The 72,089-nt window shown below is 37.6% G+C and overlaps 1 protein-coding gene and 1 long non-coding RNA gene across 2 annotated transcripts; one reads left to right on the forward strand and one right to left on the reverse strand.

Annotated features, from left to right (window-relative positions):
• Positions 1-33,466: 33,466 nt before the first annotated feature.
• On the reverse strand, positions 33,467-41,026 carry LOC107775670 (heavy metal-associated isoprenylated plant protein 4). Its single transcript, XM_016595423.2, has 4 exons — positions 40,888-41,026; positions 40,034-40,200; positions 34,029-34,116; positions 33,467-33,930 (listed from the first exon to the last, which is right to left on the reverse strand). The coding sequence occupies exons 1-4, from the start codon at positions 40,994-40,996 to the stop codon at positions 33,617-33,619; spliced, it is 678 nt and encodes a 225-aa protein (XP_016450909.1). The 5' UTR covers positions 40,997-41,026; the 3' UTR covers positions 33,467-33,616.
• Positions 34,206-39,225, forward strand: LOC107775671 (uncharacterized). The gene is made up of 3 exons (XR_001645808.2): positions 34,206-35,054; positions 35,415-35,488; positions 38,957-39,225. It is a non-coding gene; the product is annotated as an uncharacterized LOC107775671 (long non-coding RNA).
• Positions 41,027-72,089: the final 31,063 nt, after the last annotated feature.

Consider the following 72,089-nt stretch of genomic DNA (forward strand, 5'->3'; position numbering starts at 1 on the left):
AATTTCTCTTCAAAATCCTTCGAAGTGCTAAGCCTTCTTGGGATGATGGAATCCACTGTTGGAGGAACGAAATCCTCGATTTTATTCTTATTCTTTGTAAAACCACCACCTTTGGAGGAAGAAGCCATTGGAAAAGAAGAAGACAAAGATTTTATGTTTGGAGAAAAGTAGAAAAAGGATGGAAAACAAAGATGCAAATCAGAAGCTCAAGCAATTTTGAAACGCTAAGGAAAATAAAGTTGCGTATAAGTAAAATCTTGGCGCCTAAATTCATGGCCATGATTACCTCGATAATCGGTAAAGGCGGTGATAAATCATTGGATGACGCGTGTTCGGGGCATTAAATGTGGAGAGACGTGCGTCTAATCAACTGTCAGAGACCTTCAGAGGGAATTATAGTAATTCCCACCAAAACGGTGTCTCTACCAACTTCCCGGTAACACAAAGTTATGTCACCGAAAAGTAGGGGGACTATCTGTATAGGGTAAAATATGATATGACATGTGGCTGACTAAAAGGATGACACATAGAATCCAAGATGGAATAGCTGAGGACCGAACACAGCCACTGCACTTGTCATGGGGACGGATAACGTTCATAAATATGTATTAAATGCCCTGCGCCCGGTAGCATTTACTAAGGAATATTCTACAACATTAAGAGCGACAGTCCGTTATAGAGAATTTTGCATTTATGCTCAACGTTACATCTTCATCAGTGACCCTCATAATTGGAATTAAAGGATGGCACGATCCTAGGACCTCTTTACCTAAGCATAACTATTAATAGTAAGCTTAGTTACCATTGTAAGGGATACAGATTTTCTGGCAAGAACATATACTATATTCTATACAACGCTCTATACAATTTCACTTTCTTAGATTTTAGATCTCATCATTGTTGTATTCGGAAACCGTGTTCACGGAATCATCATCTTTGCTATTTCATATACATTCTAAGGCTAAGTATTATGTATTTCCTCAATTATTATATTATTTCAGGATCAAATTAATTCACTTGTCTAGAAACCATGTATAAATTTAACTGTACCATTTTACGGGTAAATAATGATACAATATCCTTCTTAGGTAACAACCAAATTGGTGTGTGTCACATAGTGTGGCAAAGATCTTCCTGAAAAGAGAACTCTCACCACCAACAATAAATCATCCTTTATAATTTCTCAAGAAGATTAAAAAAAATCCAGTAAAACCATCGGGGCCACATGCACTTTCACCATTCAACCCAAACACTACACCTTTAACCTCATCTTCATCTTCAGTTGTGATACAAACTAAGGGTCCAACAAACTGTATAGAGAACCAGGTTCTCTATTAGATCCCACAAAACACACAGACATAGTAGTTAATAATTAACACAATAGAGTTTTACGTGGAAAACTCCCAGCTCACGGGATTAAAAATCATGACCTACACTCGTAGGATTTCAACTTCACTACTAAGCAAACTTCATATTACAAACTATTGTAACCTAGGAATTAACCTCATAATCCCTCACTAACTTGTAATAACTCTATTACAAGCCCCTTTACAATAACTCTATTACAAAACTTACAACTCGACTAACTCTAGCCAAGACACAAACACAAGGTTTATGGTTTTACAAAAGGTTTCCTACACAATGCTTCTAGATAAGCTAAGTATGAATTACAAGTAAATCACTTTAACAAAGGTACAACACAACTAAGGACATATAATGACTCAATGCAGGAAACATGTCCTTTTTTATGTTGTTATTTGTTCTTGATGCCTTGAATGTCACTTACAGATTGGCAACACACTTGAGAAGGAGCTTGATGAATTCTGGAATGTGCAAGTAGGATGTTTTGCCTTTGCTTCATGTTAATATTACATAAGTGACATCACTCGAATGATGTAAGCATGTTTGGTACAAGGGCATTCCCCATAAAGTGACTGGTGCACTGTATACACTGTTGCGTGTGTGCTGAGGCACAGTTGCAGCCACTTTACAGTTGTGGCGAGTTGTCTGGTACAGTCAGCAAGAGTCCTTATCTCTTCATTGGCAATATTTTGAGCTTCAATAAGTTGAGAGATGGTGGAATTGATGCCAACCCCTCTTTTCTTATCGATGCTCACACATTCTTATAAGGTGGGCTTAGAGAAGATCTGCTTGTGAGTACCCACCGTAGCCTTTCCTAAAGGGACTTTGAAGAACTCAAATACTTTGGTGAGTAGAAACCCGTAGGGCAGCCCATGATTACCATCCTTGAAATCTACCACTTTCTTCATATGCTCAATTATGATACCCGATAGATTGATAGTGGAGTATGCATCCAGTGCTTCCATGAGGAACAGGTCTGCTCCTGACGTAATGGAACGCCTTTCTGCACGAGGGAGCAGAACCTTGTTCACTATCTCGAATAACAATTGGTACACTAGAAGGAAGGACTTCTTGTGTACCTGTTCCCCCTGCTGCACTGCATCATCCTTCAAGATGGCATTTCTGAAGTTTGAAGAACAAGTCCCCTCAATGGAGGATATTCCTTCAATAGGCACACCCAAGATGGTTCCCAACACATCTTCATCTAACACAAAGTCAACCCCATTCACTTTCATGCAGATGTTATCATCCTCGACTGTGAAGAAGTCGGCATAGAAACTGCGCACCTCTGCCTCATACACCTTAGGACTCTTATTTGTGAACAGATGTGTCCACTGTTGAAAGTCACAGATATCAACCAGTTGGCGCATCCCTACCATGTCAAGAATATCAGAGGCAAATGTTTTTCCCCACAACACCTTCTAGTTTTTCCGATTTTCCCTTCATCTATTCTTGGCCACACCCATCTTGGCTGTCTTGGAGGAACCAGGTTACTCATTGGCACCAGCCTTCCGTTTTACTAATTTTTGCACACTCTTCTCTTTCTCTACAGATTTCTCAGACACCTTCTCAGACACAGATTTCTCAGACACTTTCTCAACAGACTCCTCAGCCATTTTCTTGCCAGACTCTCACATTTCAACGTTGCTAACCTCCATCATTCTCACAGATGACTCTTTCCCAAACTTTGGAACAGTAGGTTTCTTAGAGGACTTACGAACTAAGGAACTGGGTTCCTCCTCTACCTCGTCATCAACGTCGACAACAAGTGCTTTAGGTACTACCTCTTAATGTACTAACTTTTCACCATTTACCAACCTTCTCCACTTCTTTTCTTTCATACTTTTCTTTAGAGCTAACTCAAGAGCTTCCTTACTTTGCAGCCTAGTAGTAGGTCTTTTAGGAGGGGGCGTTTTGGGAGTTGCCCTTATACTCCTAAAACTAATAAATCTTGCAAGGGCCACATTGTCATAGTCCTCTTTACTACCTTCATTCTCTTCCTCAGACAGAGATCTCATCTCAGGAGCAACAATAGTCAATGGATCAGCATAGAAATGAGGGGAAGGAGCGGGATCAATATTGACCTGGGGTTCTTTTGAAGAACATGGGGTTTCATCCCAAGTAGGAGCAGAGGGCTCCTCTTGGGCAGAGGGATTAGGTCCCTCATGTGGTTCCCCAGTAGTACTTTCAGGTGCCAGATTCTCGACAGGCACCAGTTCCCTACCCTTTCCATGTAGACTATCACCTTCCCCCTGAGACTTATTAGTTTCAGACACATCTTCATAACCACCAACCAAACATCCTTCAGCAGCTATTGACAACATATTCTCTATGGACTCTTGTTCTTATAACCCTAAGGTAGACTCATAAGGCACAAGAGGAGTATTATCTGTAGGATCTACAACATTCAAATCGAGACCTGGGGTAGTCATTGTTGATTCATCACCAGTATGAACCACACCTTGTTGTTCCTCAGAACTCTCTTCCAAACGAAGACTGGAATCTTCCTGATTTTCTTCTCCCTCTACTATTTCTCCCTCATCCATGTTTTTTGACGAGGTAGAGGAAGAGTTCGTAGCCACAAACCTCTTGGGATTCGAAGTTTTGTGACTCCGATGAGAACCATAACTTGATTGGGTTGGAGAAGATACAGTGGGTGGTTGGGAATCTTGCTTAGGGTTTGGACTGGGTGGCGTAGGGTACTTAGACTCTGTCACTGGTGCTTCAAGAGATGAAGATACAATGGGGACAATACTGGGGACATTTTAGGCTTTGAGATTCTCAGACATTATTGAGTGTAATGAGAGTTTATGACCGAAGAGAGTGTTTGGTTGTTGAGAGAAAAGGGAAATTTTGGCTTTTGATGAGAACAATTGTGAGAGTGACAGAGTTTCGGTTTATTAAAAGGGGGTGAGGGACCGGTTGGGAATGAGTATTGATTTTCTGGGTAGACGGGTCATTTTGTAATGGGTAGGACGCTTGGGTTCCAAAGAAAAGAAACTGACAATTTAATGATGTGGCACCTTTTTTACCCGTTTAAAAAGTTATGCATGAGAGTACAAAGGAACTATTAACCCGTGTCAAAGGAACCAGGTTCCCTAACATATTTTCTAAATGTGAGCCTCATCCTTTTGCCAAAGTGCAATACATTAGCTACTCATTTGCTCTGTAATCACCATGTGTGTCTACCTATAACGGTATAGAAATGAGTTAGGCCTTGCCAAAAAATACTTTTTAGCTGTTTTACATGTACATTTCTTTTATAGCTAATCATCGAGGGACCAGGTTCTCAGCTTGATTTTATCAACCCAAGTGCCAGATGATTCTTTTCAAAGTGCTCTCTACTTAATGCTTTGGTGAAGGTGTCTACAATCTGATCTTCTGTGTAGCAAAACTTCATGCAGATAAGCCCTTTTTCAACATTGTCTATGAGAAAATGATGTCACACATCAATGTGCTTTATTCTCTTATGCTGAATTGGGTTCTTTTCCATGTTGAGATCACTGGTGTTATCACATAGTAGTGGCACATAATCATAAAATACGCCAAAATCCTCTAACTGCTGCTTGATCCATAATAATTGAGCACAAAAAGAGGCAGCTGCCACATACTCAGCTTCTGCAGTTGAAAGAGCCATTGAGTTTTGTTTTCTTGTACCCCATGAAATGAGACACGATCCCAGAAAGTATGCCATGCCAGAAGTGTTTTTCCTATCCACCAGATAACTAGCATAATCAGCGTTAGCATACCCGATCAAGTCGAAATTGCCTCCTGAGAGGTAGTAGAGAACCGGGTCCTGCGTTCACTTTAGATATCTCAAGATTCTCTTGGCAGCCTTCAGATGAGATTCATTTGGATTTGATTGAAACCTGGCACATAGCCCCACACTGAAAATGATATCTGGTCTGCTTGTTGTGAGATACAAGAGTGACCCAATACCTCTGTACATGGTCTCGTTCACAGGGGAACCGGGTTCATCCATGTCCACTCGAGTGGCGGTGATAATAGGAGTGTCAATGACTTTTGAGCTTTCCATTTCAAATCTCTTCAAAAGCTCTTTGATGTAATTCTGTTGACTTATCATTGTGCCCTTAGGAGTTTGCTTGACTTGCAGGCCTAAGAAAAAATTCAATTCCCCCATCATGCTCATTTCAAACTCACTTCCCATAAGCTTTGCAAACTCTTCACATAGAGAATTATTTGTTGCACCAAAGATGATGTCGTCAAAATAAACTTACACAATGAGCAGGTTCCTCCCCCGTTTTTTTAGAAATAAGGTGTTGTCAATTTTTCCTCTTGTAAAACCATTTTCTAGGAGAACTTTGGACAACCTTTCATACCATGCGCGAGGAGCCTGCTTCAGCCCATATAAGGCCTTGTCAAGTTTAAAAATATGCTCAGGATGCTCATGACATTCGAAGTCAGGAGGTTGCTTGACGAAGACTTCTTTTAGAAAGCCATTCAAAAATGTACTTTTGACATCCATTTGGAACAATTTGAATTCCATATGAGATGCAAATACAATAAGGATTCTGATGGCCTCCATTCAAGCAACTGGGACAAAAGGTTCATCATAGTCAATCCCTTCTTCTTGATTGTACCCTTGAACTACCAGCCTTGCTTTGTTCCTTGTTGTGTTCCCAAACCCATCAAGTTTCTTTCTGAATACCCACCTGGTTCCTATAAAAGTTCTATCAGTAGGTCGAGGAACCAGGTGCCATACGTTGTTCCTCTCAAATTGATGGAGTTCATCTTGCATAGCAGTAATCCAGTTAGCATCTTTCAATGCTTCCTTGATATTTTTAGGCTCAATTTGAGAAAGAAAGGCTGAGAAGGCAAGTGAGTTTCTCTACTTCAATCTAGTTTGGATCCCTGACTCGAGAGGAGTGATCACATTTTGAAGAGGGTGTGAAATTTTGTGCTTCCAGTTAGACACCTGAATCTCATTATGAGAGGGTAGAGGTACTTCAACAAGGTCTTCACTTGGATCTTCTTCACGAAAGCAAAAAACACTGGAAAAGTTTCATCCTTGGTTTTGAGGAACAAGGTCCAGGTGAATCTAGAATAGTCATCCACTATAACAAAAATGTACTTCTTTCCTCCTCTACTTGGCACCCTCATAGGTCCACACAGATCCATATAGAGGAGATCGAGTGGCCTTGAGGTGCTAACATCCTTTTTGGGCTTGAAAGAAGACCCGACTTGCTTTCATTTTACATATGCATCACACACATTGTGGTCTTTGAAACTTGACATCGGCAGGCCACGAACCAGGTCCTTCCTGACCAGATTTTTCAGCAACATAAAGCTTGCATGACACAATCTTTTGTGCCATAGTTCAGCATCATCATCAACAGCACTCAGACAAGTGAGATCCACATTTTGCAGGGACTCAAAATCAGCAACATAAATGTTCTTGTATCTTTTTGCCATAAGGACCACTTCACCAGTCACAAGATTTGTGATTGTGCAGACTTTTGACACAAATTCCATTTGTTTCTTTTGTCGCAGATTTGGGAAACACTCAGTAGGCTATAATTCAAGCATTCATATAGTATATATTTTCAATTGAGTGAGTGAATGACTTCCCAATTCTTTCTACTCCCAGAATGTATCACTTTTTGCCACTGCCTAAGAACACACTCCCTCCTTACAGGGCTTTGAGTGAAAGGAAATCACTGATGCTTCCAGTCATGTGCTTAGAACAACCACTATCCATGTACCATCTTTAGATGCTTCCTTTTACTGCTCCCTACACAAGAGAATCAAGGATTAGACTTAGGAACCCAAATAAGTTTGGGTCCCTTATAATGAGGAAAGGGTCGAATTAAACTTTTTTTTCCAGGCAGGCAGTATACGTTTTTTAACGGACCAGGTTCCTTAGCAGTAGTTACCTTTTCAACAAATACCTTATTTTTCTGTTGGGACTGAATTCTAGCCTTACAATTTTCATTAAAGTGACCAGTGTTGCCACAGTGAGTGCAAAGCCAGTTATCAGGGACAATAATATATTTGCTATGTGGATTGTAAGGAGTCTTTTTCCTTTGGAACCCCGACTCCCTGCATGTTACCACCATTCCTTGTATACATGGCATCAATTATATCTGAGGACCAGGTCCACTTTAGAGATTTTTCGAGGTCATTTTTAACTTTGCCTAGATCTTCTTGAAGTTGTCTGTTTCTTTCAAGTTCAGCACACACACTAAATTTCACATATTGAAGTTCATTTTCAAGCTTAATGTATGCCTCACTTGCAACTTCCCTCCCCTTTTGGACAAACCTAGAATTGTTTTCCCTTTTTAATTCCTCTATTGTTTCTTTTAGGTCCATGAAGACTATTAACAAGTCGTCTCTCTCATTCTCTATGTTTTCAACCTTTTTAATCATAACACTTTTTTCTTTCACTAGATTCTCGATGGTTTCTTTTAGGTCGGCCACTACAACTACCAAATCATCTCTCTCATTTTCTATCTCTCCTAGCTCTATAGTTAAGGCATTTTTATCGTTTATAAGATTGTGATAAGTGTCAATTAAAATATTTTCCAAAGACATAAGCTTTTTTTGAGAGTAAGACTTCATATTTCTTTGAACGTCTAGAAAGTTTACCTCATCATCATCATTATCTTTATCATCATTAGATTTTGCCATCAGGGCAAAGATGGAATCATAATCAGCTGCTTCACTTTCGACTACCATCATGGAGGTGTCACCTTGTGCATCATCTTCTCCAGATTCGCTGGAAGAGTCTCCCCATGCAGCAATAGCTTGTTTCACAACATTGTTAGCAACTTCTTTTCTTTTAAATCTTTTGTCCGGAACCGAGTTCCTCTTGGTTTCTTTATCTGTGTTGTGCTTGTACTGGTCTTGCTTGAGAAGGGGACAATCCTTGATGAAATGTCCTGGCTTCCCGCACTTATGATATAAGTCATGTCCTCTTGGCTTGCTGGAGCTTCCCTTCTTTGGAATACCTCCATTTTTGCGGACCATCTTCTGAAATCTCTTTGTCAAGTAAGCCATATCGGTATCCTCACCACTTGATTCATTGTTGACTGTTTTGAGGACCAGATGTTTCTCCCTTTTGGGCTCTATTCTCTCATGATCCTTTTTTTTCTTCATTTAATAAGTTTTTAAATTACCAATGAGTTCATCAATGGTTAGCTTTTGTAGATCCTTTGCCTCCGTGATAGCATTTACTTTGCTTTCCCAGGAACCAGGTAATACGTTAAGTATTTTTCTGACAAGTTTGTTCCTTGGAATGATTTCTCCTAGGGAATAGAGCACATTGATGATATAGGTGAAGCGAGTATGCATGTCCTGAATGGACTCATTTTCCTTCATCCTGAAGACTTCATACTCAGTGGTTAGCATATCAATATTCGACTGCTTGACTTCAGTTGTCCCTTCGTGTGCTGTTTGGAGAGCTTCCCAGATCTCCTTGGCATATTGACAAGCATAAATCCTGTTGTATTCATCTGGCCCAATACCACAGACAAGGATTTTCTTTGCTCGAAAGTTCTTCTCTATAGCCTTGCGGTCAGCATCATTGTATTCCTTCCTAGACTTGGGAACTGTCACTGCTGGTTCCCCAATGGTTTTCATAGGAACGAAGGGACCATCACAGATAATATCTTAGAGCTCTGAATCTTCAGCCATGATAAAATCATGCATCCTTGTCTTCCACCATCCATAGTATTGGCCATTGAATCTTGGTGGTTTGTAGGTGGATTGACCTTCTTCAAAGTTTGGTGGAGCAACCATGAGGATCCATTCTAGGTGTTAGCCTGATAGAAAGAACCTGCTCTGATACCAATTGATACAAACTAAGGGTCCACCAAACTGTATAGAGAACCAGATTATCTATTAGTTCCCACAGAACACACACACACAACAGTTAATAATTAATACAATAGAGTTTTACGTGGAAAACTCCCAGCTCACGGGATTAAAAACTATGACTTACACTCGTAGGATTTCAACTTCACTACTGAGAAAACTTCAGATTACAAACTATTGTAACCTAGGAATTAACCTCATAATCCCTCACTAACTTGTAATAACTCTATTACAAGCCCCTTTGTAATAACTCTATTACAAAACTTACAACTCGACTAACTCTAGCCAAGACACAAACATAAGGTTTATGGTTTTACAAAAGGTTTCCTACACAATGCTTCTAGCTAAGCTAAGTAGGAATTAAAAGTAAATCACTCTAGCAAAGATACAACACAACTAAGGCATATAATGACTTAATGCAGGAAACATGTCATTCGTTATGTTGTTCTTTGTACTTGACGCCTTGAATGTAACTTACAGATTGGCAACACACTTGAGAAGGAGCTTGATGAATTCTGGAATGTGCAAGTGTGATGTTTTGTCTTTGCTTCATGTTAATATTACATAAGTGACATCACTCGAATGATGTAAGCATGTTTGGTACAAGGGCATTCCCCATAAAGTGACTGGTGCACTCTATACACTATTGCGTGTGTGCTGAGGTACATTTGCAGCCACTTTACAACTATGGGGAGTTATCTGGTACAGTCAGCAAGGGAACTGATGTCTATCTATTCCCTCTGTTGTTTCTTTGACTCTGAGTGTTGGAACATGTCTCAGACTTGAGACTTGTTGATCTTGAGCACTTTGAGGATGTGGAGCAGGTTCCCCATCTGGTTTTTAAGATTAAGTTTGGTAGATCATCAAAATATAACAGGACACATAACTTATCAAGTTGGCACCCTTACAATATCCTCATTCTGCTCATCAGTAACCATTTCTGGCACATACATTAATGTGTCAAAATTAGCTGACTGCAATTCTTGGCTAAATTGTTCCTGATAGAACCATAGAGCTTCATTAACCATCTCTTCCTTCTCTATTAGCCAATCTCCATTTCTGTCTTGTATTCGATAAACCTATAGCTTTCTTCTCCTGCCATTCACATGGGCATGAAAGAATTTTGTGTTTCTTTCACCTTCTTTGAACCATTGTATTCCCGCCTTTGGCTTCCAAAACTCCTCTTCATAATGCAAGAACTTTTTCAGATCTGCTTCAGCCCTTTTAAGAGTTGTCCTATTCTCCATCGTCGGGGCCATTTCTAGTTGATACTTGTGATGACCCAAAAGGTCATTTTATGTTTTAGAACTCGAATCTACGCTCTTACACCTTAAAAATCTCATTTTACCCTCCTTAATTTGCGTGCGTAGTCCGGGCATATTTTCGGAAAGTTTTTATGTTGAAAACTAATAAAAATAAGAATTTTTGCCTTAAAAGTTAATTTTAGTTGACTTTGGTCAACATTTTTGGTAAACAAGCCTGGATCTGTATTTTGACAGTCTCGGTGGGTCCGTATCAAATTATGGGACCTGGGTGTATGCCCGAAATCAAATTCGGAGGTCCCTAGCTCAAGTTATGAAGTTTTGATGAAAAATTAAAAGTCTGAAAATTAATTATTTCCAAGAATTGATTGATGTTTGGCATTATGACTACCGGGTCCATATTTTGGTTTCGGAGCCCGGTACAGGTTCATTATGATATTTAAGACTTGTCTGTGAAATTTGGTGAGAAACGGAAATTTGACGTGGTTCAGACATCCAGTTGAGAAGATAGAAATTTTAAAGTGTTCTTGAGAATTTCATTTGATTTAGTGCTAAATTTGTAGTTCAAGGTGTAATTTTGGCAATTTGATGGCGCGAGCAAGTTCATATGAAGTTTTAGAGTTGTGTGCATGTTTGGTTTGGAGCCTCGAGGGCTTGGGTGAGTTTCGGTTAGGCCACAGGATGTTTTGGACTTTGGAAAATCTTATTTTCTACAGATTCTGGTGTTTTGGCATGTCCTTCTTCGCGCTCGCAAAGCCCCTCTTGCGAACGCGAAGAGTAAACTGATGAGGCCGGAAATTTCTTCGGTCACGAATGCGAAGTTATGGGGGCATTACCCTTTGCGAACGCGACGAGCTCATAGGAAACGCGTAGTGTTAGGCACTAGGGGGGAGAGTCAGTGTTTCCTTCATCGCGAACGCGAGCAATGCCTCGCGAACGCGAAGGCCAGGCGGGATAGCCTATGCGAACGTGAACACTGTCTCGCGAACGCGAAGGCTTGGCAACCAATGCTCATCGCGAACGCGATGCACACTATCGCCCAGCACTTAAAACAGAATCAAACACGGGTTTAAGCCATTTCTTCAACAGTTTTCAAGAACCAAACGGGTAGGGGAAATTTTCAAGAGTCATTTCTTTCCCCAACGCGTTGGTAAGTGATTCTAAACCATTTTCTTTCAATTACCCATTACATTACATGAATTATCAACCTAAAATCTAGAGTTTTCATGGTAGAATTAGGGGTTAGGGTAGAAACTAGGAATTTCGCAAATTTGGGGATTTAGACCTCAATTTGAGTTCAGATTCCAAAACCAATTAGATATTCGGGCTCGGGGGTGAACGGGTAAATGGATTTTGGTTCGAACCTCGGGTTTTGACCAGGCAGACCCGGGGTCGATTTTTTGACTTTTTAGAGGAAAATTTGGGAAATTTAATTTATGAAATATAATTGATTCCTTTAGCAATATTTGATATTATTGAGTTATTTTTGAATAGATATGACTGGTTTGAAGTTGAATTCTAAAGAAAAAGCTGTGATTGAGAATTAAGTGGCATTCGGAGTGAGGTAAGTGTTGTATCTAACCCTGACTTAAGGGAATTAGGAACCTTAGATTATTTGTTATGTGAAATTCATGTGAGCTAAGTATATGTGAGGTGACGAGTACTTATGCGCCGCCAATTTACCTATTTTCCCTGTTTTCTCCCGTTTTTCTTATATTGTCTCTTTCCTATGCCTAATTGCTACGTCTTTATACTAGTGTTGTCAAATTGATCGTTCTTATCATGTTTATGGATTTTCTAGTGATAATTGAGTATTTATTTCAAAGTTGAGATTGATATTGTGGAACCAAATGTTGCAAGTAAGTTTTGTGCTAGTTATTCTATATCTCTGTTGTTATTTATTCATTGCATTATGGTAAGGGAGAGTGTTAATACACGAAGGGTGATGCCGTGCCATATTATGAGTGTTAATGCACAAAGGGTGATGTCGTGCCATATTATGAGTGTAAAGGCACGAAGGGTGACGCCGTACCATATTGTGAGTGTAAAAGCACGAAGGGTGATGTCATGCCATATTGTGAGTATTAATACACGAAAGGTGATGTCGTGCCATGACATGAAATTTAATGCACGAAGGGTGATGTCGTGTTATTTTTATTGATTTTATGGTGAGATTGAGAGTAAAAGCACGAAGGGTGATGCCGTGCATTTTTCCTTTACTATATTCGTGGTCATGTTGATTTGTATTAAATTGGTTGTCTCAGTTCTCATTCTGATGTAGCTCCTTACTTCGTATTTTCCCTCAGCATGTATCCCCTCTCGATAATTCTTGTATAGCTCTTCATTACTGTTATTTGTATATACACTGTTAAATTGTACATGTTGATTTGTAGGTGCCTTGCCTTAGCCTCGTCACTACTTCATCGAGGTTAGGCTCGACACTTACCAGTACATGGGGTCGGTTGTACTGATACTGCACTCTGCACTCTCTGTGCAGATTTTGGTACCGGCTCGAGTTGATCGAGATTTTAGCTGTTGGACCCGCTATCCGGAGACTTAAGGTAGATCTGTCGGCGTTCACAGACCTTGAAGTCCCCGTCTATCTTTTCAGTTTTACTGTTGCTTTCAACTAAATAGTTGTATTTCTTTCTGACTATTACTTGTAATGAATTCTAGAATGCTCGTGAATTGTGACTCCAGATCCGGGTAGTAGTGATTAATGCAGTCTTAATATTATTCCGCACTCATTATATTTTATCTTAGCTAATTATTGTTATTTACTGAATGGAAATAAGGATTTGGTTTAATGATTCTCTAACATTGGCTTGCCTAGCAAGTAAAATGTTAGGCGCCATCACGGTCCCGACGGTGGGAATTCCGGGTCGTGACAAGTTGGTATCAGAGCCCTATGTTGCCTAGGTGTCATGATTCACAAGCAAGCTTAGTAGAGTCTGGAGGATCGGTACGGAGACATTTGTGCTTATCTTCTAGAGGCTATGAAGTTTAGGAATAAATTTCACCTCTATTCTCCGTTGTCGTGCGATTTTATTTTCTCAATACTGATTGAACTCTTCTACTCTTATTCTCTCGTAGATAGAGAGAACACGTACCGCTTCCTCAACTGAACAGCAGCCAGAGCCTCCAGTGGAAGCTCCTACGAGGGGCAAAGGTCGAGGCCGAGGCCGTGCTAGAGGCCGAGGCAGGGGCAGAGCTCAGCCAAGAGCCCGGGCAGCAGTTCCAGCAGTGGAGCCTCAGATAGATATTGATGAGGAGGTTCCACCCCTGACTGTTCCTGCCAGACCAGCTCAGGTTAGGGAGGGGTTCACTGCCACCCCAATACTTCAGGACGCTTTGGTCCGTTTGGTGGGCCTTATGGAGAGTGTGACCCAGACTGGCGCATTTCCCATGGCACCAGCAGTCTCTCAAGCTGGAGGAGGAGCCCAGACTCCCACTACTCCCGCTCTGGAGCAGATAGCTCCCCTGTATCAAGCTCTAGCAGCTCAGCTAGTCGGAGTAGTTCAGTCGGTTGTTGCGGCGCAAATCGGTGATGGGTCAGCTATGTCTTTTGAGGCTTTGTGGAGATTGGATAGGTTTACCAAGCTCTTTCCTGTTCACTTCAGTGGTACTACTACAGAGGATCCCCAGGAGTATCTTGACAGCTATCACGAGGTTCTATGAAACATGGGTATAGTGGAGACCAATGGGGTCGACTTTGATGCATTTCAGATGACTGGTTCCGCCTAGAAATGGTGGATAGATTATTTGTTGACCAGACCAGCTGGTCGCCTGCTCTTACTTTGGACCAGTTCTCTCAGCTCTTCATAGAGAAGTTTCTGCCTATCACATTGAGAGAGGAGAGTCACCGTCAGTTTGAGCATCTCCAGCAGGGCAGTATGACTGTTACTCAGTATGAGACTCGTTTTATGGATTTGGCATGTCATGCTATTCTTCTGCTTCCCACCAAGAGAGAGAGGGTGCGGAGGTTTATTGATGGTCTTGCTCAGCCTATCAGATTGTAGATGTCTAAGGAGACTGGGAGTGAGATTTCTTTTCAGGTGGCTGCTAATGTCGCCAGACGAGTCGAGATGGTTCTTACTCAGGGAGGTCAGGGGTGTGACAAGAGACCTTATTATTCCGGTGAGTTCAGCGGTGCCCCATCTATAGGTAGGGGTACTTTTGGTAGAGTCCATCCTCCCATGCCATTTCATTTAGCACTCTAGGCATCCCACTATGCCTCAGGTGGTCGTGGTCCTCATATGCCTTATTATTCCGACTAGCTAGCCTACAGTGTACCACCAGCTCCTATTAGTGCACCTCTACTCCAGAGCTATTAGGGTGGTTATTCAGGTCGGCAGGGTCAGTTTCAGGGTCAGCAATCACAACAGCCGAGGTTATATTATACTTGTGGTGATCCGAGGCACATTTCTAGATTTTGCCCTTGGGCAACGGGTAGATCATATCATCAGAGTTCTCGTGCCATGGTTCCGGCACCAATTACTGCACCACCTGCTCAGCCAACCAGCCAGAGGCAGGGGTCAGGCAGCCAGAGGTAGAGGCCAGACTATTAGAGGTAGAGATCAGGCAGTTAGAGGTGGAGACCAGCCAGTTAGAGGCCATCCTAGAGACATAGTTCAGGGTGGTGGGGCCCAGCCCGGTGTTATGCTTTCCCAGCCAGGCCTGAGGCTGAGTCATCTGACGTTGTTATCACAGGTACTGTTTCAGTTTGCAGTAGAGATGCTTCAGTTCTATTTGATCCGGGGATCTACTTACTCCTATGTGTCATCCTATTTTGCTTCCTATTTGGTTGTGCCCCGTGATTCTTTGAGTGCTCCTGTGTATGTGTCCACACCAGTGGGAGATGCTATTGTTGTAGATCGTGTTTATCGTTCATGTGTGGTCACCATTGGGAGTCTTGAGACTCTTGTAGATCTTTTACTTCTCGACATGGTTGATTTTGATGTCATACTGAGTATGGATTGGTTGTCACCTTATCATGCTATATTAGATTGCCACGCCAAGACGGTGACCTTGGCCTTGTAGGGGTTGCCTCGATTAGAGTGGAGAAGGACTATTGGCCATTCTACCAACAGGGTTATCTCTTATGTGAAGGCTCAGCATATGGTCGAGAAGGGGTGTCTAGCTTATTTGGCTTATGTCCGCGATTCTAGTGCGGAGGTTCCTTCCATGGATTCAGTGCCAGTTGTTCGTGAGTTTCCAGAGGTGTTTCCTGCAGACCTGCCGGGGATGCCACCTGACAGGGATATTGATTTGTGTATTGATTTGGCCCCGGATACTCAGCCCATTTCCATTCCGCCATACCACATGGCCTCGCCAGAGTTGAAAGAATTGAAAGAACAGTTACAGGATTTGCTTGATAAGGGCTTCATTTGACCTAGTGTCTCACCCTGGGGTGCACCTGTGTTGTTTGTGAAGAAGAAAGATGGATCGATGAGGATGTGTATAGATTATCGGCAGTTGAACAAAGTCACCATCAAGAAAAAGTATCCGTTGCCGAGGATTGATGATTTATTTGATCAGCTTCAGGGTTCCCAAGTGTTTTCGAAGATTGATTTGAGATCTAGCTACAATCAGTTGAGGATTAGGGCATCCGATGTTCCTAAGATAGGTTTTCGGACTCGGTATGGGCATTCTGAGTTTCTAGTGATGTTATTTGGGCTGACCAATGCCCTAGCAGCATTCATGGATTTGATGAATTGGGTGTTCAAGCCCTACTTGGATTCCTTTGTGATCGTGTTTATTGATGACATATTGATCTACTCCCGCAGTCGAGAGGAGCATGAGCAGCATCTCAGGATTGTACTTAAAACTCTGAGAGCCAACCAGTTATATGTTAAATTTTCAAAGTGCGAGTTTTGGTTGAGTTCAGTTGCTTTCTTGGGTCACGTTGTATCAGCAGAGGGTATTGAGGTGGATCCTAGGAAGATTGAGACAGTTCAGAACTGGCCTAGGCCCACATCAGCTACAGAGATTCGTAGTTTCTTGGGATTGGCAGGCTATTACCGTCGGTTTGTGGAAGGGTTTTCATCTATAGAAACTCCATTGACCAGATTGACCCAGAAGGGTGTCCCATTCAAGTGGTCAGAAGAGTGTGAGGCGAGCTTCAAGAAGCTCAAGAAAGCTTTGACTACGGCACCGGTATTAGTGTTATCCACAGGTTCAGGCTCTTATACAGTATATTGTGATGCATCTCGTATTGGTCTGGGTGCGGTATTGATGCAGGGTGGCAAGGTTATTGCATATGCTTCTCGGCAGCTGAAGGTTCACGAGAGGAATTACCATGTTCATGATCTAGAGCTGGCAGTCATTGTTCACACCCTGAAGATTTGGAGGCACTATCTTTATGGCGTGCCATGTGAGGTATTCACGGATCATCGAAGCTTGTAGTATTTGTTCAAGCAGAAGGAACTCAATTTAAGGCAGAGGAGGCGGTTGGAGCTATTGAAAGACTATAATATCACCATATTGTATCATCCCGGGAAGGCCAGTGTAGTGGCTGATGCTTTGAGTAGAAAGTCATCTAGTATGGGTAGTCTTGCTTATATTCCAGTTGGTGAGAGACCGCTTGCATTGGATGTTCAGGCCCTGGCCAATCAGTTCGTGAGGTTGGATGTTTCTGAGCCCAGCCGTGTTCTAGCTTGTACATTTGCTCGGTCTTCTTTGTTTGAGCGTATCAGAGATCGGCGCGATGACGACCCTCATTTACTTGTCCTTAGAGACACAGTGTGGCACGATGGTGCCAAGAAGGTTACTGTTGGAGATGATGGAGTTTTGAGGATGCAGGGTCATATTTGTGTGCCTAATGTGGATGGACTTCGTGAGTTGATTCTTGAGGAGGCCCACAGTTCCCTATATTCCATTCATCCGGGCGCCGCCAAAATATATCAGGACTTGCAGCAACATTATTTGTGGAGGAGGATGAAGAAGGATATAGTTGCATATGTAGCTCGGTGTCTAAATTGTCAGCAAGTCAAGTACGAGCATTAGAGACCTGGTGGTTTGCTTCATAAGATAGAGATTCCTGAGTGGAAGTGGGAGCGTATCACTATGGATTTTGTTTTTGGACTCCCACGGACTCAGAGGAACTTCGATGCCGTTTGGGTCATTGTGGACAGGCTGACTAAGTCAGCGCACTTCATTCCTGTGGCAGTTACTTATTCTTCAGAACGGTTGGCAGAGATTTACATTCGTGAGATAGTCCGTCTTCATGGTGTGCCCGTGTCTATCATTTCTGATCAAGGTACACAGTTCACCTTGCACTTCTGGAGGGCAGTGCAATGTGAGTTGGGTACGCGGGTTGCGTTGAGCACATCATTTCATCCTCAGACGGACGGTCAGTCCGAGCGCACGATTTAGATCTTGGAGGATATGCTCTGCGTATGTGTTATAGACTTTGGAGGATCGTGGGATCAGTTCTTGCCCCTTGCAGAGTTCGCCTACAACAACAGCTACCAGTCGAGCATTCAGATGGCTCCCTATGAGGCATTATATGGTAGGCGGTGCCGGTCGCCAGTTGGGTGGTTCGAGCCGGGAGAGGCTCGGTTGTTGGGCACAGACTTAGTACAGGATGCCTTGGATAAGGTCAAGATTATTCAGGATCGACTTCGCACACCTCAGTCCAGGCAGAAGAGTTATGCCGGCAGCAGAGTTCGTGAAGTTGCATTCATGGTCGGAGAGAGAGTGTTGCTTCGGGTATCACCCATGAAGGGTGTAATGAGGTTCGGAAAGAAGGGCAAGTTGAGCCCTAGGTATATCGGACATTTTGAGATTCTAGAGAGAGTGGGAGAAGTGGCTTACAGGCTTGCATTGCCACCTAATTTAGCCGTTGTTCATCCGGTATCCCATGTGTCCATGCTTCGAAAGTATCATGGCAATCTGTCATGTATTAGATTTTAGCTCTATCCAGTTGGACAAGGATTTGACTTACGAGAAGGAGCCAGTGGCTATTCTAGCCCGACAAGTTCGCTAGTTGAGATCAAAGAGTTGCCCTTCAGTTCGAGTGCAGTGGAGAGGTCGGCCTGTTGAGGCAGCTACTTGGGAGTCCGAGTCCGACATGTGGAGTAGATATCTCCACCTTTTCACCACCCCTGATACTTTTCTATGTCCGTTTGAGGACGGATAATTATTTTAGAGGTGGATAATGTGATGACCTCGAATCTGCGCTCTTAAGCCTTAAAATCTCATTTTTACCCTCCTCGATTTGCCTGCGCAGTCCGAGCGTGTTTCCGAAAAGATTTTATGTTGAAAACTAATGAAAATAAGAATTTTTGCCTTAAAAGTTGATTTTAGTTGATTGCAGTCAATAGTTTTGATAAACGGGTCTAGATCCATGTTTTGACGGTCCCTGTGGGTCCGTATCGAATTATGGGACCTGGGCATATGCCTGGAATCGAATTCGGAGGTCTCTAGCTCAAGTTATGAATTTTTGATGAATAATTAAAAGTCTGAAAATTAATTATTTCCAAGAATTGATTGATATTTGGCATTGTGAGTACCGGGTTCATATTTTGGTTCCGGAGTCCGGTATAGGTTCATTATGATATTTAAGGCTTGTCTGTGAAATTTAATGAGAAACAGAGTTGATTTGACGTGATTCGGACGTCCAGTTGAGAAGATAGAAATTTTAAAGTATTTTTGAGAATTTTATTTGATTTGATGCTAAATTCGTAGTTCTAGGTATTATTTTGGCGGTTTGATCGCGCGAGCAAGTTCGTATGATGTTTTTAGACTTGTGTGCATGATTGGTTTGGAGCCCCAAGGGCTCGGGTGAGTTTCGGTTAGGCCACAGGATGTTTTGGACTTTGGAAAATCTGGTTTTCTGCAGATTCTAGTGTTCTGGCATGTCCTTCTTCGCGTTCGCGAAGGTCCTCTCGCGAATGCGAAGAGTAAACTGATGAGGCCAGAATTTTCTTCTTCGCGAACAAGAAGGCTTGGCCGCGAACGTGAAGCGATGGGGGCATTACCCTTCGCGAACGCGAAGCGATGGGGGCATTACCCTTCGCGAACGTGACGAGCTCATCGCGAACGCATAGTGTTAGGCACTGGGGGGGGGGGGGGAGTCAGCCTTTCCTTCATCACGAACGCGAGCAATGCCTCGCGAACGCGAAGGCCAGGGGGGATAGCCTACGCGAACGTGAACATTGTCTCGTGAACGCGAAGGCTTGGCAGCCAATGCTCTTCGCGAATGCGACAGTAGCCTCGCGAACGCGATGCACACTGTCGCCCAGCACTTAAAACAGAATCAAATACGGGTTTAAGCCATTTCTTCAATATTTTTCAGGAACCAAACGGGTAGGGGCGATTTTCAAGAGTCATTTTCTTCCCCAAAGTATTGGTAAGTGATTCTAAATTATTTTCTTTCAATTACTCATTACATTTCATGAATTATCAACCTAAAATCTAGAGTTTTCATAGTAGAATTAGGGGTTAGGGTAGAAACTAAGGATTTCGGAAATTTGGGGATTTATACCTCAATTTGAGATCGGATTCCAAAATCAATTACATATTCGGACTTGGGGATGAATGGGTAAATGGATTTTGGTCCGAACCTCAGGTTTTGACCAAGCAGGACCGGAGTCGATTTTTTGACTTTTTGGAGGAAAATTTGGGAAATTTAATTTATGCAATATAATTGATTTCTTTAGAAATATTTGATATTATTGAGTCATTTTTTAATAGATATGAGTAGTTTGGAGGTAAATTTTAAAGGAAAAGCTGTAATTGAGAATTAAGTGGCATTCGGAGCAAGGTAAGTGTTGTGTCTAACTCTGACTTGAGAGAATTAGGAACCTCAGATTATTTGTTATATGAAATTCATGTGAGCGGCGTATATGTGAGGTGACGAGTACTTATGCGCCGCCAATTTATCTGTTTTCCATGTTTTCTCCCATTTTTCTTATATTGTCTCTTTCCTATGCCTAATTGCTACATGTTTATACTAGTGTTGTTAAATTGATCGTTCTTATCATGTTTATGGATTTTCTGGTAATAATTGAGTATTTATTTCAAAGTTGAGATTGATATTGTGGAACCAAATATTGCAAGTAAGGTTTGTACTTGTTATTCTATCTCTCTGTTGTTATTTATTTATTACATTATGGTAAGGGAGAGTGTTAATGCACGAAGGGTGATGCCGTGCCATATTATGAGTGTTAATGCACAAAGGGTGATGTCGTTCCATATTGTGAGTGTAAAAGCACGAAGGGTGATGCCGTGCCATATTGTGAGTGTTAATGCATGAAGGGTGATGCCGTGCCATATTGTGAGTATTAATACACGAAGGGTGATGCCGTGCCATGATATGAGAGTTAATGCACGAAGGGTGATGCCGTGCCGTTTTTATTGATTTTATGGTGAGATTGAGAGTAAAAGCACGAAGGGTGATGCCGTGTATTTTTCCTTTACTGTATTTATGGTCCTGTTGATTTGTATTATATTGGTTGTCTCAGTTCTCATTCTGCTGTTGCTCTTTACTTCGTATTTCCCCTCAGCATGTATCCCCTCCCGATAATTCCTGTCTAACTCTTCATTACTGTTATTTGTATATACACTGTTAAATTGTACATGTTGATTTGTAGGTGTCTTGCCTTAGCCTCGTCACTACTTCGTCGAGGTTAGACTCGACATTTACCAGTATATGGGGTCGGTTGTACTGATACTGCACTCTGCACTTTCTGTGCAGATTTTGGTACCGGCTCGAGTTGATCGAGATTTTAGCTGTTGGACCTGCTATCTAGAGACTCAAGGTAGATCTGTCGGCGTTCACAGACCTTGAAGTCCCCATCTATCTTTTCAGTTTTACTGTTGCTTTCAACCAGACAGTTGTATTTCTTTCAGACTATTACTTGTAATGAATTTTAGAATGCTCGTAAATTGTAACTCCAGATCCGGGTAGTAGTGATTAATGCAGTCTTTATATTATTCCGCACTCATTATATTTAATATTAGATAATTATTGTTATTTACTGAATGGAAATAAGGATTTGGTTTAACGATTCTCTAACGTTGGCTTGCCTAGCAAGTGAAATGTTAGGCGTCATTACGGTCCCGACGGTGGGAATTCCGGGTCGTGACAATACTCATGTGCGCGCCATTATGATGTCCTCCATTGATGCAATCTGCTGGAAAATATTACCATATGTACTCTTACTCCATTGGGATATTCTTGAGTTTCTTATTAAACATAACAAACGGATCCCCTACTCCATCAGCACTCCAATTTGCCCTCTCACAGTCTAGAAAAGTATCGTGCTTCACCCAGAAATTCAAAAATTTAAAAGGCTTGATGATATAAACCTCATCTTTTTTAAACACGACCAACAGTGGGGAGTGATCAAACTTCAGACCCCACACGAGCCAAATGTTCAACTTCAACTTTTGTATACAATTCCAACAATGCATGATTACCCGGGCAACGATCGAGCCTTTTTAATATAAAATCCTCTTCTATACGACCATTCCACCACGTAAAGATGCTAGCTACCCGATGTGAAGCCCAAATCAACGACATTGCAATTACTAATTGTGGCAGCGAACTCCTCATACTCTGGAGAAAATACGGGCAGTACGTCCACCATACTTCTCCTGATCAGATAAAATGACATTAAAATCACCCCCAATAAACAATGGCTTAGTGTTGTCTGAGGCAAAGTACTGCATATATAGAATCCCACAAACCAATTCTATCCTCAGTGTTACACTTAGCATACACAAGCGTCGGTCGCATCAATTAATTCTCTATCTAGATCGATGTTGATGATACAACTTAAGAGCTAAGTGTTGATCATTATTTTGAATCTCTTCAACCACGTAATTACAATCAACAAACACCCAAATTTGCCCATTTGCATTAACAAAAGCTTGCTCCATTCCAAGCCGTCTCCGAAAAGCTTCAATTCTAGTTCGATTTGTGAACGGCTCCATAAGAGCAATAAGTGAAAAATGGTGCTTTTGATTCAATTGCACTACTCTTTCAAAAGTTTCGTGTGTATTAACGGATCGGAACGAATATTCCATATTAGGGCCTTATCCATTGATCAATTCCGCTTCAACGACCCCGACGCCGATCTAATATATAGGTTGAGTTCTAGGAGGTGGCGAGTTGGTATTTTTGCCCTGCCTTTTTGTAGTCTTTGGTGGTTCTTGCTTCTCCAAAGAGGAGTAAAATTAGATGTTTTCCAAATTTAAAAAAAAAGAAGAAGTGAAATTCACATTGGAGCTACGTTAACGTCCAATGCAATTATAAATGGCTTGCTAATAGAAAAGGTACAATGGATGCAAAGTATATCGGAAGGTGAAATCACCATATTATATTTCATTTAGTAGATGATTAAATTAGGACATTTTCCTTTTTGACGTTACTTCCATGTTATCCTAGAGGTGTGAAATGACATGTTGGGCCACATCTGGGTGGCTTAAAACGGGTTGGTTATAACCCGTTCAAAATTTTGTTGAGTCAAGATGAACGGGATAATTGGCGGGACAATGAATCCTAACTCAACTTGTCCACTTCAAAACCATTTTTTATTTTATCCATTTTTTATAATTTATTTAATTACCAATTCAACAACAACAACAACAGCACAGTATAATCTCACTAGTGGGGTCTGGAGAGAGTAGTGTGTACGCAGACCTTACCCCTACCCTGGGGTAGAGAGGCTGTTTCTGATAGACCCTCAGCTCATTCCCTCCAAGAACTCCCCACCTTGCTCTTGGGGCGACCGAACTCACAATCTCTTGATTGGAAGTGAAGGGTGCTTACTACTATAGCAACGCACTCTTGTCTAACTAATTGAACATTATAGATCTACTTTATTTTTATATGTTTCGATAAATTTTATCGGCTTTGAATATGATTTACCATAACATACACCAAACACCTGACATGTGAAATGAATCAAGAAATTACTTATACATGCAATAAGTGCAATAAAAGAAACATTAATTAGCACATCATTGTACATATCATATTATACTAAAATAGGAAGCTCACAAGTGTAAAGTTTGATTACCAAAATGCCCAGCTATAGCTGGATGACCATTTTCTCCTTTACATAAATACCACTTTTTCTATAATATAGTTGTACCAAAAGGTAAAATTACCTTCCAATAAGTAATTAATAAGGTTGTACTACAATGAATCAGGTGAACAATTTATTGTATCAGCCAAGCACTTAATGCAGTATATTCAATGTTTTGGAAGAGCTTTCATCTTCCAATACTTATTACAAATAATGGTTCAGATTCTTTAGAATGTTATTTACTATATTCCACCATTTTCAGCTTTCTCTATTTTGTGGTCCGATGATGCTTCCCGTTGTTTATTCAGCATGCTTTAAGTACTCTTTGATCTACCTTTCTAGCTCTTTATATTTTAATGTCGTTATGTGCATATATGTGTGTGCGCTTGTGGTAAATTCGCAGTGGGCCTTTTGGGAGGTTGTCATGGTTTATGTAAATTGATATATATATATTGAACATCTCAATGAAGGTTGAAATACCAAAATCTTCCTATAAAATACTATTAAATACTATTGGTATAATATTTTTGGACAAATTATAAATACCCATTATAATAAATACTATATTAGATATAAAATCAATATAATGAATGTGATACAATTACAGAAAATTCATTGTAATAAATACAACTAATAATGTTAATTTATTAAACATATTATGCATGTATAACAATTCTTTAAAGCTAGCATTTGCATAAAAAATTATCTTCTCTTTTTATTTCTCTTAGCTTGAATTTTCAGATTTTATGATTTATTAATGCAATTCTTTTTTTATAAACGCAGTCATAATTCAAAACGTTTTACTATCCAAGTATAAAATAGAAAGATATCATACACTAATAAATAATAGTCATGCCCTCTAAATTATTTTTTCCTTCTCCTAATTAATATCAACATAATTTATATTCATGTATGTTTATTTGATGTTCGGCTAAAAAATGCATATATTTTACTATTGTTGACTCACATTCTAGTATATATAATCATCTTCTGAGTGTTAATTATATTATTTTATGCTTAATATTATATTTTAACAATGTAGGAATAAAGCGGTGTGAAGATAAAGAGATTTGGAGCAAAAATGAATAAAATGTGAAGAAAAAAAGAAAGAAAAATAAAGGAAGAAGACAAGGGGGCACCTTTGGTGTTTGTCCCCCAAATTGGAAGATAAAAGAAAGAAGAGAAACAACACTAAGGCAAAAATTGAAAGAGGGAACAAACGTGAAACCTTTCTGGTTTTAGCGTCGGGGCCTGTCCTGGACCCTACATGCGTTATTTTTTCTATTTCACCCGGGACAAGGTTATTTCGGCCCTATACGGCCCCAATTCGTATAAAAGGGGTCCTAAACTTATTTTGGAGGGTGAAGAACGTTATTGAGAGTAACGTTTGACAAGGGGAGAGTACAGAGCCGCCGTGGAGGCCGTGTTTCATCTTTTCTTCCACCAAAGTTAGTAATTTTTATTTTTTTTGTATGATTTGTTGTTTGGCTACCATGTCTATGTAGAGCTAAACTTCACGTTCTAGGGTTGTAGTTCTTTCATGACTATTGTATTCAGATATTGATTTTGCTTTTTTGATTTATCATATTGATTTATTTATTCAATCTTGCGCTTAATTATTTAATTGCTTAATCACCAATTGAATACTATCGACGAATCTAGAATTGAACTCTGAAGTGAGAATTCTAGATTGCACATAGGATTGAGTAGAGCAAGTTCTCGAATCCAAACATCAGGGAACAGATTCACGGTTAGGATAGACATATACCTAATTGCCTTGCTTGGTTGATGTACATGAATTATAAATGCGTTCTTGTTAATTCTAACTCCATAGACATATAGGCATTATGTTAGCTTGAATAGGCGAGTAAGAACTTGACAGATTCTTATGAGCAATATTAACCATGTCAATCAATAAACTAGATAAATTAGTTAGTCAATTCAATTGAACAATACAATAGGATTGTTAGATAGCCCATAACCCAAGATCGTTTTCATCGCATTGATAACAAAAATATCTGCTCTTCTTTTGTTCAGAGTTCACTATTGGTTTTTCTTTATTTTAAGTAGTTTATAATCAAATACTTCTAGGTTTAATCCTTGTTCAGATAATTAGGATAGTCTGATCTAGTTAATAGTTGATAACAAGTCCTCGTGGGTTTATTACTTGACGACCGCATATACTTGCGTGTGTATTTGGCCGCAGCAAGTTTTTGGCAACGTTGCCGGGGACTTAGAATTAGCTATTTTTCTAGATTAGACTTTTACTTTTATCTTTACATTTTTTTTACTTTCCTTCTCTTTTTGTAAATATTTTATTTTTATAACTATTTGATTTTTCTCTTAGTGTTTTTCTAGTTTTCTCAACATGACATATGGAGATGAGATATACGGAGGTAAGGTTATTGAAGAAGAGGCTTGGTTGACGGAAGACTTTTATAGCCCGTATTTTTGGGCTTGTCATGGCCTGACCTCTTGGAGATCTAAATTTGAATATGGGAGTAAAGGTTGGTATTGGGACAAATATTCTCGATTAGGAGAATATGTGGAACGATTATGTCTTCTAACAACGTTGGTAAATGATTGGTCTAAGGAGAGAGTTGATCTTGCACATGAAATTGATAGGTTTGGCTTGGTTGTGCATAACTTGGATGCATATTTGAATGCAAAGGTTGATGCGTGTAACGCTCAACAATTTAATGATGAGTTATGTGAAGCTGAAAAAAATCTTCTAGACCAAATTGAGGAGCTAAAACGAGAATACCAATCATTAGATCATATTTCCCTTGATGGTGCCAATGTTGGGAAGGGTTCTCTAGATTCATGTGAGAGAGTAGATAACATAACTTTTGCAGACTCTAGTAAATGTAAATATGAGGATGCAAATAATAGTAAAATTCACGAGTTAGGGCGCATTAGACCTCATTCTAATTATTTTTTCACATTGTGTTTAGATAGTAAGATAGTAATCGAGCCATCTGAGCCTATGAGGGAGTCAAAGAGTGAAGATAAAAGTGCCTATATTCTTGAATTTGTCGTGCCAGAGAAAAAAAATTACATTCCTCATCTAAAGGACGAGAAGTGTAGAGTGAAAATTTATTACTTGGCCTGATTTTCTTTGTAGCCCTACCAAAAGAGCATAGCCACAGACTGGATGCCCTGTTAGAGGTACAATTCATAAGTTCAAGGTGGAGGCAAAAAGTGGTTCATGTCATGCCGCGACGTTAAATTAGGCGCTTGTTGGGAGGCAACCCAGCTTTACTGCTTTTTTTGTTTTTGTTTTTTTTTATTTTTTATTTTTTATTTTTATGTTATTTTTGTTGTATTTGTTTTTGTTTTGTAGGATTATGAGTATAGGAAGCAAGGCCATAAAATGCGCAAAAGCAAGCAGATGATTGGAACTAGTGTGAGGTACCAACACAAAGGACCATCCTTGGGAGAAGTCTAAGTACCCCGTGAGCTACTTGTGCTTCGACCTTTGGCCTTTCTGGGAGTTTCTTGTCCACCCTCCTTAATATTTTTGCTTTATTTGTGGATTGGAGACATTGCATTCTTTTAAGTGTGGGGTGGGAGAATTCCTTTAGATCATTAGTAGTATTATATTAGTATGTTAATTTCTTATTTTTTTCAGTTTAATATTTTTGTTTTTTATAGTAGTGTAGTATTTTAGGTGATTAATTTTAAAAAGTTTTAAAAAAAGGAAAAAAAATAAAAAAAATTGGACTTTTCTTGACGATGGATCTCTTAGACAGCTTTCTTGAGGGATTAAAGTCTAGCAAAAAAATTGAAAAATAAAAAAAATTATACAAAAGTATGTCTTTTTGTGCTTTAGGTAGTAATAATTCTCCGTTATTTTTCTTTGTGTCTCGGTTCTTTTCCATGGGATGTAGTTTGAACAGGATAGTAGTTTTTCAATTTTTAGAGTAGATTAGAATTAAGAAAATAAATGAAGGAAGAAATATGAGATTCCTAGGTGCTCTTGACTTGTTTGATAGTAGCATATTTAGGTTTTGGCATGTGTAGTACCTTCCCAATATTTTAAAATTGATCATGATGCCTTTATAAATTGAATAGCATATTTTGTGGCGCCTATGTCTCGTTTACTTGACTTATGTTCACTTTGTACTTAATGCTTAATAACTTATGGCTTTGTGAATACTTGAATTTTGAGAGTCGGAATGGGATCGTCCCTTAGTGAGTCATGTGCCATGTGTGGTAAGGTTTTTGTGTAGTCTATGTATTATACTTGTATCTAGAACTTGCCCGGTATGTAAGTTAAAGCAAAATTTTAGGTGATGCTCGATTTAAAAAATAATTTTAGGCTTTTTTGATATTTTTGAGCTTATTGCTTACCATATATAAAAATTATCCCTAGTTAACCCCTTTGAGCCTATAGATTTTATTTGGCACCCACATTACAAGCCTATACCCTTTTTGTTCTTAATTTATATTGTTTTGATCCTTTTACCTCTTAAAGTACTTTAATTGTGAAATGAGCGCTTAAAGAAGTAAGAAGGGACTAAGTGTGGGGTGGCTTTTGAGTGGAACCAATGAAAGGAAGAAAGGTGTACTTGTTTTGTAAAAGAATACACCACTAGCGAAAATTACAAAAGAGAAAAAAATAGTTGAAAAAAAAGAGAAAAATAAAAATAAAAATAAAAATATGTAGATGAATAACTTGATATCTTGTTCTTTCTAGTGGAGTGTAAATGACGATAGTGCTTAAAGAAAAAGGGAATATTTTGGGGGGTAATATTGTTTGTGAAATTGAAGTGGATTGAAGAATTTGCGCTTAAGTTATTTGGTGATGTCTTAAAGTGCTTAGGAGGGTTAGCCACTATTCCTAAAATATATCCTACCCGTCCCTTAGCCCACATTATAACCATAAAAAATTCTTAATTGATTTTAGATCGAGCGAGCTTATATTAGTAGAGATTTACATTAAGCGCAAGCGTATGGTACCAATTGCATGCATGTGACTTCTTTGTGATAGTGAGAAATTTCTTTTATATACAAGTGAGTCCTTAAACTATATTTGATCATGAGATTCGGATGTGTGGATTCGACTTACTCTCTTCGCTTTTGTTGTGAGGGCACATAGTTTCATAAGGAATAGGTAACATTATTAGACTTCTCTAGGATGTTGGGTGTTCAAGACATGAGTGCATTGGGACGTTGAGTTGGTTTTTGAGGCTAGGAGTGTTGTGAGCATGTTGTCTTTATTTGAATATTTTTGAAGAATGACATAAGTAAAGGGAAGTGTATGTGATTGCATATGTTAGAGTTTAATTATTGCTATCAACCATGATCATTGGTGTGGTGTGCTTCAAATGTGTAAATGTAAAGTGCTCAAGAATAGTGTGAATTGTTGGTTGACTCGAGGACGAGCAACGTTAAAGTGTGGGGTGGTGATGTTCGGCTAAAAAATACATATATTTAACTATTATTGCCTCACATTCTAGTACATATAATCATCTTTTTAAGTGTTAATTATATTATTTTGTGCTTAATATTATATTTTAACTGTGTAAGAATAAAGTGGTGTGAATATAAAGAGATTTGGAGAATAAATAAATAAAACGTGAAAGAAAAAAAGAAAAAAAAAGAAGAAGACAAGGGGGACACCCTTTGGTATTTGTCCCCCAAATTGGAAGACAAAAGAAAGAAGAGAAACAAAGCTAAGGCAAAAATTGAAAGAGGGAAAAAACGTGAAACCTTTCTGGTTTTAGCGCTAGGGCCTGGCCCGGATCTTGCGTGCGTTATTTTTCCTATTTCACCTGGGACAAGGTTATTTCGGCCCTACACGGTCCCAACTCGTATAAAAGGGGACCTAAACTTATTTTGGAGGGCGGAGGACGTTATTGAGAGTAACGTTTGACAAGGGGAGAGCATAGAGCCGCCGTGGAGGCTGGGTTTTATCTTTTCTTCCACTAAATTTAGTAATTTTTATGTTTCTTTGTATGATTTATTGTTTGGCTACCAAGTCTCTGTGGAGCTAAACTTTACGTTCTAGGTTTGTGGTTCTTTCATGACTATTGTATTTTGTCACGACCCAAAATCTCACCCGTCGTGATGGAGCCTATCTCGATACTAGGCAAGCTGTTAATGTCACTAAACTACAATTTCTTTTAAGTTTGAAAATATAATATTTAAATACAATACAAAATCTTCCAAATACAAATACAAGCACTCTCAAAAACCTGGTGTCACTGAGTACATGAGCATCTAATATGAATACAAATCTGGAAAAGTACGGTCTAATTTAGTCTAAGACCACAATACAGTAATACAGAGATAGGGAAGGAGAGACAAGGTCCTGCGAAATATGGCAGCTACCTCTAAATCTCTGAAAAATTAGTTGTACGGAAGAATCAACACCCGCTATGTCCGGGAACACCTGAATCTGCACACGAAGTGCAGGGTGTAGTATGAGTACAACCAACTCAGCAAGTAACAATAATAACTAAGGAACTGAAGAAAATGACGAGCTACACAGTTATAGTTCACTTTCAGTAATTCCAGCAAAGAATAGACATGCTTTCAAATCGAGCAGTTTAAGTCAAATTAATTTTATGCAGTTCATGTAATTCGGATATAAAATCCTTCAGAGATTTCACAACAATGACAGATAGCAACCAAATTCAACAACAAATGCAAAGCAAGTACAACCTCTCATGCAACAATCACTCAACTTATCACAACGGCTCAACCACTCGGCTCTCAGCCCTCAGCACTCACACTCAATGGGTACCCGCGCTCACTGGGAGTGTACAGACTCCGAAGGGGATCCTACAGCCCAAGTGCTATAATTTGCACGGACAACTCACGTGCCATAATATAATATCTAGATCCGCACGGTCAACTCACGTGCTGCACGACCAATTCACGTGCTATAGTATAATATAAGGATCCGTACGGCCAACTCACGTGCTATAGTATAATATAAGGATCTGCACGGCCAACTCACGAGCTATAGTATAATAAAAGGATTTGCACGGCCAACTCACGTGCTATAGTATAATATCTCACAATCAGGCCCTCGGACTCACTCAGTCATAAAGCTCTCCGGTCTCTAGGGCTCTCAACAATCATGAAATCAGCCCAAACAACAATGATATGACACATCAATAATGAATAATAGAGACTGAGACAAAATAATCAAGTAACTATGACTGAGTATAAAATAATAATTTAAGCAAATAATTCAACATGTACACGACCTCTGTGGGTCCCAACAATACCAACATATAGCCTAAACATGATTTTTAACATGACTTATAGTCAAATTTTCACAACACATAGAGAACACATAATTATCAACAAGTTATTTAACTTTACAGTTTTTACGGGACGGACCAAGTCACAATCCCCTCGGTGCACGCCTACATGCCCGTCACCTAGCATGTGCGTCACCTCCAAAATAATCACATGATACGAAAATCCGAGGTTTCATACCCTCAGGACCAAATTTAAAACTGTTACTTACCTCACACCGTGTAATTCTTTATTCCGCTATGCCCTTTCCATGAGAATTGGTCTCCAAAAGCCTCGTATCTAGCCATAATTAATTCAATTCAGTCAATACCAATTATTGTAATTAATTCCATAAGGAGATACTAATTTTTCTAATAAAATCCGAAATTTACTCAAAAATCGCCCATGGGGCCCACGTATCAGAACCCAAAAAAGTTACATAATATGAACGCTCATCCAACCACGAGTCCAACCATATAAATTTTACCAAAATCTGACACCAACTCGACCCTCAAATCTTCAATTAAAGCCTATGAAGATTTCTACCATTTTCAACCCAATCCATACCCATTTGAACTTAACAATATTTTTACAACCTTGTTGGTATGTATACATAATACTCTTATACCCAAGAATCATAATATAAATTACCCATTTTTACTCAAAACCCGAAATTGAAGAATTGAGGAAAGAAATTCTTACCTCTTTGAAGCCCTAGCAAGATCCTTGTGAAATCTTCAAACCTTGAACAAGAATTGATGGATAAATGACTAAGTCTTCACTTTCTCCCTCTAAAATGCTCTCACCTCTCTCTAAAATATTAGATTTTGACTAAAAAATAAGCGTCAATGGCTATAAATCGAAGTTGGGTCGAGTCAAAAATTAGAAAGAATGGAAGCTCTGACACAGTTATGCGGTCGCATATGCGATCGCATAACAGGTATGCGGTCCGCATACCGACCGCATAATTTGGCCTCCAAAGCTGGGCGTTACTGACCTGTTCTGCGGTCATTATGCGGTCCACATACTTGTTCTGCGGTCGCATAATGCACCGCAAAATAGGTCTGCGGTCGCATAGTGCACCGCAGATTTTCCTCAAATCTTGCTCCTCTCCTGGTCCACTTTGCGACCATTATGCGGTCCGCAGAGTGATTCTGCGACCGCATAGTGATCGCAGAAATGACCCTTTTCCGAATAAAATTTTCCTTTACACATCGGTGTATTGTTCAAAATTTCTCCGAGGTCGTTACACATAAGTCAACATCCGGCTAACCTTTTCAACTTAAATTCTAAACCTTGGAACCGGACCCAAACCAATTACCCCGGCAAGCCAAATAAAAACTTTAATTCATAATTTAAGCAGTAAATAGGAAAACAGGATTATAATACTCAAAACGACCGGCCGGGTCGTTACATATTTAGATATTGATTTTGCTTTCTTGATTTATCATATTGGTTTATTTATTCAATCTTGCTCTTAATTATTTAATTGCTTTATCACCAATTGAATACTATCGACGAATCTAGAATTGAACTCGAAAGTGGGAATTCTAGATTGCACATAGGATTGAGTAGAGCAAGTTCTCGAACCCGGACATTGGGGAACGGATTCGCGGTTAAGATAGACATATACCTAATTGTCTTGCTTGGTTGATGTACAAGAATTATAAATGCGTTCTTGTTAATTCTAACTCCATAGACATATAAGCATTAGGTTAGATTGAATAGGTGAGTGAGAACTCGACAGATTCTTATGAGCAATATTAACCATGTCAATCAATAAACTAGATAAATTAATTAGTCAATTCAATTAAAGAATACAATAGTAATGTTAGATAGCCCATAACCCTAGATCGTTTTCATCGCATTGATAACATAAAAATCTACTCTTCTTTTGTTCAGAGTTCACTATTTATTTTTCTTTATTTTAATTAGTTTAGAATCAAATACTTCTAGGTTTAATCCTTGTTCAGATAATTAAGATAGTCTGATCTAGTTAATAGTTGATAACAAGTCCTTGTGGGTTCGATACTCTCTTATCACTTTATTACTTGACGACCGTGTATACTTGCGTGTGAGTTTGGCCGCAACATTATTTATAGAGTAATATTCTCCTTTTCAATAGAATGACTCTCTGAACTTCTTATCTTCTTTGTCTTTTCAGGTCTTGAATATTTTGAAAAAAGAATGATGTTTTCATGCAGGACCTGTGGAGATGCATTCCATCACCGAAAGTGGCATACGAGATGTAAGACTCACAAGTTTTGAGTTTTTTCGGAGAACGACCAAGCATTATCTTATTCCATATATGTTATTTTTATAATTCCAAATTTTAAAAGCTTGACTTAATTCTACCAAAGTAACTTCAATCTCTTTGCATTTTCCCTTTCCTTTAGAGAACTTCCATATCGAGAGAGTAATATACTCTTTGATTATCCATTTCATGTTATGATGCATTTATTACTTGATTTTATTTACTTTCACGTACTAAATTACTGAATGATTGGTCCTTATTATCTTTTCATGATTTGAGATTATTTTAAACAATGATAGGAAGAAGTGTGACTATATTATATTGAAAATTAAGTTAGCATATGACTGACATTTTAGACCATTCAATTTGAAATTTATTTAGACTTTGAGTTACATTGTTAATATTTTTTTTTTAATATTTATTTTTATAATTAAACACGTTTTTACTTAAATTTTTTTGTACAAATTAATATGGGATTCACGCGCAATGCGTGTGTTCAAAAACTAGTCAAAGTTAAAAAGTATGAGTTCGAAGCTATACTATAGTTAAATTGGTTTACCACAACATACACTAGAAATATGTGTTCTACATCCGTCCCTGCATGACATATGCATCTACATGACGGAACAAGCATTAGGATTTTCATCACTGAACCACTGAGGGGCATATACATAGTGAACAAAATATGGAGCTACACCCTCTTTGTTTTTTGCTTCTACTTTCTTCACTTCGTTAAATTCAACAATCTTTTCTGTCGTCGTTTTCACTTCAACTGTCACTTTTTCCTTCTTTTCCTCCTCTTTCTTCTTTATAATTTCTGCGTGTTTGCGGAAAGTTTTTTGCACATATGTCACAACTTTTTCTGACTCAAGAACTGTCTCAACTGTTATAGTTTGAGCTTTGAAGTCTGTTTTCACGTTATGAATACCTGCAAAAAAAAAAAAGCATACATAGATGTTGAAATTATTGAAATAAAGTATCTCTGATAACACTAAAGATCTTGGTGGACTATGCATAGAGTTTTACCTTTGTGTTTGAGTAGCCTCTTCTTTAGGTCAAGTTCACACTTGTTGCAATGCATGTAAACTTTCAATGTTGTTGTCTTAATACTTTCCTTCAAGATCCAACAGAATTAAGTCAATCAAGGATCAACTCCTAGTTAAATAAATAATGCTTCTTATTGTACAATTTTTTTTTTATCTATTTTGTTTTTCACGAATTATTGCATTATGAAGAAAATGAGAATAAGCGTGTCTGATATGGCAATAGTCATTTTCCATAAAAATATTTTTTATGAGAGTTATTTCTGGTGCTTCGTTACCACAAAATATTTTTCTTAGAAACCATTTGTCATCGCAAGGGAGAAAAATGCTTCTCTTAGTTTTCGGTAGAAGTCATTTGCCTCACTTGTCATATATATATATATATATATACATGCAGGCAAATAGGGTAGCAGATGTGCTGGGTCGCTTTGGAAGATCAAGGACTATATTTGGAGTTGAAATGGATACACTATTTTGGACCGTTCCTCCTATTGATGCTTTGTTTACTTTGTGCAAGGACCTTTATGCACTACCAGATATTAGGCAATTTTTGATCGATAATTCTGGTCGAAAAATGTTATCGGAGTTTCGACGCCATTTTTGACCACCATGGTTGGACACTTGTTCACATTTAGTTTGCCTTTTTTGTTTGTAAATATTCGACCACCTTTTCTACAAAAGTAGTAAGAAACTTTCGTGCGAAAACCTGCAAAATTAGCTTCTGACGGTAATAATTGGTTAGGAAAGTCAATTCTTTTCTTTGACCAACAATTAAAAAAATTAAGGTTCCAACTGAAGTTGTCGGACTTTTATTTTTTTGAGATCTGATTTATTAACGACGCTGATTGATCGACCCGATTCGGTCTGTCATTGTAAAAATACAAAGTCTAATTTATTTTTTCAAATCCAATTCTGTTCTATTTCATTCTCCCTCTTTCCCCTCTCTATATCTCTCCTCTCTCTCTCTTACTCTCTCTCTACTTCTAAAATTGCAACAGAGCTCTTTTTGGTTAGTCTCTCTCTCCCTCTCTCTCATCCATCTTCTATGCGGTAGAGCTCATTTTGCTTGTTACCTTGCCCCGGGGCGGATTTAGGGGCGGAAGAGGTTCATCCGAACTCCTTTCGTCGAAAAATTACACTGTAAATATAAGGCAAAATCTATTTTTCACTTCTATATATTAAGTTTTGAACCCCCTTGACACAACCCAAAAGTGTAGTTCAGTGGTCAAGGGGGTTCAAAATCTTTGAAAGGTCATACGATCAATTCCCACTAGCTACTATCTTTTTTTTTTTCGAACCTCCTTCGTGGAGATCCAGCCTCCGCCGCTGACCTTGCCTTTATTTTTTTTATTTTTTTATTCTTTTTCAGTTACATGTTGCAATGACAATCAGGAGGAACTTGGCAGATCTTCGGCGGACTCCGGCGGCAACAACGACAATGTAGTAAGTACTTTTTTTTCTCTTTATTTGTTTTAGTACCTAATTCGATTTTATTGCTAATATTTCTATTTTCTATTTAGATTTAAAGAACATCTAATTTATTTTCTCTTTACTTATTTTTTGTATCCAATCTAGTTTAGTGATTAATGTCGCCCTTGGAAGCATCTTAGATAGTGTATTTTTGAAAGACTCGACATACCATGAGAAGCACCCTCCATATCTCTGCCTCTCTTTCCTTAGCCGGAGCTTTGCCCATTTAGTTTGCTAGGTTAGAATGAATTATGTGGATTTGATCATTCATTAGTCATATTCGGACTTTATACACATACACGCATAATCAGATTTAACTAGTATAATTATAGACATAGATTTTAGGATGAATATGGAATTTTGAGTGTCGGAGAATTTTAATTTGAAAGAATATAATATATTTTGAAAGTGTTTGGCATAATGCTAAATAAATTTCAAAATAGAAACCTTTAAAAGAACTTAACTTATTTATTTAAGTGTTTGACATAATGCTATGTAAAATTTTAAAATAGGAACCTTTAAAAGAATTTAACTTATTTATTAAAGAGTTTGGTATAATGCTGTAACGACCCGCCCGGTCGTTTTGAGTATTTTAGCCCCGATCCCCTAATTATTGCCTCATCTATGTTAAATTATGGTTATGTGATTTATTGGGGGTGTTTGGTTTTGGTTTCGGATGAGTTTTGGAGTGAAATGGGACATATAGTCCCTAGGTTGGAGCTTTAAGTTGAAAGAGTTGATCGTAGTTTGACTTTTGTGCAGATATCTTCGGAATGGAGTTTTGACGGTTCCAATAGCTCTGTTGGTGATTTTTGGACCTAGGAGAGTGTCCGGATGTTGATTTGGAGGTATGTAGGTCGTTATAACTTGAATTGGCGAAAGTTTGAAAGTTGAAGTTTGGAAGATTAGAAAGTTTGATCGGGAGTTGACTTTATTGATATCGGGGTGGGATTCCTATTTTGAAAGTTGGAATAGGTCCGTCGTGTCATTTATGACTTGTATGCAAAGTTTGAAGTCAAACAGAGTTGTTGTGGTATGAATCAGCATTAGTTTTAGAATTCGAAAGTTCGTAGTTTCATAAGCTTAAGTTGTAAGAGTTGACCGGAGTTTGACTTTTGTGTAGACGGCTTTGGAATAGAGGGGTTCCAATAATTTCGTATGGTGATTTTGGATTTAGGCGTATGTCCGGATGTAGATTTAGAGGTTCGTAGGTTAGTTTGGTATTTTTGGCGAAAGTTGGAAAGTTGAAGGTTTGGAAGGTTGATAGGTTTGGCTGAGAGTTGACTTTATTGATATCGGGTTCGAATTTTAATTCTGAAAGTTGGAATAGGTCTGTTGTGTCATTAGGACTAGCATGCAAAATTTGAGGTCATTCAGAGTTGATTTGGTATGGTTCAGTATGGGTTTTAGAAGTTGAAAGTTTATTAGCTTCCTTAGGCTTGAAGTAAGGTGCGATTCGTGATTTTGATGTTGTTTGGTGTGATTTGAGGCATTGAGTAAGTTCGTGTTATGCTTTAGGATTGGTAAGTGCGATTAGATGGAGCCTCGGGTGTGTTTCGAATTGAGTTTGGACTATTTTTGGGCTTGAATGGACTGTTGAAGAGTTTGGCTTCTGGCATTTTCGCATTTGCGGTGGCTTGGCCGCAGATGCGGAGCTGCAGGTGCGGCCGTTTGAGCACAAGTGCGGAGGAGGAGGCTGGCGGAGGTAGTCCGCAGATGCGGAGCTGCAGGGCGCAGGTGCGTAAGCGTAAATGTGCAATAGCTTCCGCTGAAGCAGAGCCACAAAAGCGGATGGATGGGGGATTAGTTGTTTCCGCATCTGCGATGGTATTTCTGCAGACGCAGCATCGTAGGTGCGAATATATGGACCGCAGGTGCGATTTTGCTGGGCAGAATTTAATAGCGAAGGTTTGGTCATTTTTCTCATTTTTTGAATTGTGGAGCTCGGTTTAGGGCAATATTTTGAGTGTTTTTCATCACAATTGAAGGGGTAAGTGATCTCTACTTAATTTTGGAGTTAGCTATTGATTATCCATTGATTATTACATCTAATTTATAATATTTTAAGGTAGGATTTTTGGACTATGATATTGGAGAGTCGATTTGAGATTGAAATTAGATGAAGCACATATTTTAGGACTCGTATCGTAGTGGGTATTCGGAATTTGTGAATTTGGACGTGTTCCATGATGCAAACCTAGGGTTGACTTTCTGATTTTGATTAAGGATCTTAGCTTTAGCATTTAGAATCGTTTCCTATGTCTTTTATTGATGATATTAAGTTGTTTTGGATTGATTCGAGCCATCCGGAGGATGTCTCACGCAGGAAGGGCTTTCGATTTAGCTTGCTTGAGGTAAGTATCTTACCTAAACTTGGTTGAGGCACTAGTTGCCTGAATCATTTATGATAGTTACGTGCTATGGGTGGCACACATATGTGGGCTACGCCTATGTGCGTCCACCGGGTTATATTTCATGCTTGGGATAGTGCTTAGGCTATGATATGCCTTAATTTGATTGCTAAGCTTTATACTGTGATGTTTCTCCTATTTGTACCCTTTTTGTGAGCTATTTGTATTATATTTGAGGTTACGTTGAGGTTACTCTCCCGATTGAACATGATAAATTGCTACTTTCGTGATGTATTTGCCGGATTGAGTTATGATAGCACACTTTGTACATGCATACATTTTAGCATGTCATTTATATCAGTCAAGGAGTATGAAACTTGATATTTATTGATCATGTACATGTATTCTTGTATATTTGCTTTCTGTGTGATATGATCTGGACTGGTAGCCAGTGACCACGTCGGGCGGATTGTGATATTGAGACTGTGACCACGCCAGACGGATTACGATTATTGGTACGTGAGTTGTCCGTGCGGATCTAGATATTGATATTATTAGCACGTGAGTTGTCCGTACGCCACGTGAGTTGTCCGTGCGCCACGTGAGTTGTCCGTGCAGCACGTGAGTTGTCCGTGCAGCGTGTGGATATGGATCCATCCCCCTAGGGTCACCCTCTCATGTTCTTTCTTGATGATGTACACACGGTTGTTGAGAAAAACTGATAAGTGGTTTGGTACTGAAATAGTAATATTGAGGAAACGTTTGTCGGTGTTTGATTCGGTTGTTGCATTTCATCTTTACTTGCGACTTCCTTGACTGCTATATGCTTTATTTGCATATCTTCTTTATATGCTGAATTTTTGACTGAGCAGAGTACATTAAGTAATTGTGTGTACCAAGATGGTTATTTCTGTGATTCATGACTTCAACATATTGTTGTTCTGTACTTGTTGGATTTATGAATTGTACAGGTGATTAGCGAGTATTATTATAATTCTTACTTTTATTACCTCGCCGAGGTTAGTTATGATACTTGCTGAGTACATGGGGTCGATTGTACTCATAGTACTCTCCGCACTTAATTGTGCAGATCCAGGTGTCGGACTGAGTTGTGGCTAGCTGTGAGGTGTTGTTGTGAGCATTTTGGAGAGACGAGGTAGAGTTGCATCCCGACCGTAGTCTTGGTGTCTCTTTTCCTTTTGTACTGTTATTTTCATTCAAACAGTATCAATATTCTGTATTCCAGACTTGTACTTTTTATTAGAGCTCATGACACTGTATTACCATTTCTTGAGCGTTATTGTATTTCAAATCAGTTATTCATGTTAATACCATTAGACTTGTACTATTTCTATGCTATTTCTGTTATTACGTTCCGTTGTTATGTTGACTTGCCTAGTAAGTGAGTTAGACACCATCACGATCGGTTGTGGTTTGGGATCGTGATAGTTTTTGACCGAATTTGTCGGAATAGTGATTCTGACCAATAATTTTTCGACTGATCAAATTTTGTCGAAAACGTCGAAAAATAAAATTTTTGACCGTTTTCAATGATTCCGGTGGTCAAAAATTGCCTAATTTCTGGTAGTGATGGGACTATTTCAAATCAACTAGTCCCAATTTGTAATAATCTTAGTTAAGACTACTTGTCATGCTTTCAATAAAATCCATCTCCTTTAGCAAAAAAAAAAAAAAAAAAAAAATTTCTATTTCATACTATTTATTCTAGCTAACACTTGAACATTTTTATTAATCTTAAGGACGCAAATATCTTAACAAAACACTCTCCGATTTGATAACTATGAGTAACTGCTCATAAAAAGTCAGATTACTTGCTTGAGAAATAAGATTGATTACTCAACAGGTTAAAACATACTAATAATACGAAATTCTTTACACTATTAGTATATATAAAATTACTACCAAAACAATACTAATTTCCGATGAAAATATCTGATTGAATTTGTTGGTAACATCTGACAAAATCCATAGGAAATTGGCTAGTCGGTAACGTTTCGATAGACTTTCCGATCGAAAAGCCCTTCCCAACAAACCAATTTTCGTTCAAATATCCATATATATATATATATATATATATATATATATATTTGGTAGTTTTGTATTATATGCCTCTATGTTTTATTTAGTAAGGTATATGCCTGCTTACCTTTTTCACTTCCTTCGTCTTTTCAACGTCTTTAACCTTCGTCTGGGATACAATTTCGACTTTCTTTTTACTCCATTTCTCTAAGCGTTGATGAATTTTCTTTGCGTCGATAGCTCCTTTTACTGCAACTTCATCTTTCTCAAGTTTCACATCCACAGTATGAACTCCTGGAGCCATGTTAAGTTGTCATGTCAAAGCAGTGGTGACTGATGAAAATACAGAAAACAAAAGCAAGATTCTTGAACAAAGGAAGAAAAACAGGAAAAGAAATTTCATTTTTTCAAACAATAAAGGGAAAGAGGTCAAAATTACTACTCTATTGTATGAAATATTTTAATTTTACCTTTTCGTTATACTTTAGACCATTCATGTTTTGATTTTACCAATTCATATTATTTCCGTTAGTCAACCATCTCGTATTTGTCTTAAACTTAACATATTGTAACTTTTTAAACTATAGTCAAAAGCAAATAAGTTTATTTGGACCTTTTTTCAAAATATTTTGACATTTGAAATCCAGGCTCAGTCCACATCGGAGACTTATTAAGAATAAGGACAAATACTAACAAATTTAAATATTCCGTATTAATTAATTATAATAAAGGGATCAATTTGGACAGCCTTTTCCATTAAAGAATCTTTGAACTGTCACTTTTCAATACATTGTTTTCATCTTTTTAATAGTCATCCCTTGCTTAAGGGAAGGTCTAGCATATAATTTTCTTCTTCTTGATCGAATTGCTCTATCTCTCATCCAGCCCTTCCTCCAAAACGGCGGATTGGACTTGAAAAACTAACGTAGTACCAATAAAAAAAAAGAAATAAAGAAATAAATAAGTTAAAATTAAAGTTACCTTGGGTCCTCATTAGAGGTCTTCTAATATCATGTGCACATTTTGGGCAGTGGAGACGAACTTTGTAAATTGCAGTGATTACCTCTATCTTTTTCTCTTCTTTAGACATGGCGACCCCTCAGCATTTACTAAAAAGAATAGATCAGAAAAAGGATTGTTCATTCCTTTGATTTCGTTAAAGTACTTGGCAAGAAAATTGGTTGGTGGGAATTAGCAGCCGGTAGTTTACTAATATGTGGAAACTTCATGCATGAGAATTTGAATTTAATTAGTAGTAGGTTGTAATCTTTTGTACCTAAAATGGTCATAGGAAACAAAAAGATTTGGCATCTTTTTTTTTTTTCTTCACCTCCTTTTTCAGTTTAATTTTTATTTATATAGCTATATTTTATTTTTCACTCAATGTCGGTATCTGTTTTAGGGTCCTGACAAATCGAACTTGCCTCAAGGCCCACTAAAAAAGGAAAGCGCTTCATATCAAAAATAGAAAAAAACTACACGACTAAGCCACAAATAAAAACACTTTACCTACCAACAATTAGCCATTAAGTCATGCTACCAAAAATAGCCATAAAAAGTAACCAATAAATTCTTTTTTGATGTGTATGGTTAAAATACATTGAATATACGTAGTTGAGGCAATATACAAAAAATTGAGGAAGATTGGAGGTAATTTAGATTAGTTTGAAGTCAAAATTCGTTAGCAATGATACAAACATTCAAAAAACCTAGACACAAAAGATTCTTTTAATGAGTATGATTGAAATTCGACGGAGATAATACAATATACAAAAATTGAGAAAGATTGGAGGTGATTTGGAATGGTTTGGAATCAAAATTCATCGTCGAAATCAAGCATAAATTTGGAGTCAAAATTCATTGTTGAAATCAAATTTAATTTTTTTTCCTGCGGTATATGTATCTAACTTGTATCTCATGCATAAGTATACATGAATATACATGGAATACACATTTGATACATATGTCACTAGATCCTTCATACTCTTACTAAAGTACACTTAAGACTCAACCAATCTTGAAAGTTCCGTGGACAACTGGCATACCTTGAATCTAGCCTGCAATCCTTTTGCACTTCTCTTATCAAATTTCTAGTTAGAGTGAGAGCTATACACACGTGATACATGAAAGATACACAGTGTGATACACATCTCATCTTCTTCCATGTTCATCTACTACTTCGAGTTATCAATTTAAACCACCTCAAATCTGCACCAAATTATCTCAAAATTAATGTTCAAGCTCCTTAAGATGTTTCTAACATAATCGAATAACATCCAATCGAAATAAATCACAATTACACAAATTTAAAATTTTAACCCAAGCACCAAGTTTGTTCAATGGGTTCCATTGGAGTTTTTCTTCTTCACTTTCCAAGTTTCTTCATTGATTAGTTCAATCGTTTAGATGGTTCTTATGTCAAATAAGCTCATGCCAGCAGTGTGTCTAGTCTTTCACTTAATCGAATAACTTATTGGAACCACTAACTCCCTTGGGTCTCAATTTGTTAAAGGTAAATATTGTAGTAGGTACCATCCTTTTTTCGGGAAATGGACTGCTGGACAATCTCATAGTTAGCAAGCCATGTGCAAGATCAGTATGAAATGGAACAGAATATTCTTTGGAGAATTGGGAAAGGCGATATCAGATTTTGGTATGATAACCGGACTAATTTTGGTTCATTAGGTAGCAGTCTCGATGATGATGTCGAACATGATAACACAAGACTTTGTGAAGTTTTCACAAATGGAGAATTGGACTGGTCGTGCCTCAAGATTCATCCTCCAGAATCTGTCAAAAATATGTCCCTTTCTACTCAGTTTTCCCTAGAACAAGAACTTGAGGATAGCCCAGTTTGGACTGTCAATTAAACTAGGAAATTCTCTGTTGCCTCCGCTTGGAACTGCTTTAGACAGAGAAATGAAGTTTCAACCTTTGATTCTAATTTGTGGCATAAGGATGTGCCTTTCAAGATTTCTTTCTTGGCATGGAGGGCGGTCTATGATAGAGTGTCTAATGATGACAAAGTAGCTAGATTTGGCTACCCGCTGGTCTCCAAATGTTGTTATTGTCCAGCACTTACTATGTTGCCAGGAGCTGAAACATGTGAACACTTTTTTCTACCGACCATTTTTCACAAGAACTCTGGGGTCTCTTTGCTGGATTGCTGGAAATTCCTTTTTCAAAATTTTCAATAAGAGTCTTAATCTTAACTGCTGGAATTTCAGAACAAAGAACTCTATTGTCTCATACGTCTGTAAGATTTTGGTCCCTATTATTCATTAGGAGTTGTGGAGGTCCAGATGCAGCAGTAAGTATGATACAGAAAGGCCTTCTATAACTAGATCTTATTCCTTTGTTTCTTTCAACATTGTGCAGATTGTAAATTCTCACTTTAAGATTAGTTCAGTTGGAAGTTCATGGGAGGACATATGTAATGTAATGACCCAATTTGAGCATATGAATTCAGTTAGGTGGTTTTAGATCACGAGTAGCTTCATATGATATATTATGACTTGTGTGTATCGTAGGTTTTGGTTTTCGAGCGGTTCAGGATCGATTTGCAAGAATGATTCTCAATTAGGAAGCTTTAAGTTAGAAGAGTTGACCAAGTTTAACTTTTATGTATTTGACCACGGATCGGAGTTTTGATGGTTCCATTAGATCCAGATGGTGATTTGGACTTGGGCGTATGCCTGGATTTGCATTTGGATGTCTCTAGAAGAGTTTTGGCTTTAAATGGCGAAAGTTGACAATTTGAAGGATTGGAAAGTTCATAGGTTTGGCCGGGAGTTGAATTTGATGTTATTGGGTTCAGAATGTTGTTTTGGAAGTTGGAATAGGTTCATTATGTCATTTGAAACTTGTGTACAAAATTTGAGATCATTCCGAGTTTATTTGATATGGTTCGATACGAGTTTTGGAAGTTGAAAGTCCATTAGTTCATTAAGCTCGATTTGAGGTGCGATTCGTATTTTTGATGTTGTTATGCATGATTTGAGATATCAAGTAGGTCCGTGTTATGTTTTGAGACTTTTTAGTATGTTCAGACGGGATTCTGAGGGGCTCGGGTGAGTTTCGGACGGGTTTCAGATTATTTCGGATCATGTTGGTTATTGATGGTTTTGGCAGGTACCTGGTGTGGTCGCATCTGCGGAGGATTGAACGGAGATGTGAAGCCACACCTTCAGAGGGCTTTGCGCACCTGCGGAATTTGGGTCAGACTGAGGGTTTGTGCTTCTGCGCTTGAGGGACCGCACTCTGCGGCTGACTTGTCGCAAATGCGGTCAACGATCTTTTGAGGGATTCTCGCAGATGTGATAAGGGGACTGCATAAGCGGTTGTCGCAAATGCGACTAAGTAACCACAAATGCGGATTCCTTGAAAGGTTATATTATATATCGAGGGTTTGGTTATTTCATCATAGTTGGAGATTTAGAGCTCGGTTTTAGGTGATTTTGGAGAAAATTTCCTTATTTGGACTGGGATAAGTATTTAAAACTCGATTTTGATTATTTTACATGTTTCCATCTTCATATTTGGCATTTGGTTGGTGAATCTAAAAGAGAAATTGAGGGTTTTTGTATAATCTTTTCTAAAATTGAATAATTGAGTTTTGAACATCGATTCAGAGTAAGATTTGAGTGAAATTAGTATGGATGGACTCGTATTCGAATGGGTTATCAGAATTTGTGAGTTTTTTCTGGTTTTGAGGTACGGGCCCGGGTTGACTTGTTGGTTAACTTTGAGTATTTGATTAAAGATTCGACCTTTATCGTTTGGGTTTGTTTCTTATGGCATTATTTGATATTTTTGAGTTGCTTTTGGCTAGTTTCGGGCCATTCGGAGGTCGGTTCGCGCGGGATGGCATTTCTAAAGTATTATTTTGGCTTGCTCAGTATTGGTTTGGCTTGTTTGAGGTAAGTAACATATCTATAATTGGATTTGAGGGTAACTATCCTTGAGAACTATGATATTTAAGATGTGTTAGGGGTGGCGCACATGCTAGGTGACGGGCATGTGTGCGTGTACCGAGGTATTCATGATCCGGGTAGTTCTTAGGCTATTATATGCCTTGTTTTGCTATCATACTTCTTTGATTTCATGTTTTCTCCACTTTTATGACTATTTGAGTTATTATCCATGTAAGGGATCATGTCTAGGCTATCTGTGTAATTATTTGAGGCATGATAAGGCTATTTTTGTCATGTTGAGCTGTTTGCCATAGTCATAGTTATAATGTTCAGTCATGATAGTTATATCTGCATATTATATCTCTATTTTCGTGCACTTCTAGTATGATGTCTCACATTTTATTGGAGTCCTTGTACGTGATACGAGTTTGAGCTGAATTTGTGGCACTTTGTGTTATTTCGTGTCGTGTAATTAAATTTTATTTCTGTGAGATGTTGGCATATGCAAACTTGAGCAGATTGATGAATGACATGGGCCATAGAGCCGTATTGTGAGTGATATTTGGTTCGAGTTGCACGATGTAACAGTTATATTGATATTGAGGTGGCGCGTACATCAGGCCACACATTGGGCTAAGTGGTACTGATTTTGAGGCTACGCGTGCACCAGACCACACGATTAGGCTATATGATATTGATTAGCGTTTGGACAAGGATCCGCCCCTCTGAAATTTGATATTAAGATGAGCGCATGCACAGTGATTATTATGTGTTTTGGTGAGGGGCATTGATGCCAAGCACCCGCACAATGCTGAGTGATTGTGTGTGATGTTAAGGGGCTTTGGGCCAGGCAATTGTACAATGCTGAGTGATTGTATGTGTGATGAAGTGGGGCATTTGAGCCAGGCACCTTGAGTGTGCTGAGAGTGAGTGTACTTGATGATATCACTGTGAAATTATTTACTTGATTGGTATGTTTGACATGTAGGCATAGAGATGTATTTTCCTCATGCTAGATGGTAATATGACATTTGATGACTTGACATGTATATTAATATAGGCATAAAGATGTATTTTACTTGTGCTAAATGATAATATAACATTTGATGACTTGTCATGTATATTGACATGTAGGCATGGAGATGTATTTTTCTCATGCTAACTGGTAAAAAAAAGGTCTTATCTAATGTTGTGAATTGGAAAAACACAGTTCTTTTTATAAAATCATGTTTAATTGATTTCAGGGGTAAGATTTGGAATTTGACTATTATACTTGAAAAATATGTCTACTTTCCCTGTAACTGTGAACGAGCTGAGCATAAAATCTTTTAAGTTATTCACTTTTACTGTCTTCATTATATTATTACGAGTTGTTATTGGCTATTAGTGTTGGACACTGACCATCTTCTGTGTTCGTCACTGCTTTCAACTTGAGGTTAGGTTTATTACTTATTGAGTACATGGGGGCAGTTGAACTTATACTATACTTCTGCACCTTGCATGCTGATCTAGGAGTTGAGGCTGCTGTGTATGATGGGAGCTGGCATTGAAGATGTATCTGCTTCTCGGATATACACTACTAAAAAATAGGCAAAACCCGTCAAAAGAATACCGACTGAAATCGGTCGGGAAACAAACTGACCGAAGTCGGTCAAAAAATAAGTAAATTGGTCGCAAAAGTCAAAGAAAATATTTCTGACAAGGAAAATAGTGGTCCCACAACAAAGATATAATATTTTCGATCGATTTCGGTCGGAAATTAGTGAATCTTTGACCAAGACCTGGTCATACTTGCATATTATCTACTAAAATAATATTTAATTAAAACTTTTCAAATCTACCAACCGAAATCGGCTGGTATATTTCAAATTATTTTTTAATTAAATTTTTCCGACCGAATTCGATCGGAAATTTAATTTTAAAATTTATAAAATATTTATTGAATGAGCTTTTAAATAAATAATATATATATATATATATATATATATATATATATATATATATATATATATATATATATATATATATGTGTGTGTGTGTGTGTGTGTGTGTGTGTGTGTGTGTGTGTGTGTGTGTGTGTGTGTGTGTGTGTGTGTGTGTGTGTGTGTGTGTTTTTTTAAATTACTTTTATATGGGTATGTATGTATGTATGTATGTATATATATATATATATATATATATATATATATATATATATATATATATAGAACTAAAGTTGTATCCAATTATATTAAGTTGTTGCTAAAACTTAAATATTAATTGTAATGACCAGATCGGACTAAGTGGGGCCGGCATTTAAATTAAATAATTTAGTACTACATCTTATCGATATTTAAATTAAATAATTTTTTTTAACATTAAATTACCGACTGACTTCGATTGGTATTTAATTTAAATATTTTTTTAATTTAACATTAAATTACCGACCGAATTCGGTTGGAATGGTCGTGGTCAAACGGGTCAAAGGCCACTTAAACTTACCGACCGAAATTTTCGACTGAAGTCGGTCGGAAATTTTTAATTTAGATCTAGCCCATACATGATTTTCTCCATTTCGCCTCTTTTCTCTATCTCTCTTCCATCTGTCTTCTTCTCCTCCCCACTGTCGCGATTCCCCCAAATTCCCACCAAAAATCAACTCCTATCTCCCTCCTCACCCAAAAACAAAGCACATAGAAGTCTCCCTCCCCTCCCCCGTCACTGTTCCGCCGGCCCCACTACCTTCCGCTACCCTCCGTCACTGTTCCGCCGGCAACACTGTGTTCCGCCACCCTCCGCCACCCAATATCAAACTCCCTATCCTAGCATTTCAAGGTTAGTTATATATATTTTTCAATTTAAGTAATTTTAATTATTTTAATTCTATAAATTAGGGTTTAGTTAATATTTAATTAAATTTAGTGGCATAATTGTGAGTTGTCTTGTCATTGAACCTTTAAAATATTTCATGTGTTATCATTTATCATTTAGGATTGTTCATATTAGAAGAGTTCATATTTGTACTCTAGCCCCTCTTTATGATTGGTATTTTATGTAATTTTGGACTTTTACATTTCGGAAAACATAGATGCATGTCTTAGGTGCTAATAGCATTTCAAGGTTAGTTATCTACATTTTTGAGTTGTGGCCTATTTTTTCAGAACAAGGATGAAGAAAAGAAGATATCCCTGGTAAGGCCTTTAAGTGCCAACTATAGCCTGCAGCAATGCACTTAAGTCTATTACTATATCTTTCTGATATATTTCTGATATTTCTATTCAGGTGGATACTGTTAGTTCCGCCAATATTGCTGTATTTGTAAATAATAATTCTGCAAAATATAAGTTATCGTAATGAAACAGTAATTAATTCGAGTCCACTGAATTCATAGTGTTTTCTTAAGGAATTTAATCCACTCCTAGTACCCAAGGTTATGGATTATTTCCTCCCAAGATAGAACGAATAACACACTGGTGTAGTGGTACTTCAAACCCCAGTGTTTCAGCGAACACAGTTCGGTAGCAAATCATACTTACAGTTGCTTTGTTTGAAGTTAAAAACAATGCAGAACGAAGGAGTAGAAACTCAGAAAATCGCATGGAAATGCTGAGAGGAAGGAGTGCAATGTATAGCCAAATCTGTTGAGCGATTTCAGTCTTGTGTATTGTGTGTGTCTTTCTTCAAGAGCTGCTGCACATATATATAGCAGTCAGTGTTGAAGAAGAACAATCGTCCACCCTCCATGGTGGAGCAAGCATTAACTTATTTGTGGAGCAAGCACTTGTTTGTGGAGCAAGCACATTCATGGTGGGAAGAGCATTAGGCGGCTGCCTGGTGGTTAATACACGGATTGGAAAATATCCGTTACAAATGCGGATAATCTTACGTTAATATTTACCATTAACAAATAAATTTGGTTCAAAAAATTAATCAATCAATCGATCATTTGACCAAATCCAAATCCAAATCCAAATCCAAATCCAAATCTAAATTCGAATCCGAATCCGAAGCCGAAGCGGTAGCCGTAGCCGTAGCCAAAGCCGAGCCGAGCGAGCGACGACGGCGACGACGCGAAGCTTGCTTTCTTCTTAATTCTTTAAGAGCTACAAGAAGAGCGATTATATAAGTACCCACCAAAAATATTTTCCTCTTCCAATATGGGACAATGTCTCATTGTCAAGAGGGGAAAACTTAAAATTTTACTCGAAAATTTCATTTTCCCTCCATTTCCCATTCACCCTCATTTTAAGACTATTTTATCTTAAAAACAAAAAACCTCAACAATCCCTCACATGAATGGGGAATGTCTATATCACGGAAGTATGCATGGAAAAACTGTGTGATTTACAAGCAAGAATTAATCGCATCTGGATAAGCAGGTTTCCCTTTGAACTTTCTGTAGTAAACTTAAGTCGGATATACTCGGTCAATCGGTAGATTTGATATCTTTGAACCGTCGATCTTTGGTGTATACCTAGATAACCATAAGTCACACAATCAACCCTTAACCGTCTTTGGTTCTCATTGTTGTGTTTGTTTCAGCCATGAACACCGCCTAGTTTTATAAGTGCGTAGAGAACTGGCCTTACAAAGTTCTCCTTGAAGCGGTTGACACTTCACACTTACATAGGTGATTCCTAAATGTGTCATCCTGTAGATACACTATTTGATATACCCCGTATCAAATTTAGAAATCATTAAAAAGCCTTAATGCTTTATCCTTGGTACTGAACATTGTCTCATCACGAGAACGGACTAAAATTTTATTTGACAATGTTGAACCGTCATTAATGACTTTGTTTGATCTCCTTGAACCTAGATCTTGGGATCTCCAGTCTTCTAGGTAGAGTTACCTCCACAATGACTTGTTCTCGGCCATAGCCCCATTCCCCTTGATGATTTCTCAACTACCTCTCTAGTTAGGCCTTTTGTAAGTAGATCCGACACATTATCACTTGACTTTACATAGTCAATCGTGATAATTCCTCTAGAGAGTAATTGCCTAATGGTTTTATGTCTTCGTCGTATATGACGAGATTTATCGTTATACATAACGTTCCCAGCCCTTCCAATTGCCGCTTAACTATCACAATGTATGCATATTGGTGCCAACGGTTTGGGCCAAAATAGAATATCTTCCAAGAAATTCCGGAGCCATTCAACTTCTTCACCGGCTTTATCTAAGGCTATGAATTCAGCCTCCATTGTAGAGCGGGCAATATATGTTTGTTTGGACAACTTCCAAGATACCGCTCCTCCACCAATAGTGAATACATATCCACTTGTGGACTTAGAATCAGTTGAACCGGTGATCCAATTTGCATCACAGTATCCCTCAATCACCGCAGGGAATTTACTGTAGTGCAAGTCAAAGTTCTGGGTATGTCCTAAATATCCCAAAACTCGTTTCATTGCCATCCAATGAGATTGGCCTAGATTTCTCGTATATCTACTCAGTTTACTTATAGCACAAGCTATATCTGGTCGTGTACAATTCATGATATACATTAAGCATCCCAACACACGAGCATAATCCAATTGTGATATGCTTTGGCCTTTATTCTTTGCTAATGCAAGATTCACGTCAATTGAATTCTTTGCAACTTTAAAGCCCAAGTGCTTGATTTTTTCAAGTACTTTCTTAATATAATGAGATTGTGACAATGCCAGACCTTGAGGAGTCTTATGGATCTTAATTCCCAGAATTAAATCAGCAACTCCCAAGTCTTTCATATCAAACTTGCTATTGAGCATACATTAAGTAGCATTTATGTTGGCAATGTCATTACTCATTATCAACATATCATCCACATATAGGCAAACAATGACTATGTGATTTGGAACATTTTTAATGTACACACATTTATCACATTCATTTATCTTAAAACCATTTGACAACATTGTTTGGTCAAATTTCGCATGCCATTGTTTGTGTGCTTGTTTTAGTCCGTAAAGAGACTTAACAAGTCTACATACCTTCTTTTCTTTACCTGGAACCACAAACCCTTCAGGTTGTTCCATGTAAATTTCATCCTCCAACTCTCCATTTAAGAAGGCCGTCTTAACATCCATTTGATGAATTTCAAGACCATACACTGCAGCTAATGCTACTAACATTCGTATGGACATAATTCTTGTAACTGGAGAGTATGTATCAAAGTAGTCTATACCTTCTCGTTGTCTATACCCTTTGTCTATGAGTCTTGCCTTGAATTTATCAATAGTGCCATCATCTTTGATTTTTCTCTTAAAAATCCATTTAGAATCCAAAGGTTTATTTCCAGGAGGAAGATCAACCAATTCCCATGTATGGTTGTTCAATATGGATTCTATTTCACTATTGAATGCCTCTTTCCATAACAATGATTCCGAAGAAGTCATAGCTTCTTTAAATGTTTGAGGCTCATTCTCCATTAAGAAAGTCACAAAATCTGGTCCAAATAAAGTAGACCTTATTTGACGTTTACTACGTCTTGGATCCTCCTGATTACATATTCTTTCTTTTGTTTCTTCCCAAGGTCGTTTAGATCCTTCACCAAACGACTCACATTCCTTTTTATATGGATATATATTTTCAAAGAACTCAGCATTATCTAATTCTATAATCGTATTATTATGAATGTCGGGATTTTCTGATTTATGAGCCAGAAATCGATATGCTTTACTGTTTGTCGCATATCCTATGAAAACACAATCAACGGTTTTCGGTCCTATCTTTACCCTTTTGGGTTTAGGAACTTGCACTTTTGCCAAACACCCCCACAATTTAAAATAATTCAAGTTGGGCTTCCTTCCTTTCCATTTTTCATATGGAATGGATTGTGTTTTTCTATGGGGCACTCGATTTAATATTCGATTAGCCGTAAGAATGGCTTCCCCCCACAAGTTCTTTGGCAAACCAGAACTTATCAACAATGCGTTCATCATCTCCTTTAATGTGCGATTTTTTCTTTCCGCAATTCCATTAGATTGGGGCGTGTAAGGGGCTGTTGTTTGATGAATAATTCCATATTCTAAACATATTTCTTCAAAAGAAGATTCATATTCACCACCCCTATCACTTCTTATCATTTTTACTTTCTTGTTAAGTTGCGTTTCAACTTCATTTTTGTATTGCCTGAATGCGTCTATTGCTTCATCTTTACTATTCAGTAAGTAAACATAGCAATATCGAGTACCATCGTCAATAAAAGTTATGAAATACTTCTTTCCACCGCGAGATGGTATTGACTTCATGTCACAAATATCTGTGTGAATTAAGTCTAAAGGATTTGAATTCCTTTCAACTGACTTATAAGGATGTTTAACATACTTAGATTCCACACATGTTTGACATTTTGATTTTTCGCATTCAAACTTAGGCACTACTTTCAAGTTAATCATTTTCCGCAAGGTTTTATAATTGACATGACCCAAACGTACATGCCATAAATCATTTGACTCAAGTAAGTAAGAAGAAGCTGAAATATTATTATTATTTTCCACAATTATTACATTTAGATTCAAAAGGCCCTCGGTGAGGTAACCTTTTCCTACAACTATTTCATTCTTACTTATGACAACCTTGTCGGACACAAAAATACACTTAAAACCGTGCTTAACAAGAAGTCTAGTAGAGACTAAATTATTTCTCATTTCGGGAACATGAAGGACATTGTTCAAAGTCATGACCTTGCTAGAAGTCATTTTCAGAAATATCTTCCCATATCCTTCAACTTTTGCTGTTGAAGTATTTCCCATATAAACTGTCTCTCCGGGTCCAGCAAGAGCATAAGTAGCAAAAGCTTCTCTAACTGCACAATCATGGCGAGTGGCTCCTGAATCAAACCACCACAATTTAGGATTTCCCACCAAGTTATATTCAGAAAGCATGGAACACAAGTTATCAACATCATCATGGTTTACTACTATGTTTGCTTGACCCCTTTTCTTGTCTTTCTTCGGAGCACGACATTCCGTAGATTTGTGTCCGATTTTCCCACAGTTGAAGCAGTTTCCACTGAACCGCTTCTTGCTTGGGTTGTATTTCGGACCAGAAGCCTTCTTCCTCTTTTTGTTATTTTCAACAATATTTGCTCCCATTATTGTTGAATTTCCACGGCCTCTCCTTTCAGCAGCTTTATTGTCCTCTTCGATTCTCAACCAAACAATGAGATCTTCAAGGGACATTACCTTTCGTTTGTGTTTCAAATAATTTTTGAAGTCCTTCCACAACGGAGGCAACTTCTCAATCATTGCTGCTACTTGGAATGCTTCATTGATGACAAGACGTTCAGCAAGTAGATCATGAATAATCACTTGCAATTCCTAGACTTGGGTAATAACAGACTTGCTATCTACCATTTTGTAGTCCAAAAATTTTGCGGCAACGAATTTCTTCATCTCGGTATCATCAGTTTTATATTTCTTTTCAAGCGCATTCCACAATTCTTTTGACGTCTCCACGCCACTGTATACATTATACAGATTATCATCCAGTCCGCTAAGAATATAATTCTTGCATAAAAAATCAGAATGCTTCCACGCTTCAATCACGATAAAGCGTTTATTCTCTGGAGTTTTATCTGGCAGATCAGGAACATCTTCCTTGATGAACTTCTGTAGACATAACGTAGTTAAGTAGAAGAACATCTTCTGCTGCCAGCGCTTGAAATCAATCCCGGAAAATTTTCCGGGTTTTTCTGCTGTTGCCAATGCCGGTGTTCGGCTTGTCGATGCGTTGGCAGTCACCATCGGAATAGCTTGGTTTTCGCTTTCAGTCGTCATTTTTTTCTGGAAAACAAAAAATGACACAAACAAACGTTTAATACACGTTTTCAAACTGGAGTAAAAATCACGTAGATTTTAATCTCCAACAAAACGCCACGAAGGCTTTACTCTCCAAAACGGGAGTACACAAAACCACAAAGGTTTTAATTTGCATAATAATAAGAATAACACAAATATAGAAATAAATATTAAATTCCTTAAGATTGTTAGTCCCGCCAATATTACTGTATTTGTAAATAATAATTCTGCAAAATGTAAGTTATCGTATGGAAATACTGAGAGGAAGGAGTGCAATGTATAGCCAAATCTGTTGAGCGATTTCAGTCTTGTGTATTGTGTGTGTCTTTCTTCAACAGCTGCTGCACATATATATAGCAGCCACTGTTGAAGAAGAACAATCGTCCACCCTCCATGGTGGAGCAAGCATTAGCTTGTTTGTGGAGGAAGCACTTGTTTGTGGAGCAAGCACATTCATGGTGGGAAGAGCATTAGGCGGCTGCCTAGTGGTTAATACACGGATTGGAAAATATCCGTTACAAATGCGGATAATCTTACGTTAATATTTACTATTAACAAATAAATTAGGTCCAAACAATTAATCAATCAATCGATCATTTGACCAAATCCAAATCCAAATCCGAATCCGAATCCGAATCCGAATCCGAAGCCAAAGCCGTAGCCGTAGCCGAAGCCGAGCCAAGTGAGCGACGACGACGACGACGGCGCGAGGCTTGCTTTCTTCTTAACTCTATAAGAGCTACAAGAAGAACAATTATATATATACCCACCAAAAATCTTTTCCTCTTCCAATATGGGACAATGTCTCATTGTCAAGAGAGGAAAACTTAAAATTTTACTCAAAAATTTCATTTTTTCTCCATTTCCCATTCACCCTCATTTTAAGACTATTTCATCTTAAAAACAAAAAACCTCAACAATCCCCCACATGAATGGGGAATGGCTATATCACGGAAGTATGCATGGAAAAACTGTGTGATTTACAAGCAAGGATTAATCGCATCTGGATAAGTAGGTTTCCCTTTGAACTTTCCGTAGTAAACTTATGTCGGATATACTCGGTCAATCGGTAGATTTGATATCTTTGAACCGTCGATCTTTGTTGTATACCTAGACAACCATAAGTCACACAATCAACCCTTAACCGTCTTTGGTTCTTATTGTTGTGTTCGTTTCAGCCATGAACACCGCCTGGTTTAATAAGTGCGTAAAGAACTGGACTTACAAAGTTCTCCTTGAAGCGGCTAACACTTCACACTTACATAGGTGATTCCTAAACGTGTCATCCTGTAGATACACTATTTGATATACCCCGTATCAAATTTAGAAATCAGTAAAATGCCTTAATGTTTTATCCTTGGTACTGAACATTGTCTCATCACGAGAACGGACTAAAATTTTATTTGACAATGTTGAACCGTCATTAATGACTTTGTTTGATCTCCTTGAACCTAAACTTGGGATCTCCAGTCTTCTAGGTAGAGTTACCGCCACAATGACTTGTTCTCGGCTATAGCCCCATTCCCCTTGATGATTTCTCAACTACCTCTCTAGTTAGGCCTTTTGTAAATGGATCCGACACATTATCACTTGACTTTACATAGTCAATCGTGATAATTCCTCGAGAGAGTAATTGCCTAACGGTTTTATGTCTTCATCGTATATGATGAGATTTACCGTTATACATAACATTCCCAGCCCTTCCAATTGCCGCTTGACTATCACAATGTATGCATATTGGTGCCAACGGTTTGGGCCAAAATGGAATGTCTTCCAAGAAATTTCGGAGCCATTCAGCTTCTTAACCGGCTTTATCTAAGCCTATGAATTCAGCCTCCATTGTAGAGCGGGCAATACATATTTGTTTGGACGACTTTCAAGATACCGCTCCTCCACCAATAGTGAATACATATCCACTCGTAGACTTAGAATCAGTTGAACCGGTGATCCAATTTTCATCACAATATCCCTCAATCACCGCAGGGAATTTACTGTAGTGCAAGTCAAAGTTCTGGGTATGTTCTAAATATCCCAAAACTCGTTTCATTGCCATCCAATGAGATTGGCCTAGATTGCTCGTATATCGACTCAGTTTACTTATAGCACAGGCTATATCTTGTCGTGTACAATTCATGATATACATTAAGCATCCCAACACACGAGCATAATCCAATTGTGATATGCTTTGGCCTTTATTCTTTGCTAATGCAAGATTCACGTCAATTGGAGTCTTTACAACTTTAAAGCCCAAGTGCTTGAATTTTTCAAGTACTGTCTTAATATAATGAGATTGTGACAATGCCAGACCTTGAGGAGTCTTATGGATCTTAATTCCCAGAATTAAATCAGCAACTCCCAAGTCTTTCATATCAAACTTGCTATTGAGCATACACTTAGTAGCATTTATGTTGGCAATGTCATTACTCATTATCAGCATATCATCCACATATAGGCAAACACTGACTATGTGATTTGGAATATTTTTAATGTACACACATTTATCATATTCATTTATCTTAAAACCATTTGACAACATTGTTTGGTCAAATTTCGCATGCCATTGTTTGGGTGCTTGTTTTAGTCCTTAAAGAGCCTTAACAAGTCTACATACTTTTTTTTCTTTACCTGGAACCACAAACCCTTCAGGTTGTTCCATTTAAATTTCTTCCTCCAACTCTCCATTTAAGAAGGCCGTCTTAACATCCATTTGATGAATTTCAAGACCATACACTGCAGCTAATGCTACTAACATCCGTATGGACGTAATTCTTGCAACTGGAGAGTATGTATCAAAGTAGTCTAGACCTTCTCGTTGTCTATACCCTTTGACTACGAGTCTTGCCTTGAATTTATCAATAGTGCCATCATCTTTGATTTTTCTCTTAAAAATCCATTTAGAACCCAATGGTTTATTTCCAGGAGGAAGATCAACCAATTCCCATGTATGGCTGTTCAATATAGATTCTATTTCACTATTGACTGCCTCTTTCCAAAACAATGATTCCGAAGAAGTCATAGCTTCTTTAAATGTTTGAGGCTCATTCTCCATTAAGAAAGTCATAAAATCTGGTCCAAATGAAGTAGACCTTATTTGACGTTTACTACGTCTTGGATCCTCCTGATTACATATTCTTTCTTTTGTTGCTTCCTGAGGTCGTTTAGATCCTTCACCAAACGACTCACATTCCTTTTTATACGGATATGTATTTTCAAAGAACTCAGCATTATCTGATTCTATAACCGTATTATTATGAATGTAGGGATTTTCTGATTTATGAACCAGAAATCGATATGCTTTACTGTTTGTCGCATATCCTATGAAAACATAATCAACGGTTTTCGGTCCTATCTTTACCCTTTTGGGTTTAGGAACTTGCACTTTTGCCAAACACCCCCACACTTTAAAATAATTCAATTTGGGCTTCCTTCCTTTCCATTTTTCATATGGAATGGATTGTGTTTTGCTATGGGACACTCGATTTAATATTCGATTAGCCGTAAGAATGGCTTCCCCCCACAAGTTCTGTGGCAAACCAGAACTTATCAACAATGCGTTCATCATCTCCTTTAATGTGCGATTCTTTCTTTCCACAATCCCATTAGATTGGGGCGGGTAAGGGACTATAGTTTGATGAATAATTCCATATTCTAAACATATTTCTTCAAAAGGAGATTCATATTCACCACCCCTATCACTTCTTATCATTTTTACTTTCTTGTTAAGTTGTGTTCAACTTCATTTTTGTATTGCCTGAATGCATCTATTACTTCATCTTTACTATTCAGTAAGTAAACATAGTAATATCGAGTACCATCATCAATAAAAATTATGAAATACTTCTTTCCACCGCGAGATGGTATTGACTTCATGTCACAAATATCTGTGTGAATTAAGTCTAAAGGATTTGAATTCCTTTCAACTGACTTATAAGGATGTTTAACATACATAGATTCCACACATGTTTGACATTTTAATTTTTCGCATTCAAACTTAGGCAGTACTTCCAAGTTAATCATTTTCCACAAGGTTTTATAATTGACATGACCCAAACGTACATGCCATAAATCATTTGACTCAAGTAAGTAAGAAGAAGCTGAAATATTATTATTGTTTTCCACAACCATTACATTTAGATTAAAAAGGCCCTCGGTGAGGTAACCTTTTCCTACAAATATTTCATTCTTACTTATGACAACCTTGTCGGACATAAAAACGCACTTAAAACCGTGCTTAACAAGAAGTCCAGTAGAGAATAAATTCTTTCTCATTTCGGAAACATGAAGGACATTGTTCAAAGTCATGACCTTGCTAGAAGTCACTTTCAGAAATATCTTCTCATATCCTTCAACTTTTGCTGTTGAAGCATTTCCCATATAAACTGTCTCTCCGGGTCCAGCAAGAGCATAAGTAGCCAAAGCTTCTCTAACTGCACAAACATGGCGAGTGGCTCCTGAATCAAACCACCACAGTTTAGGATTTCCCACCAAGTTATATTCAGAAAGCATGGCACATAAGTTATCAACATCATCATGGTTTACTACTATGTTTGCTTGACCCCTTTTCTTGTCTTTCTTCGGAGCACGACACTCCGTAGATTTGTGTCCGGTTTTTTCATAGTTGTAGCAGTTTCCACTGAACCGCTTCTTGCTTGGGTTGTATTTCGGACCAGAAGCCTTCTTCCTCTTTTTGTTATTTTCAACAATATTTGCTCCCATTATTGTTGAATTTCCACGGCCTCTCCTTTCAGCAGCTTTATTGTCCTCTTCGATTCTCAACCGAACAATGAGATCTTCAAGGGACATTACTTTTCGTTTGTGTTTCAAATAATTTTTGAAGTCCTTCCACAACGGAGGCAACTTCTCAATCATTGCTGCTACTTGGAATGCTTCATTGATGACAAGACCTTCAGCAAGTAGATCATGAATAATCACTTGTAATTCCTGGACTTGGGTAATAACAGACTTGCTATCTACCATTTTGTAGTCCAAAAATTTTGCGGCAACGAATTTCTTCATCCCGGCATCTTCAGTTTTATATTTCTTTTCAAGCGCATTCCACAATTCTTTTGACGTCTCCACGCCACTGTATACATTATACAGATTATCATCCAGTCCACTAAGAATATAATTCTTGCATAAAAAATCAGAATGCTTCCACGCTTCAATCACGATAAAGCGTTCATTCTCTGGAGTTTTATCTGGCAGATCAAGAACATCTTCCTTAATGAACTTCTGTAGACATAACGTTGTTAAGTAGAAGAACATCTTCTACTGCCAGCGCTTGAAATCAATCCCGGAAAATTTTCTGAGTTTTTCTGCTGTTGCCAATGCCGGTGTTCGGCTTGTCGATGCGTTGGCAGTCACCATCGGAATAGCTTGGTTTTCGCTTTCAGTCGTCATTTTTTTCTGGAAAACAAAAAATGACACAAACAAACGTTTAATACACGTTTTCAAACTGGAGTAAAAATCACGTAGATTTTAATCTCTAACAAAACGCCACGAAGGCTTTACTCTCCAAAACGGGAGTACACAAAACCACAAAGGTTTTAGTTTGCAGAATAATAAGAATAACACAAATATAGAAATAAATATTAAATTCCTTAAGATTGTTAGTCCCGCCAATATTGCTGTATTTGTAAATAATAATTCTGCAAAATGTAAGTTATCGTAATGAAACAGTAATTAATTCGAGCCCACTGAATTCACAGTGTTTCCTTATGGAATTTAATCCCCTCCTAGTACCCAAGGTTATGGATTATTTCCTCCCAGGATAGAACGAATAACACACTGGTGTAGTGGTACTTCAAATCCTAGTGTTTCAGCGAACACAAAGTTCGGTAGCAAATCACACTTACAGTTGCTTTGTTTGAAGTTAAAAACAATGCAGAACGAAGGAGTAGAAACTCAGAAAATTGTATGGAAATGCTGAGAGGAAGGAGTGCAATATATAGCCAAATCTGTTGAGCGATTTCAGTCTTGTGTATTGTGTGTGTCTTTCTTCAACAGCTGCTGCACATATATATAGCAGCCAGTATTGAAGAAGAACAATCGTCCACCCTCCATGGTGGAGCAAGCATTAGCTTGTTTGTGGAGCAAGCACATTCATGGTGGGAAGTGCATTAGGCGGCTGCCTGGTGGTTAATACACGGATTGAAAAATATTTACAAATGCGGTTAATCTTACGTTAATATTTACTATTAACATATAAATTTGGTCTAAAAAATTAATCAATCAATCATTCGAAGCCGAAGCCGAGCCGAGCGAGCGACGACGACGACGGCGCGATGCTTGCTTTCTTCTTAACTCTTTAAGAGCTACAAGAAGAGCAATTATATATATACCCACCAAAAATCTTTTCCTCTTTCAATATGGGACAATGTCTCATTGTCAAGAGGGGGAAACTTAAAATTTTATTCAAAAATTTCATTTTCCCTCCATTTCCCATTCACACTCATTTTAAGACTATTTCATCTTAAAAACAAAAAACCTCAACAGATACTGCCTTGGAGAATTACGAAAGAGCGCTTATGGGGTTCTCACTTTCTGTGCAGTCAAATTCTGCACTTGATGGTACAAAAGATATGAACATGATGATTAGACTTCCGGACAAATTAGACATATTGCTTAAGGTGAGGTTAATTTATTTTGGTTAGTTAACTTAAAGAATCGTCAAGTTATCTTCTTATTATTAATTCTAATGACACCATTAGAATCATTAGAGAATTCTATATTAGTTTCTTCAGGTGTATGGTTAACATCATAAATGTGAAGTATCAGGCACTAATATCTAGTTATAGGAGTTTTCTGGGTAGTTGCGCATCTGATATGTCCCTAACTTACTACTTTTGAAAGCTGGGAATACGGTCAATTATACTTGAGCTTATGAAGGATGCAGCTAAATTCGATGATCCTGCTATCTTTCAAGGTAAGATTAAGGCTAGTTGTTTGGTTAACCTTTTCCCTGTAAATAACTCAGATCACTTCCTGGAATTTGTCACTCCTTAGCTGTATAAGTTTTGTGTTTCTTCTGTTCGTAACTTTGCATCCCCTGGATGTCTTAATGATATTTCTCTTCATCAAAAAAGAAAAGAGTAAGGGAAAGAGTGGGGAAACAAAGAGGTTTTAGATTATGCTCTTCATATATTGAGGTAAAAAGTACTTCCCTGCAGTGAGTCCTTCATACGAAGAAGTGACCATGGATCTCCTAGCTGGCGGTCACAATGAAGGGCCAGCAGTTTTAGCAAAGGTTTTGTAGCCGGTTAACAATGAGAAAGTATATCCATTGTAAGTTATTTCACCTACGAAGAGCTCATAACAATTCATCATTTTTTCACTTTTCATTTTCAGCATCCCCTTTCACTCTTCTATTACAGATACTATGTGCTATGTGATACCAAGCTGGACTATTTCATACTTACAGTGCATTGCAAACACGAAATGGCAGTAAGTCTACTTCACTGTGTTGTTTTGATGTTTTTTTGGCATATTTGTATTATCATCAGGATCTCAATGGACCCCAAAAAGAAGAATATGGTATTAATACATCATTTTATCAGAGCGGCAGAGGCTAGCTAAGAAACTAGTAATATATTTCAGATATTTACATCTCAGTTTGCTGCTAAACTTCTGCAGTAGAACTATGCCTGAACAATAAATAAATGATGTTATAATATTAAACTACTGATGATTGACAGATCCAAAGAGGAGATGTAACCATACTGTTGGACCCTTACTACAACTTGGTTAATTTCGAATGGCAAGGAAAGGTAAGCACCCTCCACTTCCAATCAAGAGGTTGTGAGTTCGAGTCACCCCAAGAGCAAGTTGGGGAGTTCTTGGAGGGAGGGAGCCGAGGGTCTATCGGAAACAGCTTCTCTACCCCAGGGTAGGGGTAAGGTCTGCGTACACACTACCCTCCCCAAACCCCACTAGTGAGATTATACTGGGTGGGTTGTTGTTGTTGTTGTAAGGAAAGGTAAACTCCTTCGTGTATTTAGCTTTCACAATAATTAGTCAACCAAACTTTTCCCTCTCCTAACTTATATGTAACTTTTTATCTTTTGCCACAGCTTTACCAGTTCAAGTCTGTGCGAGTGAATTTACCGGATCAAGTTCTTGTAAAAATGTATAATTTTATATTTTAACAATACCGACCGATTGCGGTCAGAAATAAATAATTTAATTTCCGACCGAATTCGGTCGGTAATTTAAAAATAATTAAAAAATATTTTTAACAATACCGACCGAATTCGGTCGGATTTAATAATTTTAGAAAAATGAATAATTAAATTACCGACCAAATTCGGTTGGTAATTTAAAAATAATTAAAAAAAATATTTTTAACAATACGTCGGTCGGTAAAATTAATTTGTGTCAGACATTTGGTCAAACTGCGTTGACAGTTACCGACCGACTTCGGTCACTCCCTGTTTGCGACCATTATTTTATCGACCAATTGTAAACGGTCGGAAATCGGTCGATTTTTGTTGGATTCCGACCGATTTCGGTCGGTTTTTCTGGACGCTTTTTGGCAGTTTTTTAGTAGTGATAGCTATCACTTGTCCTTGGTACTTTTAGAGATTGCATTCTATTTATGTATATTCCAGACAGATATTGTAATTATTTTCATACCAGCTTTGTAAATTCAAGTCTTAGCGGCTCATGACTTATACTATCAATGCTTGGATTATTGTGTAGAAGTTCAGTTATTTCACTTAATGAGTTCTTATTTATCTTTATTAGAATTGTGTAATTATTGTTTGGCTTACCTAACGGGTTGGGTTAGGTGCCGTCATGACTAGTGGAATTCGGGTTAAACTCTTTGAGGTATCATTGTTTGAAAGATGCGGGAAGGTGGTTTCTTGGCTAAGTCCCCATTATTATTTGTCAAAATGAATAATGATGGAAGTTGTGTCAATGGGATGTGTGGTGGAGGAGGAGTGGTTCGAGACAACCATGGTAAAGTGCTGATGGCTTACTCAATGCCTTTGGGTCACGGAACCAGCAACTGGGCTGAAGCTGTTGCTTTCTTGTTTGGCTTGAAGTGGTGCATTGAACAGGGTCATGTGTTAATTATTGGCAAGACTGACTCTTTATTGCTTCATAGATGCATTATGGGTGAGTGGAGAATTGAGGGCAATGTGAAGGAGATAAGGAAGTTAATGGAAGGTAGAAGCATTTTTACTAAGCACTGCTTTAGAGAGGCCAATCAAGCAACAGATAAAATGGCTTCTTTATGTCATCAACAAGAAGTAACTCATATTTATACATGTTTTTAGACAATGCCAAGACAAGTTAAAGGTTTACTAAATTTAGATAGGTGGCAATTACCATCTTTCTAAGTCGAAAAGAAAAGGTCTAGTGCTCTTGTCTATGAGTCACCTTGACCACATCAACTTTATTATCACTGGGTAATGCACCCCCTTTTGTTGTTTTATAATCAGTTCTTGATCAAACATATGAGATGTAATAGAAGGTCAGGCTATCCCCTTCTTCTACAAAGTGTATTCTGTTTTGAAGTGGTAATAAAATCCTGACTTGGAATTAAAAAAAAGAGTAATTGGTTAATAATGACAGTATTTTATAAATTGATTAATATTGGTAGAAATTTTCATCTGAAAGGTTGAAGTAGTTTTTTCATTTTAATTTCTAGGACTCAAATTTGAAATATCTAATTAAGGGCGAAGAGATATATCCTACTCATTCCACGACAACCCTTGGTGGTATTTCTTTAGCTATATATTAGCCAAAAAAACCTCTTAGCTACTTAAACTTACACCACTTTTTTTTTTCCGGTAAACAAACTTTCACCTTTTTCATTTGAACACTTCAACTTATCCATTTGCACAATAATAAATCCCTCCACTAGAACATGTATCTTAATTGCCAGACATAAATTACATGTCAGATATAAAAGCTATTTATTACTTGACATTTGTTATCTATGGGTCCCAAGTGTTTTCAAAATTAATTTACTAAAATTTTAATTTGGTACTAAAATCATAAATAATTAAAAAGGACGACAAAATGTAAAAATAAAAGAAAAAAACGCATCCCCTTTCCTGTCTCTCCGTTAAGGGTGAAAATTAGGTCGGGTCGGGCTCAGGATCGGCCTCGGTTCGCGGGCTAAGTGGGCTAAACGGGCTGGGACTGTTAGGCCCGCTAGAGATGGGCTCGTTCCGGTCTCGTAGGCCGGTTCTTAGTTAGGAACCATTATGATCGGTCCCGTTTGGCCCGCCAAGAGACCGGAACCGGATCGGTCCCTTGGCGGGCCAAACGGGCCGGACCCGGGATTGGCCCGGCCCCCTGGGTTAAGTGGGCTAAATGGCTAAACAGGTTGGGACCGTTAGGACCGCTAGAGGTGGGCTCCTGCCGGTCTCGTGGGCCGGTTCTTAGCTAGGAACCGTTAGGACCGAGCCCGTTTGGCCCGCCAAGGGACCGAAATTAGACCGGTCCCTTGGCGGGCCCAACGAATATTTTTTTTAAAAAAGAAGCCGTTTGGCTTGTGAAAAAAAGAGTTGTTGGGGGTTTAAAAAATAGCCGTTGGCTATTTAAAAAATAGCCATTCAATCCTCCCCTCCCCCTCCCAACTTAATTTTAACCCCAAACTTTTTATTATTATATTTTCTCTATTTTCTACTATAAATACCCCCCATTCTTTTATTTTCTTACAAAATCAATATCAATCTATTAAAATCTCTCTCTAATTTTCTTTTATACTTTCTACAATTGTTTACTTTATAAAAAAAAATAGTAAAAAAATTTTGAGATTGCTACTATTACTTACTTTATTCCAAAAAATATTGAGGTTGTTACAATTTGTGAAAAAATTGTGAAGTTTGTGAATTGAAGTCTTCAAGTCTTCAACGATAATCAAATTTCAACAAGTTGTTTGTCAATTCGGTAAACTCGTTCCAACTATTAAGTCTTAATATTATAGTTTTGTTTGTTTTATTTATTTTTTATTACTTGATTAATTAAGATGTCTTTCTTAAGAAATATTTTTGGTAAAAATAAGAATAAGGGAATATCCAAGACTGGCAAATCTAGTGGTACTGTTGTTCCTCTTCCCCTGCCCCGGCTCCCCGAACCAAACCCCATACCTACACCTGATATTCTTGATACCGATAATAGTTTATTACAATTTTGCGACACTGAATTTTACCATAATATTGCACCTGATGAACATTTAGACCATGAATTAATGAATGCTCTCTATTCTAATAATTATAATACTATTGATGAAAATGATGATGAGAAAATTGATCTTGATGAAACTCAACCGGACGGTGATACACTATTAGTCCTGCTCCTGATATTGACCTAAGTAGTGATAACCATGCTAATCTAAATGATGACCCATCTGATACTCTCGTTACTGCCCCTACTTTTTCTAGAGAACCTACCAAATGGCAGGAAACATCTCCTGTTTGGCTATTTTTTACTCAATTAGTTTCAAAAATAAGGCTAAGTATAAAACTTGTGGTATGAAGGTAGCTTTTAAATATACTGGATCATGGTTGAGGACGGGATCTTTGGCTAGACACATAAAAAAATACCCTAAAGATAACGTCAGATATCAACGTCTGAAAGCTCTGGCCGAGGGAAAAAGTGTACCTAGTCCTAGTCAGGCTGACCCTAGTACCAGTTCAAATTAATTTCAACCGGAAATTAACACAGTTACCGATGATATTTTATATTATGATCCAAAAAACGATCGGAAAGAATTGGCAAAAATGATAACTTTTATGTGCTTACCCTATAGTTTTTCTTCTGACCCTGCGTTTGTGCATTATATTAGAAATTTTTTTAATCCTACTTATAAAGGTTTTCCTCCCACAACTGTAAAGAGCTATATTTATAAATATAAGCATGAATATAAATAATATTTGCGCTATTTATTTACTCATATAAATTGTCGTGTTGCTATTACAACTGATATTGGTAGAAGTAACACGACATTGCTTTGAATATTCTTTTATAATATTTTTGTCTTTAAATTTGAGTTAAAAAATTATTTCACAATTCTATAATAGATTTACTAGGCATTGCCTTAGATATTCTTTTAACATCTTTTTGTCTCTAATTTCTATTTAATTATTAAAACAATTACTGCTTAGCCGTTGGGCCATTCTCCCATGAATTCGGTTCACCCAAACTCCCAGAAAATCCAACTTATTTTCTTTATTTTCACTTTTCTCCTTTATTTCGCTCCCTTCTCTCCCTATCTCTTCTTTTTGATTTTTTTGTTCTCTCTCTTCTAATTCCTGTCCCGCCCAACTTCCAGAGAAAAATGGACTTGGCAAAAATCTGTCTACAGATGCCTTATATGGACAGAATTTAAGTTTTCTTAGTGCTAAAAATAGATAAAGTTTTTTACTCTTTTGAAATTACATATAGAATTGTTGATGATGACGATTGATTCTATAAACACATTGTTTGTTTTAAAGTATGGTGAAGTTAAGTGGTGGCTGATGGTATTTGGCAGTAGATCTAATAACGATTAGGTCGGGAATCCAAATTAGAGTACGAGTTTGAAAAGTAAAAATGTTTAAGCAATAACAATAAGGAATTGAACAACTAAAACTAAGGGAAAGAAAATAAAGGATATGGGAAAATTCAAGGAAAGAATTTTAAGAACTTCCAAAAACGCAAGTTCTATAGCCTTAACAAGATCAAAGCAACAACATCTTAATTTATTGAAGAAATCAAACGCCTTTACTTAAAACCAAATCAAAACAATAGATTCGGATCTTGACCGCCTTACGAGTAAGTTGAGACAATAATTAATAACTAGTATTAATCGCCTTCTAAGAATACCACAAAGGAATCAAAGATATCACAATAGAGAAGTAATCTTACTACCTTGAACTATGAACTAGTAAAGGTTGAAAGATAAATCTCAAAGCACAAGTAACAAAAGTTCAAAAGAACTCTCAAAGTATGATATACTTAATCAATAATGAAGTATCTCAATGAATGAGAAGAACTCCTTGTTTATAGGAGTAATAAGGCGTAAAAAGTCCTTAAAATTAGGTAGGGTGGCTGCTAAGGGATCAAAAATTTATTACAATTAGGTAGGGTGGTTGCTAAGGAGTAAGAAAAGTCATTAAAATTAGGTGGGGGGAGGCAAATCCCTTTGGGGGCAGATTTGGACCTTAAAACTACTAGTTTGGGCCATTGATTTGAACTCCAATTGGGCTCCTTTTGAAACACCCCATTTTGAACCTCTTTTAAGCTCATTTTGACTTCAAGGGCTGATTTAGTGATTCAATCTTCCTCCTCTTGAACTTCAATATGAACCACCAAATAATTGTAAAACTTGGACAATTCATCTCCTTTGGGCTTGAGCTCTTCCTCTACAATTAAAAGCTTATTTATTTGTCATTGAAGTCTAGCAATCTTAGTCTGCAACTCTTTAGCTTGAGATCTCGTAAATGACTTTCTTGGAGCTTCCAAAACTCTGTGTGTCCTTGATGCTATCACCTAGCCAATTCACATCCTTTATCCTTGAGCTCTTTCTCCCAATTAACAACTTCTTTATTTGCACTTGAAGTCTAATGGCCTTGTTTTGCAACTCTTTAGCTTGACATCTTGATAAAGGCCATCTTTGAGATTCCAAAGCTCCATCCTTATCCTTGAATAGATTTGAGCTTCCTATGATGCTATCATTCTCCTCTTCTTGAAGAAAATTCGTCCTCGAATTTCGACCTTGCAAGAAAAAGAAAACATGCACTAGTAAATTGCATCCACTAATATGAAAAAATAGTACAAATAAAATAAGATAGTGACCATGTATCTATTTAACCCAATTAATCCTAATAGGTATAAATACTCCCTTATAAAGCATATGGACATCATCATCTCAATAAAATTTATGCTTACCTCGATCAATACAATAAAAACCTCTCTTAGATGCGCCATGCAATGGAACTTGCATTTCGATCTTGTCGGTAAGGTAGTCCATAGGTATACATGACAAAGAAATTATAAAAGATTAACCACACACCCATTTAATATAAGTATCTCTACCACATATATCAAAGAAGATACTTTCATGATATAGCCAACTATCTATAATTACAAATCTCATGGATTCCTCTACATGAAAGAGTATTTGATCACAAGTATTACAACAATCATACATATCCTCTTTACTAGTAACAAATACTTTTACAAGCTCACAATGAACATGACTTGAAGAATGACTCCCCATCATACAACAAAATCACATTCTAGCAATTATCACATGAAAACTCATTAGCCACTTGAATAAGAGAAGAAGAAATATTTAACTCATTCGCAAGCCTCTTCTCATAAATTTCATGTTCTTTCCATCAAGTTGGAATACATAATCATCTATGTCATACACAATTTCAAAAGGAAGCAAATTACTATTGCACTTTAACTTAAATATTACAGTTAATGACTTGATGTGCATCAAAATATCATTATCCACAAAAATTATAAAGTCACCAACATAAGAAATAAGAGTATAATTCATTACTTCCAAAAATACCTTAGGTATTCTAGAAAGGATAAGAATGCAAATAAACCAATTATACATACCATACTTGGACTTAATTACCAATGGAACATCATCACCTTATATTCTTTTATTCAATGGTTCCAACTTAGCAATGCTTTTAGGCAACTCCATGTCATAAACTTGTAAATAAGGATCAAAATAGTCAAAAGATTCAATAACAAAGAATTTGACCAAGCTTTTATCTTCCATCATCCAACAAGAATTTATTTGGCCAAATTCATGTTGGAATCCAATTGGATCATTTGACACCATCTCTTGTGCCTTACCTCCCATTTCAAAAGGTCTTTCAACATTTGGCTGCACAAAATCACAAGAACTAATACAAGAAAGAGTTAATGGGTTAGGAAGTAAAGAAAACTTTTTCTTGCTTACACTCTCTTTGGCTTTTATCTCAAGACTAACTTTCTCCTCACCCTTAGCCTCTTTTCTCTCACTAAAGTTTTTTTCTTTTTCTTCACTCAAACCCTCTTGCTTTTCTCTCTCTACCCCACAGACTTTTGTTATCTCATTACCTTCTCTCTTTTCTTTTTTCTCAAGATCACTCTTTACCTCACTTGATATCCCACTCTTTTCACTCAAGACAACCTCTCCTTTTTCCTCTCTTGGAATGTCAACATGCACTCCCTTACTCCTCTCATTCTTTTCTCCATCATATTTTTTCATATTCTCTTTAACATTCTTTTCATCTTCACAAATTTGTGAGGGATTCAAAGGCCCAAGAAGGAGTTTCTTTGCATTAACCTCAAAAGAGTATTTATTTTTTTCCATACTATATGAAGCACTTCTATAGACATACCATGGCCTTCCCAACAAGATATGAAAACTATTCATGGGAATGACATCACACCAAATCACATCCTCATACCTTCCAATAGAGAATTTCAATAACACTCTTTTATCTACCTTTATTCCTTTCAACATGTAGGGTTCAATATGTTCAACACAAGATAGGTTTAATTTCTCAACCATATAAGTGCTAATTAAGTTATAGCCAAATGCTTTGTCAATTCTAAGGGTATAAATTGAAGACATCACTTTAGCTCTTGTTTGAAAAATAACTTTACCATTGTCTTTCTTCCATTCAGTATATTGTAAGTTCGGCTTTTCAAGTTGTTGAGTCATAGTTCTCCTCTTTCTACTGTAACTACTTGTTTGAGACATTTTGACATAGATTAAAGGAAATATGTATCTCTAAAATTTGGCTTTTTTCCTATAATGCTCTTACCTCTCTTTGCCTTTTTTTCTCTCTCGAAATAACCTTTGAATAAAATACTTTGTAGATTTATAGTTAAACCCAACTCGTATGAAGTTCATAGTAGTAAAATTCAGATTTTTCGGGGAACTAATGAAAGAAGAACCAAATTCAAGAACTACTAGGCTTGGTTGAAAAATTATCAAGAAAAAAATCTTGATAGAACCGCTCTGATACCACTTGATAACGACTAGGTCAGGAATCCAAACTAGAGTAAGAGTTTGAAAAGTAAATGCGGAAACAATAACAATAAGGAATTGAACAACTAGAACTAAGGGGCAAAAAATAAAGGATATGGAAAATTTCAAGGAAAGAATTCCAAGAACTTTCAAGAACGCAGGTTCTATAGCCTTAACAAGATCAAAGCAACAACATCTTAATTTATTGAAGAAATCAAACGCCTTTACTTAAAAGAAAATCAAAATAATAGATTCGGATCTTGACCGCTTTACGAGTAACTTGAGACAATAATTAATAACTAGTATTAATCACCTTCTAAGAATACCACAAAGGAATCAAAGATATCACAATAGAGAAGTAGTCTTACTACCTTGAAATATGAACTAGTAAAGGTTGAAAGATAAATCTCAAAGCACAAGTAACAAAAGTTCAAAATAACTCTCAAAGTATGATATACTTAATCAATAATGAAGTGTCTCAATGAATGAGAAGAACTCCTTGTTTATAGGAGTACTAAGGCGTAAAAAGTCCTTAAAATTACGTAGGGTGGCTGCTAAGGGATCAAAAATTCATTACAATTAGGTAGGGTGATTGCTAAGGAGTAAGAAAATCATTAAAATTAGGTGGGGGCAGCCAAATCCCTTTGGGGCAGATTTGCAACTTAAAACTACTAGTTTGGGCCATTGGTTTGGACTCCAATTGGGCTCCTTTTGAAACACCCCCTTTTGGACCTCTTTTAAGCTCATTTTGAGCCCTTTTGGTAGACTTTAAGTGCTGATTTAGTGACCCAATCTTCCTCCTCTTTGACTTCAATATGGACCACCAAATAATTGTAAAACTTGGACAATTCATCTCCTTTGGGCTTGAGCTCTTCCTCTACAATTAAAAGCTTTTTTATTTGTCATTGAAGTCCAGCAACCTTAGTGTGCAACTCTTCAGCTTGAGATCTCGTAAATAGCTTTCTTGGAGCTTCCAAAACTCTATGTGTCCTTGATGCTATCACCTAGCCAATTCACATCCTTTATTCTTGAGCTCTTCCTCCTAATTAACAACTTTTTTATTTGCCCTTGAAGTCTAATGGCCTTGTTTTGCAACTCTTTAGCTTGACATCTTGTTAAAGACCATCTTTGAGATTCCAAAGCTTCATCCTTGTCCTTGAATAGATTTGAGCTTCCTACGATGCTATCAAGATCAACTGGTGGAACCACCACCATCTTTTAATATCTCTCTTTTGGCCAGATCTATTTTCGTGAATAGAGGATATGATTTTCTTTGGCTGGAAAAAATGAGCTATAGTTGGTTACCAAGATAGAAGTTAGGAATGGGTGGCGTTGGAAAGTGTGGAGATTCAGATTCAAGTATTTTTAAATTAAAATAATTTGCTCGACGCGCTTTTTTTAAATGATTAACATGCACGTCGCCCACATCAGCTGGTTCTTTACCATATAAGCACGATCAACAGTCAAAGGGTGTATTGTTGTGCAAATGAATGAGTTGAGGTGTTCAAATAGGAAAGATGAAAGCTTGTTTACTAGGATGAAAAATCAGTACAAGTTTGTGGTGACAACGTCGCTTTGTCTTTATATTAAGGGGAAAACTACCCAAACTATCCGTCCGTAAACATTTTTAACCCAACTAGCCCAAAATAAAGTATCTACTGAAAATACCCAAATATCATTTTAATCCTAAAAGTTTTCAATTAATGGCAGTTTCTCTTCACTCACCTTTTTTACTCTAGGATGCTCTTTACTGGTAGATTACAACTTATAGTTCATTTAAATATGCTCATCGATGAAGAGAGATTTATTAAAATATGCCTAATAAAATTTCAATCTGCAAGCTAATGACAATCCAAGTACAAAAAAGTTAGAAAAGAGATAAATGAAAATTATAAATGCAAGTATTTTGATACAGTAACTTAGTAAAATAATTTGAAAAGTGAAGAAGATGAGCTAAAACTCTATTAAAAACTATTGAAGCTCGCTTAAGCTTGAGTTTGAAAATTTGGATTTTCGAAATTGAAATTTATTACAAGTGGATGTTGTTTGAATAGATTGGGTAAATCTCAAGGAGTTTGAAACTTAATTTTATGATGAATTGGTGGAGATTTGAGGTGGTTTGAATTCAATCTTGATCTGAATTGGAAGTAAAAGATGAACATAGATGAAGATGAGATGTGTATCACATTATGTATCATCCGTATATCACTTGTATATTACTTATGTATCATGTGTATACCCTATATTTCTCTTGTATATCCATATATACATGTGTCTGATATATATGTTTGATACATGTTTGATACATGTGCCATAAAGGAACTTTTTAAACTTGAATTTAATTATAAATTTTGATACCAAACAAGTCCAAATCACCTCTATTCTTCCTCAATTTTTATATATTTCCTTATCTACATGTTCTCAACGAATTTCAACCATATCCATTAAAAAAATTCTTTTGTGCCTTGTTTTCTTTTTTTGAAAGAATTATGCCCCTTATCACTTGGCCCAACAGCCCAACCGAA

This window comes from Nicotiana tabacum, chromosome 23 (genome assembly GCF_000715075.1).
Source record: "Nicotiana tabacum cultivar K326 chromosome 23, ASM71507v2, whole genome shotgun sequence".
In the NCBI taxonomy this organism is placed as follows: domain Eukaryota; kingdom Viridiplantae; phylum Streptophyta; class Magnoliopsida; order Solanales; family Solanaceae; genus Nicotiana; species Nicotiana tabacum.

Excerpts from the sequence above, each read along its gene's own strand:
- LOC107775670 (XM_016595423.2), bottom strand. The coding sequence starts at position 40,996 with ATGTCTAAAGAAGAGAAAAAGATAGAGGTAATCACTGCAATTTACAAA. Across the intron at positions 40,201-40,887 it reads ACCTCTAATGAGGACCCAAG|GAGTTCATACTGTGGATGTG; the intron begins GTAACTTTAATT and ends ACATGGCTCCAG. Across the intron at positions 33,931-34,028 it reads GAGGCTACTCAAACACAAAG|GTATTCATAACGTGAAAACA; the intron begins GTAAAACTCTAT and ends TTTTTTTTGCAG.